Genomic DNA, 72,089 nt, shown 5'->3' with positions numbered 1-72,089 from the left:
GACGAGCAAACGCTTCTGCGACTAAGTCCTGCTTTTCTCATTCTGAGCATGCCCTGAGTAAGATCTCTCAGTGGAGATCAAGGGTCACATGGTAGGAAGGTCCTATAGCTGCTAGGACTAACTCCTGCTTTTCACACACTGAGCATGCCCAGGGTAAGATCTCTCAGTGGAGATCTAGGGTCACATGCTCAGGTATGGCAGTCTCTCATTGGTCCTTCTAGGAAGGTCTTTTACTTGCTGCAGCTATATAAGGCTCGCATGGCCGCACGGCCATGCGCTAGTATCAATGCATGACATGAGTTTTGCGCCAGTGTGGTCACGCTTGTGTGCATTCAGGGACTCGGCTGAAATAAGCCACTAGAATACCGGCACCTCCGGTGAGGAGATTGTGTGTTTGGTTACAGGGCCCCGGCTGAAATAAGCCACTAGAATACCGGCTCCTCCGGTGAGGAGATTGTATGTTTGCCTCCTGGACTGCGTGACCACAAGCTGCTATCTGCTCAGCAGTTACTGTGTATTCCTGTGGAGTTTAACAGGACACAGTCCTTTCCTTATAGCGACTCTGTGATGCAACAGAGTTCGCTTCTACCGCCATATTGTGCCGCTGTTTGCCAGCAGCAGGTTCTTTTCCTGCACGGTGGACCCCGGGCTGCGAACGCACCAAATAACATCTCTATATTTACTCGGTGCATTCCGCCAGCCCTAACAGTATACTAGCGCCAGGGTCTGGCTGGTAAATGGCGGACGATCAGCGTTTACAGCGGTACATCCAGCAGCTGGAGGGTAGGTTGACTGCTCTCGAGCGCACAACCTCAGCTGTGGATGTTACCGCAGTCGCTGTTCAGGCTGCAAGTGTAGCTGCAGCCAGTTTGTCCTCTGCCACCCCTGCTCTGACTTTATCCCGTCTCCCACTTCCAGACAAGTTTGCTGGTGACAGTAAGCTATGTCGGGGATTCGTGAGTCAGTGCTCCATACATCTTGAGCTTCTGGCTGCACGTTTTCCTACGGAACAGGCGAAAGTGGGATTTATTTTATCCCTTTTGTCGGGCAGGGCGTTGGAGTGGGCAACGCCGCTATGGGAGCGCAATGATCGTGTGGCGCAGAGTGCTCCTCTCTTCCTGGACGCTCTGAAACAGGTCTTTTTGGGACCTCGTGTCACCCACGATACCGCGCTCCAATTGTTGGCAACAACACAGGGTTCGTCCATGGTCAGCCAGTTCGCCGTGCAATTCCGGACTCTGGTCTCTGAGCTGGAATGGCCGGATAAAGTCCTTATTCCGGTGTTCTGGAGAGGACTGGCAGACCATGTGAAGGACGCCTTGGCCACCAGGGAGATTCCCGCCACACTGGAGGAGCTTATTTCTATATCTACCCGCATCGACCTCCGTTTTAACGAGCGTAGGTTGGAGCGGGCCCAGTGTAGGCAGAGGTTTCGGCTGGCTCCCACCTTCGCCAGACCTCTGGAATCTTCCGTTCAGGCGTCCGACTCCCATGAGGCCATGGAGGTTTCTCGAGCGGGACCTAAGTCTCGGACCGCTCGAGTACCCGTGGTTTGCAGAAATTGCCAACAAGAAGGACATTATGCCAATAAATGTCCACGGCGGTCGAGTAAACGATCGCATCTAGTAACCCTTGGAGGAGGTTCACTAGACACAGCGGCATTTTCCTCCAAGCTGTCCTTCAAAGGGACAATCATATTAGGCTCTTACTCTCTAACAGTCGAGATTTGTGTGGATTCTGGAGCTGAGGGGAATTTCATCTCCTCAGCTTTTGCTCTGTGCCATGCAATACCTCTGGTGATGCTCGCCAAACCGGTGACTGTTAGGGTAGTGAATGGGTCGACACTTCCATCTCAGATCACACACCAGACTGTCCCTTTCACGTTAGCTATGTCCCCATCCCACCAGGAGATAATTTCCCTTCTTGTCCTTCCCAAGGGAATGGATGAGATTCTGCTGGGAATACCCTGGCTCCGTTTCCACTCCCCACATATTGAGTGGTCCTCTGGGAGGATATTGGGTTGGAGTGAATCCTGTAAGGGCAGATGTGTGAAAGAGTGCGTTCAGGTTTCCACCACTGAGATACCCGCAAATCTCTCTTCTCTTCCCAAATACTATTGGTCCTATGCAGACGTCTTCTCCAAAAAGGCTGCGGAGACCCTTCCGCCTCACTGCCCCTATGACTGTCCTATAGATCTCTTGCCTGGAGCAGAACCTCCTCGGGGACGTGTCTATCCCCTCTCTCTTCCGGAAGCGGAGGCCATGTCCCAATACATCCAGGAGAATTTGGCAAGAGGGTTCATTAGGAAGTCAGTGTCACCTGCTGGGGCAGGGTTCTTCTTCGTGCAGAAGAAGAATGGGGAATTGCGCCCATGCATAGACTACAGGGGTCTTAACGCCATCACTGTTAAGAATAAGTATCCTTTGCCCTTGATATCTGAGTTATTCGATAGACTTCGGGGAGCAAGGGTATTTACTAAATTAGATCTAAAGGGGTGCTTACAACCTGATTCGCATCCGTGAGGGGGACGAATGGAAGACGGCCTTTAACACCAGGGATGGGCACTATGAATATCTGGTGATGCCCTTCGGGCTCTGTAATGCCCCAGCCGTTTTCCAAGACTTTGTGAACGATATCTTCCGGGATATGCTTTCCACCTCGGTCGTAGTCTATCTGGATGATATTCTCATCTACTCTCCAGATATTGACTCCCACCGGAGAGATGTTTGCAAAGTCTTCGACCTCCTACGGGCAAACTCCCTCTATGCCAAGTTGGAGAAGTGTATGTTTGAGCAGGAGTCTTTACCTTTCCTGGGCTACATCATCTCGGCCCAGGGATTGGCTATGGATCCTGCCAAACTACAGGCAGTGATGGACTGGCAGGAACCCCATTCTCTGAAAGCAGTGCAGCGCTTTATGGGGTTCATAAATTACTATCGTCAGTTCATCCCCCACTTCTCAACCCTGGTAGCTCCCTTGGTATCCCTCACCAAGAAGGGAGCGAATCCTAAATTGTGGTCCGAAGAGGTTTCCAAGGCCTTCACTTCTATTAAGTCCCACTTTGCTAGCGCTCCCATCTTACATCGTCCCAATGTGGATAAGCCATTCCTAATGGAGGTGGATGCCTCATCCGTTGGTGCAGGAGCAGTCCTCTATCAAAAGGATGCTCAAGGTCGGAAGCACCCATGCTTCTTCTTCTCAAAGACCTTCTCACCAGCGGAGAGAAATTACTCCATCGGGGATAGGGAGCTGCTGGCAATGAAGTTGGCCTTTTCGGAATGGAGACATCTCTTGGAGGGTGCTCAGTTCCCATTCCAAGTCTTCACGGACCACAAGAATTTGGTCTATTTACAGACAGCCCAGCGGCTGAATTCTCGTCAGGCCAGATGGTCCTTGTTTTTCTCCCGGTTCCACTTCACTCTACATTATCTCACCGGGGAGAAGAACATTCGTGCTGACGCTCTCTCTCGCTCCCTGGTGTCAACTGTGGAGGAGGAGGACGAGCCTCGGCTCATTGTCCCTTCAGAGAGTCTGAGAACCGTAGCTCCGGTTTTGCTTGAGTCTGTGCCTCCGGGCAAGATTTTTGTTCCCATCAATTTGCGTCCGGAGGTTCTCTTGTGGGCTCATTCGTCCAGAGTGGGTGGACACTTTGGGGCAAAGAGGACATCTGAGTTGTTGGCGAGAATGTATTGGTGGCCACATATGGTTCGTGACGTAGGAGACTACGTTCGGGCATGTGTCTCTTGTGCCAAAAATAAGTCTCTCCGTCAATGGCCAGCTGGGTTGTTATAACCTCTGCCGGTGGCAGACAGGCCCTGGGAGATGGTCGGGATGGACTTTGTGGTGGGTTTGCCCAAGTCACGTGGCTGTACTGTCATTTGGGTTATCACCGACCATTTTTCTAAAATGGTGCATTTGGTGCCGCTTCCTCGGCTACCTTCTGCACGGGCCTTGGCAGCATTGTTTGTTAAACACATCTTCCATCTTCACGGTATGCCAGACAAAATTGTCAGTGACCGGGGTCCCCAGTTTGCGTCTCAGTTCTGGAGAGAGCTTTGTCGCCTTCTCAGTATCGAGTTGAATCTCTCTTCGGCATATCATCCCGAGACGAATGGGTTGGTGGAGAGAGCCAACCAGACCTTGGTCACATAGCTGCGACATTTTGTCTCTGCTAAGCAAGATGACTTGGCATCTTTGCTACCGTGGGCGGAGTTTGCTCTTAACAATGCTGTAGCTGACTCCACTGGACAGACTCCATTCCTCCATAACTATGGTCAGCATCCGCGGGTACCTGTGCCCATGCCCGTGTCTTCCGCCGATTCCAGGGTGGCAGACTGGGCTGTGGAGGCATGGGACATTTGGGATCGCACTCAGGATGCCATTCGGGCTTCCAAGGAGAGAATGAGGTCCTCCGCCGATGTTCATCGGCGCCCCGCTCCGACCTTTGCTCCTGGCGACTTGGTGTGGCTCTCCGCCCGTAACATCAGGCTGCGAGTTGAGTCCACTAAGTTTGCTCCTCGCTACTTGGGTCCCTTCAAGGTTCTCGAACAGGTTAATCCTGTGGTCTACCGCCTGGCTCTTCCTCCACGCTTGGGTATCACCGACACCTTTCATGTGTCCCTCTTGAAACCCGTATACATGTCCCGGTTTTCCGAGTCATCTGCCGGGACATCGGGTTCGTCTACGGACGATTACGAGGTGAACGCTATTTTGGGGTGTAAGGTGGTACGCGGCAAAAAGTTCTATCTGGTGGATTGGAAGGGTTATGGTCCAGAGAACAGGTCATGGGAGCCTGCTGAAAACATTCGGGCCCCACAGCTCATTGCTGCCTTCGAGCGTAGCGAGGCCCAAGGAGGGGGGGGCCCTAGGAGGGGGGGTAATGTTAGGTCTCGAGTTCCCGCTTCTGCACAGAGGGAATCTCGAGCCGTCTCCGCTGCGGTCCCCCATTCCTATCCAGCCGCAGTGGAGCCTGCTCAGCAGGGACGTCGGTCCCAGCGTCTTGCTCAGTCTCACTCTGTTCAGAGAGTTACTGCTGCTTCTTCAGCTCCTGCCACTAAAGTCAGTGCTGGTCAGCAGCGAATGGACTTCTCTGGGACTAAGTCCTTGTCTGCGCACACTGAGCATGCCCAGGGCAAGATCTCCCGTTGGAGATCGAGGGTCATGTGCTCAGACTCTGCAGCGCATTCTATTGGTCCTCTTGGCAGGTCTTGGAAGGGCAAAGTTTCTGTGGCCACTTCCTGTCCTGCAACTATATAAACTGCGCATGACCGCACGGCCATGCGCTAGTGTACAATTTAATACGTGTGTTTGTTGTGAGTGCAAGTCGTTCATTAAATACCCCTACCCTATTGTATGACTGTTCGCGTATGGTGTATGGCTGCTATCTAGCGCCCGACTAATCACTCAACGTGTCACACACGTATCAGCGTCTATTGCTGTGACCGCCAGTGCGGTGCCACGCGCCAGTGTGCGCTTCCTGACCCACGTCTGGGTGCTTTGTGGTACCTGCCAGCACGGCACAGTTCGCACTTCGGTGCAATAATTATATATTTCCTTACACACCCAGTAGCGGTGTAGTGCCAGCAAGGGTCTAATCGGACTACAATCCCTGTTGGGGTTAAGTTCGCTGACCCCTTGATCGCGCTCTATGTGCGGTACCGCGGTCCTGTGACGCAACAGGATCGCTTTCTTCACGCTGGGTGTATACTTTTGGATACCGCCATATAGTCTGTCATTTCCTAGCAGCAGGTTTCACCTGCACGGTGGACCCCGGACTGCGAACGCATCTATATCATCTCTCTTGGTGCGTTCCGCCAGTCCTAACAACCGGCACCTCCGGTGAGGAGATTGTGTGTTTGGTTACAGGGCCCCGGCTGAAATAAGCCACTAGAATACCGGCTCCTCCGGTGAGGAGATTGTATGTTTGCCTCCTGGACTGCGTGACCACAAGCTGCTATCTGCTCAGCAGTTACTGTGTATTCCTGTGGAGTTTAACCGGACACAGTCCTTTCCTTATAGCGACTCTGTGATGCAACAGAGTTCGCTTCTACCGCCATATTGTGCCGCTGTTTGCCAGCAGCAGGTTCTTTTCCTGCACGGTGGACCCCGGGCTGCGAACGCACCAAATAACATCTCTATATTTACTCGGTGCATTCCGCCAGCCCTAACAGATAACATGCACAGAAGTTGACAAATATAGGTTTGAATGGCTACTAAAGGTAACATCCTCACCTGTGACCTGTTTGCTTGTAATCAGTGTGTGTGCATATAAGCTGAGTGAGTTTCTGGGATCCAGAAAGACTCTTGCATCTTCCATCCAGCCACTGACATTTCTGGATTGTGAGCCATGGGGAAAGCAAAAGAATTATTAACAAGTCTTCGGGAAAAGGTAGTTGAACTGTATAAAACAGGAAAGGGATACAAAAGATATCCAAGGAATTGATAATGCCAGTCAGCAGCATTTAAACTGTGATTAACAAATGGAAAATCAGGAGCTCTGTAAATACAAAACCATGGTCAGGTAGACAACAAAAATGTTGTCCACAACTGCCAGGAAAATTATTCAGGATGCACAGAAAAACCTACAATGAACATCAGCTGAAATACAGGACTTTCTGAAAACTAGATGTGTGGCTGTTTCAAGATGTACAATAATGAGGCACTTGAAAATGGGAAAAATGGTCTTCATGGTGGAGTCTCCAGAAGAAAGCCATTTCTGCCCAAATGCATCTTGCTTACAATACACAAAACAGCACAGAGACAAGCCTCAAAACTTCTGGAACAAGGTCATTTGGAGTGATGAGACCAAAACAACCATTTTGAGAGAGGTCAACAAGGCCTATGATGAAAGGAACACCATTCCTACAGTAAAGCACGGAGGTGGATCGCTGATGTTTTGGGGATGTGTGAGCTACAAAGGCACAGGAAGCTTGGTCAAGTTGAAGAAAAGATGTATTCCGCACATTATCAGCAAAATACTGGGGGCAAATTTGCACTCATCAGCTCGGAAGCTGTGCATGGGACGTACTAGGACATTGCAACATGACAATGATCCAAAACACAAGGCCAAGTCGACCTGTCATTGGCTACAGCAGAACAAAGTGATGGTTCTGGAGTGGCCACCTCAGTCTCCTTATTTCAATATCATTAAGCCACTCTGGGGAGATCTCAAGCGCGCAATTCATGCTAGACAGCCGACGATTTTACAGGAGCTGGAGGCTTTTTGCCAAGAAGAGTGGGCAGCTTTACCAACTGAGAAAATAAAGAACCTCATCCACAACTACCACAAAAGACTTCAAGCTGTCATTGATGTTAGAAGAGGCAATACACGGTATTAAGAAATGGGGTATGTGAACTTTTGATCAGGGTCAATTGGATGTTTTGGGTTGTCATTATGATTTAAAAAGAGAAAACATAGTAGTTTGACAATAAATGGCTTTACCCAACCACTAACCATGAGTGGAGAAAATGTTTTGGTGTTATCATTCATATTCTCTGAAAAAAGGCAAGAAAGCTGAAATTCTGCAGTGGTATGTAAAGTTTTGAGCACAACTGTAAAATCATCCTACAACTGCTACTTTAAGTTCCAAACACTACAGAAAAAAATAGTAAAATTCTGTTTTTAAAACTCATAGATAGATTTATAGAACATTCATACGCTACCATTTTAAGTTATATACACGGTCAAAATTGTTGGTACCCCTCATTTAATGACAAAAACCTACAATGGTGACAGAAATAACTTGAATCTGACAAAAGTAATAATGAACTACAAATCTATGAAAATGAACAAATGAAAGTCAGACATTGCTTTTCAACCATGCTTCCACAGAATAAAAAAATATAAAACTCATGAAATAGGCCTGAACAGAAATGATGGTACCCATAACTTAATATTTTGTTGTACAAACTTTTGAGGCAATCGCTGCAATTAAACAATTTCTGTAACTGTCAATGAGTCTTCTGCACGTCTCAACAGGTATTTTGGCCCACTCCTCAAGAGCAAACTGCTCCAGTTGTCTCATGTTTGATTGTTGCCTCTTCCAGACGGCATGTTTCAGCTCTTTCCAAAGATGCTCATTAGGATTTAGGTGAGGGCTCATAGAAGGCCACTTCAGAATAGTCCAATGTTTTCCTCTTAGCCCTTCTTGGGTGTTTTTAGCTGTGTGTTTTGGGTTATTATCCTGTTGCAAGACCCATGAACTGTGACTGAGACCAAGCTTTCTGACACTGGGCAGCACATTGCTCTCTAGAATCCCTTGATAGTCTTGAGATGTCATTGTACCCTGCACAGATTCTAGACACCCTGTGCCAGATGCAGCAAAGCAGCCCCAGAACATAACAGAGCCTCCTCCATGTTTCACAGTAGGGACAGTGTGCTTTTCTTGATATGCTTAATTTTTCCGTCTGTGAACATAGAGCTGAATTTGCCTTGACAAAAAGTTCCATTTTTGTCTCATCTGTCAATACGACATTCTCCCAGAAGCTTTGTGGCTTCTCAACATATAGTTTGGCAAATTCCATTCTGGCTTTTTATGATTTTTTTTTCAACAATTGTGTCCTCCTTGGACTTCTCCCATGAAGTCCACTTTGGCTCAGACAATGACGGATGGTGCAATCTGACACTGATGTTCTTTGAGCTTGAAGTTCACCTTTAATCTGTTCAGAATTTTTTCTTGGCTCTTTTGTTACCATTCGTATTATCTGTCTCTTTGATTTGTCACCATTTTTCCTCCTGTGGCCATGTCCTGGGAGGTTGGCTACAGGCTCATGGATCTTAAATTTCTGAATAATATGTGCAACTGTAGTCACAGGAACATCAAGCTGCTTGGAGATGGTCTTATAACTTTTACCTTTAACATGTTTGTCTATAATTTTATTTCTAATCTCATCAGACAACTCTTTTCTTCACTTCATCTGGTCCATGTTGAGTGTGATACACACCATGTCATCAAACAGCACAGTGAGTATCTGTAGCCCTATATAGAGGACCACTCGCTGATTCCAAGATTTTAGACACCTGTGATGCTAATTAGTGGACACACCTTGATTTAACATGTCCCTTTTGTCACATTATTTCAGGGGTACCATCATTTCTGTCCAGGCATATTTCAGGAGTTTAATTTTTTTTAATTTCTGTGGAAGCATGGTTGAAAAACAATGTCTGACTTTCATCTGTTAATTTTCATAGATTTTAAATGTATTATTACTTTTGCCACATTCAAGTTATTTCTGTGACCATTGTGGCTTTTTCTGTCATTAAACGAGGGGTACCAATAATTTTGACCACTTGTGTACTTCTCCCCAAAAGGGGTAATATTACACACCCTTTTTTACAGTAGAAGTCTGCCCCATATAGTAACATAGTAACATAGTAACATAGTAACATAGTAACATAGTTAGTAAGGCCGAAAAAAGACATTTGTCCATCCAGTTCAGCCTATATTCCATCATAATAAATACCCAGATCCACGTCCTTCTACAGAACCTAATAATTGTATGATACAATATTGTTCTGCTCCAGGAAGACATCCAGGCCTCTCTTGAACCCCTCGACTGAGTTCGCCATCACCACCTCCTCAGGCAAGCAATTCCAGATTCTCACTGCCCTAACAGTAAAGAATCCTCTTCTATGTTGGTGGAAAAACCTTCTCTCCTCCAGACGCAAAGAATGCCCCCTTGTGCCCGTCACCTTCCTTGGTATAAACAGATCCTCAGCGAGATATTTGTATTGTCCCCTTATATACTTATACATGGTTATTAGATCGCCCCTCAGTCGTCTTTTTTCTAGACTAAATAATCCTAATTTCGCTAATCTATCTGGGTATTGTAGTTCTCCCATCCCCTTTATTAATTTTGTTGCCCTCCTTTGTACTCTCTCTAGTTCCATTATATCCTTCCTGAGCACCGGTGCCCAAAACTGGACACAGTACTCCATGTGCGGTCTAACTAGGGATTTGTACAGAGGCAGTATAATGCTCTCATCATGTGTATCCAGACCTCTTTTAATGCACCCCATGATCCTGTTTGCCTTGGCAGCTGCTGCCTGGCACTGGCTGCTCCAGGTAAGTTTATCATTAACTAGGATCCCCAAGTCCTTCTCCCTGTCAGATTTACCCAGTGGTTTCCCGTTCAGTGTGTAATGGTGACATTGATTCCTTCTTCCCATGTGTATAACCTTACATTTATCATTGTTAAACCTCATCTGCCACCTTTCAGCCCAAGTTTCCAACTTATCCAGATCCATCTGTAGCAGAATACTATCTTCTCTTGTATTAACTGCTTTACATAGTTTTGTATCATCTGCAAATATCGATATTTTACTGTGTAAACCTTCTACCAGATCATTAATGAATATGTTGAAGAGAACAGGTCCCAATACTGACCCCTGCGGTACCCCACTGGTCACAGCGACCCAGTTAGAGACTATACCATTTATAACCACCCTCTGCTTTCTATCACTAAGCCAGTTACTAACCCATTTACACACATTTTCCCCCAGACCAAGCATTCTCATTTTGTGTACCAACCTCTTGTGCGGCACGGTATCAAACGCTTTGGAAAAATCGAGATATACCACGTCCAATGACTCACCGTGGTCCAGTCTATAGCTTACCTCTTCATAAAAACTGATTAGATTGGTTTGACAGGAGCGATTTCTCATAAACCCATGCTGATATGGAGTTAAACAGTTATTCTCATTGAGATAATCCAGAATAACATCCCTCAGAAACCCTTCAAATATTTTACCAACAATAGAGGTTAGACTTACTGGCCTATAATTTCCAGGTTCACTTTTAGAGCCCTTTTTGAATATTGGCACCACATTTGCTATGCACCAGTCCTGCGGAACAGACCCTGTCGCTATAGAGTCACTAAAAATAAGAAATAATGGTTTATCTATTACATTACTTAGTTCTCTTAGTACTCGTGGGTATATGCCATCCGGACCCGGAGATTTATCTATTTTAATCTTATTTAGCCGGTTTCGCACCTCTTCTTGGGTTAGATTGGTGACCCTTAATATAGGGTTTTCATTGTTTCTTGGGATTTCACCTAGCATTTCATTTTCCACCGTGAATACCGTGGAGAAGAAGGTGTTTAATATGTTAGCTTTTTCCTCGTCATCTACAACCATTCTTTCCTCACTATTTTTTAAGGGGCCTACATTTTCAGTTTTTATTCTTTTACTATTGATATAGTTGAAGAACAGTTTGGGATTAGTTTTACTCTCCTTAGCAATGTGCTTCTCTGTTTCCTTTTTGGCAGCTTTAATTAGTTTTTTAGATAAAGTATTTTTCTCCCTATAGTTTTTTAGAGCTTCAATGGTGCCATCCTGCTTTAGTAATGCGTTATACAGTGCGCTAGCTATACGCTCGATAATTATAATACAATGATGCTTATTTCCTCTATATCATAGAGCCCTGACCATAAGGACATGTATGATAATAGATTATAATCTGAAGTCTCACAGCCATTTAGTTCTTCCAAATAAATTCCTCTGCTGGCTCAGTAGGCTGATGCAGTTTCTTTGAACTGAGCACCACCAGTCACTATGCTCTAAAACCAATTTCACACCCATAATTTTTATTTAAAGGGGTTATCTGCTCAAAAGCCATAAGTCTTCAATCACTCTGTGTTACTGCTGACTTTTGAATCCACCCAGCGCATGCACAGTACGCTGCTTGGATTTGATGATTTCTGAGCCGGGACAGGAGGGTATGAATACTCCCGGCCAGTAGAAGTGGCCTATATGAAGCAAGGTGGCACCTTCTAGTCGGCCATGCCCACTGGACAACTGCATAACTAGATGGGGCGTGGCTTTGCTCAATACAAGTGCGTGGGTGGCATGTCTCTATGCCTATTTTTGTTTATGAGATTATAGAAATCGTCCAAAAAAGTATTAATTGGCAATGGCACTACAAAATGCCCGCTGTGATTAGACAGTGGGCATTAACAAAGAGAACCATAGAGTACAATAAAAAGATAAACTTTTATTACTATTCATTAAAATACTAGTACAGACAAAACTTAAACACAAAGATACCCAAGAGGATTTTAGGTCTCTTGATTCCTTTGGATATTGTTCAGACCTTGTATTTATACTGTTACCTATATTGACAGAATGCCGGTTTATGTATGAGAAAAGTTCCGCAATATATGCATATGCACAACAACTAAATGTGTGATTAACTCCTGCAAGTTGGTCTGTAATAAGGTCTGGATACCCCCTTGGGTATCTTTGTGTTTAAGTTTTGCCTGTACTGCCATTTTTGTTTATCTAAAACATCCTTTATCACACTTGGCTTCAAAATCCCTTCATTAACCCCTTCATGACATATGACTTATTTATATGTCATATGCTGTGTCTCTCCCCTTGATGCGGGCTCCAGCGCAGTGCCTGCACCTTTTCGGGCATATGACAGTTGATTTCATCAGCTGACATGTGCCTCTAATAGCCGCTGGTGGAAACACAATTTACCTGCGGCTGTTAACATGTTAAATGCCGTTGTCAATTTTTGCAAGCATTATTTAACATGATTGCGCCGGAAGTGCATCACTAGCTCCACCCATCAGTGCACCTGTCATATGATCACAGGGTGCCAATGCTTGGCATGCTAATCCAGTATCTGCAGGAGACCCTCATAGTTGTCATTATCAATCTGCTATGTGTAGCACAAGCAATCAGAAGATCGCAGCTTGCTTCAAGTCTCCTAAGGAGACTATTAAAGCAAGTAAAAAGTGAAAAAATAGTTTTAAAAAATATTTTTTAAAAACTAAAAACATAAAAGCTCAAATCACCTCTCTTTTGCCCAATTAAAAATAAAACAATTACAAAAAACATATCTGGTATTGCTTCATTTAGAAACGCCCGATCTATCAAGATGCAAAAATAATTAATCTGATCAGTAAGCATGGTAACATTTAAAAAGGTAAATTTCCATTTTTTTGGTTGCCTCAATATTGCAATAAAATGCAATAACATTAACCCTTCAGGAGTTTCACATGAATTTTTGGAATGTGGAATGAAAAAATAAATATTTACTTTTCTTTCACAAAATTTTTCCTTTAGACCTAATTTTTTTACTTTTGCAAGGGTAACAGGAAAAAATGGACCATATCTTTTGTTGTGCAAATTCTCCTGAACATACCCATACCCAATATGTGGGGGAAATCTACTGTTTGGGCACACGGCAGGACTCAGAAGGGAAGGAACACCTTTTGACTTTATGAATGTAAAATGTGTTTGAATAATTAGTGGTTGTCATGTCAGAGCCCCTGATGTGCCTAAACTGTGGAAACCCCACACAAGTGACACCATTTTGGAAACTAGACCCCTTATGGAACTTATCTAGATATGTATTGAGCACCTTGAACCCACAGGTGCTTCACAGGAGTTTATGGCGTAGAGCAATAGAAATAAGAAAAAAATCACATTTTTCCAAAATAAATATTTTTTAGCTCTATATTTTGCATTTTCATAAGGGTAACAGGAAAAATTGCTCTATACAATTTGTTGCGCCATTTCTCCTGAGTATGCTGATGCTCGATATGTGGGTTAAAAGTCACTGTTTGGACCCCTAGCAAGGCTTGGAAAGGAAGGAGCGCCATTTGACTTTTTGAATGCAAAATTTGATGGGGTAATTAGCGTACGCCATGTCCCGTTTAAAAAGCCCCTTATGTGCCTAAAAAGTGAAAATCTCCCACAAGTGACACCATTTTGGAAAATAGATGCCTTTGGGGCCTTATCTAGATGTGTATTGAGCACTTTCAACCCCCAGGTGCTTCACAGATGTTTATAACGTTAAGCCATGAAAATAAAAAAAATCACACTTTTCCTACAAAAATGTTTAGCTACAAATTTTGTATTTTCACAAGGGCAAAAGGAGAAAATGGACCCCAAAGTTTGTTGTGCAATTTCTCCTGAGTACACCGATACCCTATCTGTGGCCAAAATCACTTTTGAGGCACAGTGCAAAGGTCAGAAGGGATGTAGAGCCATATTACAGTGCAGATGTACCCCCCATAAGGGACCCCAGTTTGGAAATTATAACCCTTTGGGAATTTATCTACAGATGTAGTGATGATTTTGACTCCATGGGTTTTCCAGAAACAGGCAGCAGTAGATTTTGCAGAGTAAAAATTGCAAACTGCCATTGTAGTGACCAGCATGCTGAAATGACCAGTATGTTATGCCCTGCTCATGCTTCTGGAGACACGTACCTGTAAATTAGGTAGGGTCTCATCACTGCAGAAATGCCAAACATGTGAGCGATAAATGTTGTTTAGGCACACTGGAGCTCAGAAGGGATGGGGCATGTGGATTTGGGAGCCATTTTGCTTTTCTAGAGCCTTTGTGCTACCATTAACGTGGAAACCTCCTTTGTTTCAGTTAACAGATGACAGACCTGAGTAGGGACTTGCTTTTTTTTGTGGATTGAGTGGCAGCTTTTATTGGAAACATTTTGAATAGCATTTGGGATCACAGTTATCTGGTGGTCTATGCTGATCACTTACTTTGGGTTTTCCAACTAAATCTCTGAGTGACATGATTCAGATTAAACCACTGATGGATCCATTCACTACAGTGAGGCAGCAGAGTTACTTTGGACTCTGTCTAGCCTCTGTTCTGCAATTTCCTTCAATTCAAAAGTGCACAAAACTGTGGCCGATTGCACTTTTATGCTTTCCTAAAAAAAATGGACACTGCCGGATCACAGGACAGACAGCGTCCAAAGTGCCTCCATCTGCCTCATTATAAGGAATGTTCTGCCAGAGGTTCTGTCTGAATCACGTATTTTAGAGATTTACATGGAAACCCCCATGTAAGCGCTCAGCGCAGAGCGCAGGATAAACGTGCGCCAAGACTTTCTGCGATCTTTTGGAGGCAGAATGAAAAAATTATTATTATTTATTGTTATAGCGCCATTTATTCCGTGGCGCTTTGCATGTGAGGAGGGGTATACATAATAAAAACAAGTACAATAATCTTAAACAATACAAGTCATAACTGGTACAGGAGGAGAGAGGACCCTGCCCGCGAGGGCTCACAATCTACAAGGGATGGGTGAGAATACAGTAGGTGAGGATAGAGCTTGTCGATCAGTGGTTACTGCAGGTTGTAGGCTTGTCAGAAGTGGTGGGTCTTCAGGTTCTTTTTGAAGGTTTCGATGGTAGGCGAGAGTCTGATGTGTTGTGGTAGAGGGTTCCAGAGTAGGGGTGATACGCAAGAGAAATCTTGTATACGATTGTGGGAAGAGGAGATAAGAGGGGAGTAGAGAAGGAGATCTTGTGAGGATCGGAGGTTGCGTGTAGGTAAGTACCGGGAGATGAGGTCACAGATGTATGGAGGAGACAGGTTGTGGATGGCTTTGTACGTCATGGTTATGGTTTTATACTGTAGTCTCTGGGCGATGGGGAGCCAGTGAAGGGATTGACAGAGGGGGGAGGCCGGGGAATAGCGGGGGGACAGGTGGATTAGTCAGGCAGCAGAGTTTAGAATAGATTGGAGGGGTGCGAGAGTGTTAGAAGGGAGGCCACAGAGCAGGAGGTTGCAGTAGTCAAAACAAGAGATGATGAGGGCATGGACTAGGCTTTTTGCAGATTCTTGGTTGAGGAATGAACGGATTCGTGAAATATTTTTGAGTTTGAATCGTCAGGAAGTTGAAAGGGCTTGGATATGTGGTTTGAAGGAGAGATCAGCGTCAAGGATTACCCCGAGGCAGCGAGCTTGTGGGACTGGGGAGAGTGGGCAGCCATTTACTGTAATGGATAGGTTCGTTGGGGGGGTCGTGTGAGATGGGGGAAAGATGATGAATTCTGTGTTGTCCATGTTAAGTTTGAGAAATCTAGCGGAGAAGAAGGATGAAATAGTGGACAGACATTGAGGGATTCTGGTTAGTAGGGAGGTGAGATCTGGTCCAGAGATGTAGATCTGTGTGTCATCAGCAGGGGCGGATTATCAGAGGGTCAATATGGGCGGTAGCCCAGGGCCCAGTGGTCTGGGGGGGCCCTGGGCTACCGCACAGATTGACCCTCTGATGATCATCTGTGAATGCCGCTGCCGGCGGCCGCCGCCGCCGCCGGCATTTATGTGCCCCTGCCGTACCCGGTGGGCAGAGAGAGGGGGCCCGCATCGGGCCCCTTCTCATCTGCTCACAGGGCCCCTTCCGGCGCTGCGGCGGTTTCCTATTGATGTGCGGGCACGCGCCCGCACGTCAATAGTTAACAACAGCCGCCAGCCAATTGGAGGCTGGCGGCTGATGTCGGCCGCAGGCGCACACGTTGCCGGCGTCTGACGTCATTGTCAGCCGCCGGCGAGTGTGCTCTGTTGGAGGGAGCTCGTCGCTGGAGCGAGGACAGGTGAGGAGGAGACTTTGTTTTTTTGTTTTTTATAACGGTGGACACACTGAGGGCAATGCTGGAGGACACTGGGGCAGAATGCTGGAGGACACTGGGGCAGATGGCTGGAGGACACTGGGGCAATGCTGGAGGACACTGGGGCAGATTGCTGGAGGACACTGGGGCAATGCTGGAGGACACTGGGGCAGATGGCTGGAGGACACTGGGGCAATGCTGGAGGACACTGGGGCAATGCTGGAGGACACTGGGGCAGATGGCTGGAGGACACTGGGGCAATGCTGGAGGACACTGGGGCAATGCTGGAGGACACTGGGGCAGATTGCTGGAGGACACTGGGGCAGATTGCTGGAGGACACTGGGGCAGATTGCTGGAGGACATGGGCAATGCTGGAGGACACTGGGGCAGATTGCTGGAGGACACTGGGGCAATGCTGGAGGACACTGGGGCAATGCTGGAGGACACTGGGGCAGATTGCTGGAGGACACTGGGGCAGATTGCTGGAGCATACTGGGGCAGATTGCTGGAGGACACTGGGGCAATGCTGGAGGACACTGGGGCAATGCTGGAGGACACTGGGGCAGATTGCTGGAGGACACTGGGGCAGATTGCTGGAGGACACTGGGGCAGATTGCTGGAGGACACTGGGGCAATGCTGGAGGACACTGGGGCAATGCTGGAGGACACTGGGGCAGATTGCTGGAGGACACTGGGGCAATGCTGGAGACACTGGGGGAAATGCTGGACATATTGGGGGAAATGCTGGACATACTGGGGCAGATTGCTGGACACACTGGTGGTAATATTCTGGACACACTGTCTGGGGGCAATGCTGGACGCACTGGGGCAGATTGCTGGACACACTGTCTGGGGGCAATATGCTGGACACACTGGGGCAGATTGCTGGACACACTGGGGCAGATTTCTGGACACACTGTCTGGGGGCAATGCTGGACACACTGGGGGCAATATGCTGGAGACACTGGGGCAGATTGCTGGACACTGGGGCAATATGCTGGACATACTGGGGCAGATTGCTGGACACAACGGGGGCAGGACTGGAGGCATGGGCAGAATGTAGACACGGGGCATGATTGGAGTTATGGGGCAGAATTAAAGACATGGGGCAGGATTGGATCATGGGGCAGGATGGATACGATGGAGACATATGGGGCAGGATGTGGAGATCATATGGGGTAGAATGGATACTCATGAGGGCAGGATGCGAGAACATATGGCTGGAGCCAGGAATGAGACACACGGGGCCAGGATGTGGAATATTATTACCATAGGGGCTAATTAAGGGATATTATTACTGCAGTGATGTATTTATTTTATTTTTTGAGTATACTGTTTTAAATGGGGGTCGGTCCTGTTACTGTGCAGAGTGACACTATATCGCCTTTTTTTCTTTATGTGGTGTAATGTAGAAGTTGTGAAAAATTAAGTAATGTGTTCTGCAAGCGGAGCTCGAGATAACTGTGTTATTTCCTGCAGAAACGAGTCCTGGCTGGAAGAAATGATGGCGGTCTGTGCTGGATGAAAGATGAAGGACTTCACCTAGAGACGTCACTGGTGAGTCAGTGTTACCTATACACTGACACTATACACTGTATACTATATAGAGCTCCTGTGTATAATACCACCAGTGATCTCTGTATTACCTCTACACAGACACTGCATACAGATCTCCTGTGAATACTGGCACTTATGGTGATATTATTGTGTTGTTGTTTTTTACTGATCAGTATTGTAGTATTCAGTCACTATGTGGTGGTAATATGTGGTCTGGAAATGGTGTTGTGGTATTTGTCCCTTGTATGTGATATTTGGTCACCAAGTGGTGGTAATATGTGGTCTTGACATGGTGCGGTGGTATTTGTTCCTTGTATGTGATATTATTCGATCACTGTGGTTGTAATTTGTGGTCTGGTCATGGTGCGGTGGTATTTGTTCCTTGTATGTGATATTATTGGTCAAAATATACCTAAATTGTATTGCAGATTCTAACAAATATTTAATAGGTTACAGTAGAGTAGGGCCCGGCCATTTTTCTGGAATAATCTGGTTCGGGTATATCATGACCCCCGTCACATGACCCCCGTCACATGACCCCCGTCACATGACCCCCGTCACATGACCAGGGGGGGGGGCACAGTGTCTGAACAGCCCAGGGCCCTGGCTACCCTTAATCCACCCCTGGTCATCAGCATAGAGATGATACTGAAAGCCATGAGATTCTATGAGCTGTCCCAGGCCAAAGGTGTAAATGGAGAAGAGCAGGGGCCCAAGGACTGAGCCTTGTGGGACTCCGACAGTTAGGAGGTGAGGTGAGGAGGTGGTGTGTGAGTGGGAGATGCTGAATGTCCGGTCTGTTAGGTATGATTAGATCCAGGATAGGGCCAAGTCGGTTACGCCAAGGGATCACAGCATCTGAATTTATTTTTTTATTTTTGCGCCATTCCTCGTCCAGTATAAGTGATTAGGTGACTTTATTCTTCAGGTCGGTGCGTTTACAGCGATACCAGATTTATATCGGGTTTTTATGTTTGACTGCTGTCTCACACTTAAAGACGCTTTTTATTGCGAAAATTAGTTTTTGCATCACCATGTTTTGAGAGCTATAATTTTTTCATATTTTGTCCGACAGAGTCATGTGAAGGCTTGTTTTTTTTTGCGGAACAAGCTGATGTTTTTCTGGTACCATTTTCAGGCATGTCATATTTTTTGATCGCTTTCTATTCTGATTTTTGGGAGACAAAACAAAAACCAGCAACTCAGGAATTGCTTTTTTGTTTTTTTTTTTATACCGTTTCGCATGTGGTAAAATTGATAAGGTAATTTTATTCTTCGGGTCAGTATGATTACAGCGATACTTTATTTATATAATTTTTTTATGTTTTGGTGCTTATGTACAATAAAAATTATTTTATAGAAAAAATAATTATTTTTGCATCGCTTTGTTCTGAGAGATATTCCTTTTTTTCTGCTGATGGAGCTGTATTGTGGCTTGTTTTTTTGCGGGACAAAATGACATTTTCAGCTGTACCATTTTTATTTATATCCGTCTTTTTGGTCACATTTTAGCTTTAGTTCACATTTGCGTTGTGCGCCGCAGCGTCGTCGCCGCAACGCACAACGCAAACAAAAACGCAGCAAAACGCATGCACATGCGGCGCCAATATTAAAGATAGGGTCGACACGACGCATGCGTTTTTTAAAAGGTCGGCGCCGCCCGAAAAATGCAACATGTTGCGTTTGCCGCGCCCAGACAGGTGCGCCCCAACGCCGCATGCGGCGTAAAACGCAACAAAACGCAACACAACGCATGCACATGCGGCCCCATGCGGCGCCAATGTTAAAGATAGGGCCGCACGACGCATGCGTTTTGTTGCGGCGGCGACGCTGCGGCGCAAACCGCAAATGTGAACGTAGACTTATTGCACTTTATGTTCGGTGGTATGAAGATAAAGCATTGGTTTTTTGCCTTGTTTTTTTTTTTTTTTTTTATAGTGTTCACTGAAGGAGTTGACAAGTGGGAGAGTTTGATAGAGCAGGTCGTTACGGACATGGCGATGCCAAATATGTGTACTTTTCTTGTTTTTTTTTACTTACATAAATAAATGTATTTACTAGTAAAACATATTTTTTTTTTCTTTAATTGGGGATTTTTAAAAAAAATATATTTTTACACATTATAATATTTTTTTTAACTTTATTATATTGTCCCAGTATGGGACATTACTATATTACAGCAGATCAATGATCCAACACTTTGCACAGCAGTTGCTCGCAAGCCACTTTCCATCCAGGTCCCAGAAAGACCCAGCGGTCTTAGCATATTAGTGCCCGGGGTCTCCATGGAGACCATCAGAACAACACGATCGCATAGCGTTTTTCTGAGGGAAGTGCACAGGGAGCCCCTTCTCTACGCAATACTTCTTTATGCCGCTGTCACTACTGACAGCAGCATCAGTGGGGTTAAATGCCAGTGATCGGTGCTAGCATTGCTATGAGGTGTCAGCTGTCACAAACAGCTGACACCCGCATGCAATCACCACAGCGCTCAGCGAGAGGCTGTCAAAGCAGGGGATCTGCCATCAGAGGTACTGTTTTATCCAATGGTAGAAAGGGGTTAATCAAATGTCTATGTTACTCTTCTGGCTACATAGATAACATATAACATGAAAAAACATAAGCGGCTATTGTAAATTAAATATCTCTCTTTAATTATCCAGCATCATTTAATTACCAGGACACTTGTACAGTATAATATTATCCCATATATGCTGGTATAAACATATGGGAAATATTGTTGTAGCAAGGATTAAAGATGAGTAAACTTGTTCGGAAAATTAACATCAATCTCAAATTTGGAACAAATTTAGCACATTCGGATTTGTGTTTGGTTTCATGAGCATTTTTACTCAAAGTTGGCAAAATTCCATCACAGTTACGTAAATTATTGCTTTCCACTAATCCTTTTGTTATTACTTTGGCTAGGATAGTGGTGATGTATGATGAGCGAAGGAGAAGGGGGATGTGTTTGGAAAGATTCCAGAATCCAGAAGAGGAAAGCATCTGCATCGATGCCCAAAATTTTTCATGTTGGATCTGGGGTCGGATAAAGTAGGGTCCGAGCAAAGTCCAGTCCCTTGTCAAGAGACGTTAATCGTAAGGGGTGGAGGTGATCCTGATGAGACTCAGATACGCACGCAGACTGTACTGTTGTGTCAGATCAGGAAGAGGAGGAAAGAGAAGTGTGAGAGCAGAGATGATGATGATGAGGTTGTAGATGCCACTGGGTGTGAACCCAGAGGTATGCAGTTGAGTAGTTCATTGGTGGAGTTGGAGAACGATGAAGACAGGGCGGTTAATTTGCAGTTTCCTTCACACACAAAGTAATGCAACCATGACAAGCACTGCATCCCCAGCCTCAACTCTGTCTGTGGCCAGCACCAGTTGTGAGTGTGCAGTTTGCAGTGGCGGCAAAGGGTTGCCTAGCCTGGGCCTTTTTGAGACCACAAAAAATGACCAAACTCACGTTATCTGCGAAATTTGCAAAATCTCAATAGAGGGAATAATTGCAATAATTAGACTACTACATGCATGAACCAGCACATGCCTCAGTGTGGGAATCTCACTGTGCAAATATGCAGACTAGCAAGCCTCGCAACCACTGGCCATCTCATCAATTTCGTTTTATGCAAAATTTCACCATGTCAGAACATTGAGTGCAACATGCAAGTTCTGTGAGTCGTTTCACACATTTTTTAGACCAGCTCGTGCAACAGAAAAACAGAATGCAAGTCTGACACGTTGCGAACGACCAAAGAGCATGGTGCAGTAGTATCTGGAGCTCAATATCAGTTCCATTGGGGGTTTTGGACCCTTTTGCATTTTTGTATTAAAAATATGAAAGAGTGGCCTGAGCTTGCCTGTCACGCCTTGGATATTTTGTCACGCTCAACAGCCAGTGTTCTCTCAGAACGTGTCTTCAGCGCTGCTAGTGGTGTCCTGATGGATAAGCCCATCCATCTATCCACTGAAAGTCTAGACCATCAAACTTTCATCAAAATGAACACGTAATGGATCTTCAATGACTCTTCCCTCCCAGTTGCAAACTGTGCAGACTAGACGATGGTGTCATATTTAGTGTGCTGCATGAATTTTGTGTGCTGTTGTTACTGCTGCAGATGTTGCAGACAATTTTTTGAAATGCAGAGACTCCAAGTTGGGTCTCCATCTGGTGGGTTGACTGTGGTGGAAGGTGTATCAGAGGTCTATAATAATATTTCTACTCTGTAGAAATTGATGCCGTTTAGAGGTGCGTGACAATAATTTTTTGAAATTTGGTGATTCCAAGTTGGGTCTCCATCTGTTGAGTTTCCTGTGGTGGAAGGTGTGTCAGAGGCCTATTATAATATTTAAACTGAGATATATCACTGAGACTATCTATTTGTATATAGAATAGACTGAAACAGCTGAATAAATCATATCTGTAACACTACAACTGCTGCCTACGTTGTATCAGATACTTTGAGCCTGCTATATATATTTCATAGTATACACCGAGGATATACAGACATTTTGCAGTAAATATCACATAGAATACACTGAGTCTCTGCTGTATACATCATATAGAATACACTCTGCTGGGTGGAACACATGTAATACACTGATATATTATTGTATATATAACATAGGATACACCGACCCTCTGCTGTAAGCATCACATAGACCTCATCTAATTAACTCAACCACAGCCTAGAAATGGGAAAATAACAAGCTGCAGCAACCCGCCTGCCCCCCACAGGAACTGATGCAATTCAGGCTGATTGTGGCTGCAGAGCTACAATGGTACTAGCGGTACAGGAGAGCAGAGCGCATTAATTGCACCCACAAAAATCATCCTAATTCTGGCACTGGTTGGATTTTTTGTTCGTTTTCTCATTTTAATTCTCCTTTAAATATAAACAGTCCTCAGTGGTTGAGCCTGAGAACTGCACAACTTGCTGAACTTTTAAGTCTGTCTTTTTCTTGTACATTACTGTGTGAGAGATATTTTACTGTCCTGTGACCGGTTCAGGGACTGAAATGGCAATTTGTCAAACTGCATGTAAATTTGGATGGGTTCAGAAGACTCACAAGCATGACATATGCATTTTGTTCTGCAGTATGGATTGGTGTACTGCAAAAGCATATGTATGTGCATTTACCTTCACCCTGGCATCCAAAAATGCCTTCCATGCTGAAGAAAAGTGGACTTAAGGCACACTGTATAATGTCAGTTCTGTGCTATTTTACACTGAAAGAGGACTAACAAAGCAACAGTGAATAGGTAAATTACATTCCGATACAAACAGTGGGGCAAAAAAGTATTTAGTCAGTCAGCAATAGTGCAAGTTCCACCACTTAAAAAGATGAGAGGCGTCTGTAATTTACATCATAGGTAGACCTCAACTATGGGAGACAAACTGAGAAAAAAAAAATCCAGAAAATCACATTGTCTGTTTTTTAACAATTTATTTGCATATTATGGTGGAAAATAAGTATTTGGTCAGAAACAAACAATCAAGATTTCTGGCTCTCACAGACCTGTAACTTCTTCTTTAAGAGTCTCCTCTTTCCTCCACTCATTACCTGTAGTAATGGCACCTGTTTAAACTTGTTATCAGTATAAAAAGACACCTGTGCACACCCTCAAACAGTCTAACTCCAAACTTCACTATGGTGAAGACCAAAGAGCTGTCAAAGGACACCAGAAACAAAATTGTAGCCCTGCACCAGGCTGGGAAGACTGAATCTGCAATAGCCAACCAGCTTGGGGTGAAGAAATCAACAGCGGGAGCAATAATTAGAAAATGGAAGACATACAAGACCACTGATAATCTCCCTCGATCTGGGGCTCCACGCAAAACCCCACCCCGTGGGGTCAGAATGATCACAAGAACAGTGAGCAAAAATCCCAGAACCACGCGGGGGGACCTAGTGAATGAACTGCAGAGATCTGGGACCAATGTAACAAGGCCTACCATAAGTAACACACTACGCCACCATGGACTCAGATCCTGCAGTGCCAGACGTGTCCCACTGCTTAAGCCAGTACATGTCCGGGCCCATCTGAAGTTTGCTAGAGAGCATTTGGATGATCCAGAGGAGTTTTGGGAGAATGTCCTATGGTCTGATGAAACCAAACTGGAACTGTTTGGTAGAAACACAACTTGTCGTGTTTGGAGGAAAAAGAATACTGAGTTGCATCCATCAAACACCATACCTACTGTAAAGCATGGTGGTGGAAACATCATGCTTTGGGGCTGTTTCTCTGCAAAGGGGCCAGGACGACTGATCCGGGTACATGAAAGAATGAATGGGGCCATGTATCGTGAGATTTTGAGTGCAAACCTCCTTCCATCAGCAAGGGCATTGAAGATGAAACGTGGCTGGGTCTTTCAACATGACAATGATCCAAAGCACACCGCCAGGGAAACGAAGGAGTGGCTTCGTAAGAAGCATTTCAAGGTCCTGGAGAGGCCTAGCCAGTCTCCAGATCTCAACCCTATAGAAAACCTTTGGAGGGAGTTGAAAGTCCGTGTTGCCAAGCAAAAAGCCAAAAACATCACTGCTCTAGAGGAGATCTGCATGGAGGAATGGGCCAACATACCAACAACAGTGTGTGGCAACCTTGTGAAGACTTACAGAAAACGTTTGACCTCTGTCATTGCCAACAAAGGATATATTACAAAGTATTGAGATGAAATTTTGTTTCTGACCAAATACTTATTTTCCACCATAATATGCAAATAAGTTGTTAATAAACAGACAATGTGATTTTCTGGATTTTTTTTTCTCAGTTTGTCTCCCATAGTTGAGGTCTACCTATGATGTAAATTACAGACGCCTCTCATCTTTTTAAGTGGTGGAACTTGCACTATTGCTGACTGACTAAATACTTTTTTGCCCCACTGTATACCTTCAAGGTATGAACAGGAGTAGGATTCCCTAGGGAGTAGAACCTTTTTCATGGGAATAAGTTTGCTAATTAATCTAAAGGACCTTATTAGTCTGACATCCCAGATAAATAATGACGGACAGCACTCTGTTCATATCATTTCAATAGTCATGTACATTCTTCAAACATAATATAAGCTGTAATGTTAATTCAAATATCAAAACAAAATATTTTTTTGCTATCCCAAATGATCTTCAGCAAGTTCACAATATGGGTACTTTTTGCAACATTTATAAAACACATTAAATGTTATAAACTAATGAAAATATAAATGGTGCAAACCTGACACATGGTGCATTACTTGTACAGTTCTTGACATGTGTATATTGATTGCACAGAATACAAAGTTGATTTACTGTTGTTTTTTCAATGAGTGAAATGACTGCCTTCCTCCTGTGTTGAATTTTAGATTTGCATTCTAGCTTTATATTTCTCTCGAGTATGAAATAGACTATGCTTACAGTCCCTTAACCCCAAACCTTGTTAAGCACAGTTTGCATCCTGTGGGCCCAATGCTCTGATTGCCTTCCTAGGAGGAGGTTCATTGCTTTTTCCATCCGGTATTATTACAGAAGGTCTAATTATATCTATTACGCTGTTCAGTTCCCCAGTGGATTGATGACAAAATGGTGAAAATGGTAAAAACTATAGGGTCTATGAATTGAAGAATGAAGTGGTGGCCAAACTAGAGTAATTTGCAAGATTAAATCTAAGCCACCAAGTGTGTTACAGTAACAAGCTAAAATGAAGATGGTATCAATTTTGTGTCATTTTTCTGGCCACAGGGAGCAAAAGCTCTTCTGACAACCAGCAATGCAGTAAGCTAAAAACTTTTGTGTCATCAGGAGAGAATAACTTTTGAATCCTCGAAAAGTACAGTAAATCAGTGCAACATTTTCTATTTTTTTTTTTACAGTTTTATGGACAATTGTGAATATGTACATATGGTATGTAAATTGTTAATAATTAGTATGCTGCATAAAAACTTACAATAGATGTATATTTAAGCATATGTTTTTCCTCAAATTATAAAACCCTACTTTTTCTTTTGTTTTTAATATTTTTTTTATTTTTGAAGCTAATGCTCAACCTTTAGCCATGCCTGAATATAGTACAAAAAAAGGAGCAAAGAAAAAGAGACTCATTATTTTTAGATAGCTTCACTTATTCCACAGGGATTCTATAGATCCTTCTTAGCAGCAGCTCATTCCAGCAATGATTAAGTGGGAAATACACAGCATCTCAAAGGTCAAACCTATAATCAGCTGCCCTGAGGGCTAGACATAGAAAACTTCTTAATCCAAGTTGACTTTATTGGAAATCTATAACAAGTTGCAGAAGGCACAAGTTATTATCTTACACATATACTCAAGCAATTAAAGTTTTAGCAGCATCTTTTGATTGGGCTAACGCTCCAAAAAATGGTTAAAGTGGCTTTATAGCTGCTCTAAGGATTTGTAGCTTTATATCTCATTATTAGTTTCCCATTGCTGTACTTTATTAGGGTAAATTTGGGACTATTTGTAATAAAAAAAATCTCACAATTTACATAATAAAATAATAATATCCAATTCTGACATGTATTTACTTACTGTATGTTGTAATATTTTGTATTTATCTGCATTTGCTTTAAGTTGTCTCCTAACTGATCCCAGACAAAAATGATGTAAATACTAACAAACATCTTTATAAAAGTGTTGACTTCTGTAAAGTGTACGCATAATTTCTGTTATTGACAAATTGTAATTAACAGCCTTGTTTCCCCTGTCAATTTCAAGTGCTAAGCATGCAAGGCATATTGTTTTGGAGAGGATAAAATATTAACTTGGCTGCAAAAATGAAATCTCATAGGGACGCATACAGACTCTTCTGAGGTTTTTGAAAACCACTGTATCCTCAGCAAAATATATCACTTTCTGAGAAGGAAATAAAAGATTAGTTAATGCATGGCTCTGTAAATACATTTCTTTACAGTTGTGCTCAAAAGTTTACATACCCTGGCAGAATTTCTGCTTTCTTGGCCTTTTTTCAGTGAATTTGAATAACTCCAAAACTTTTTTTCCACTCATGGTTAGTGGTTGGGAATAGACATTTATTGTCAAACTACTGTGTTTTCTCTTTTTAAATCAAAAGGATAACCCAAAACATTCAAATGATCCTGATCAAAAGTTCACATACCCCATTTCTTAACACCGTGTATTGCCCCATATAACATCAATGACAGCTTGGAGTTTTTTGTGGTAGTTGTGGATGAGGTTCTTTATTTTCTCAGATGGTAAAGCTGCCCACTCTTCTTGGCAAAAAGCCTCCAATTCCTGTAAATTCTTGGGCTGTCTAGCGTGAACTGCATGCTCGAGATCTCCCCAGAATTGCTCAATGATATTGAGGTGAGAAGACTGAGGTGGCCACTCCAGAACCTTCACATTGTTCTGCTGTAGCTAATGGCAGGTCAACTTGACCCAGAGTTTTGGATTGTTGTCATGTTGGACCATCTAAGGACGTCCCATGCACAGCTTCGGGGCTGATGAGTGCAAATTTGCCTCCCGTATATGATAACTTGCTGCATTCATCTTTCCTTCAACTTTGACCAAGTTTCCTGTGCCTTTGTAGTTCACATGTCCCCAAAACATCAGTGATTCACCTCCGTGCTTTACAGTAGGAATGGTGTTCCTTTAGTCATAGGCCTTGTTGACCTCTCTCCAAATGTATTGTTTATGGTTGTGGCCAAAAAGTTCAATTTTGGTCTCATCACTCCAAATAACCTTGTTCCAGAAGTTTTGAGGCTTGTCTCTGTACTTTTTTACATACAGTATTGTAGGTGAGAAACTTTGTGGCATTTGCGCACTAATGGCTTTCTTCTGGTGACTCGACCAATGCAGCCTATTTTTCTTCAAGTACCTCCTTATTGTGCATCTTGAAACAGCCACACTGCTAGTTTTCAGAGAGCCAAAACATAATATGAAGCATATAATCACACAAAAAAAGTAAAAACAAAGATATATTTTATTCAGTACTTATAAAATATTTATCATAAATTACATGTATATAACAATCTGTTAGGGTTGGCGGAATGCACCGAATATATTTATTAAGTGGTATTGGTGCGTTCGCAACCCGGGATCCACCGTGCAGGAAAGAACCTGCTGCTAAATAAATGGCAGCACTATATGGCGGTATAAACCAGCTCTGTTAGCTTCACAGAGCAGCCGAGAAGGCAAAGCTCTGTGCCCTGTTAGACTTTCACAGAGGCACAGGCCAACTACGCAGATGTGAGCAGTGAGTGGCCATGCATGCACACAAAACTCCTCGCTGGAGGTGCCAGCATTCTAGAGGCTTATTTCAGCCGGGTCCCTGAACACACTTAAACACAATCTCCTCGCCGGAGGTGCCAGCATTCTAGGGGCTTATTTCAGCCGGGTCCCTGAACACATTCAAACGCATGACCACACTGGCGCAAAGCACAAAACATAAGAGGATACTAGGGCATGGCCGTGCGGCCATGCGAGCCTTAAATAGCTGCAGCACGTATAGGACCTTTCAAAGAAGGACCAATGGAATTGCTGCAGTACCTGAGCATGTGACCCTAGATCTCCACTGAGAGATCTTGCCCTGGGCATGCTCAGTGTGCAAAGCAGAACTTAGTCCTAGTACCTACAGGACCTTCCGTGAGAAGAACCAATGGAAGCCGCTGCAGTACCTGAGCATGTGACCCTGGATCTCCACTGAGTGATCTTGCCCTGGGCATGCTCAGTGTGCAAAGCAGAACTTAGTCCTAGTACCTACAGGACCTTCCGTGAGAAGGACCAATGGAAGTTGCTGCAGTATCTGAGCATGTGACCCTAGATCTCCACTGAGTAGCAGTAGTAATCCTTTGCACAGAATCAGTCTCAGTGAGACGCTGGGAGCAACGTCTCCGCTGAGCAGGCTCCACTGCGGCCGGTGCAGAATGGGAGACCGCAGCAGACACGGATCGAGATTCCCCCTGTGCAGTAGAGGAAACTCGACTCCTAACATTACCCCCCCTCCTAGGGCCCCCCCACCTTGAGCCTCGCTACGCTCAAAAGCAGCAATAAGCAGCAGAGCCCGAATGTGCTCCACAGGCTCCTTGGTTCTATCCTCTGGGCCGTGATCCTTCCAGCCCACCAGATAAAATTTCTTGCCACGTACCACCTTGCACCCCACGATAGCATTCACCTCAAACTCATCCGTGGATGAATGTTATGATCTGGTGGCCTAGGAGCAACATGAGACGTACTCTGGAGAAGGTGGTACCTGTACTGACCGCAGACCCTGAACTTAGCACCGCAACTAGAAGTAGCCGTGGGATGTACCTAACACTCCCTAGACACCTCGACACAGCCTAAGGACTAACTTCCCCTAAAGATAGTTTTCCCGCTTCTATCTTGCCTCAGAAAAAATCCCCAAAGGATAGACAGCCCCCCACAAATATTGACTGTGAGAGGAGAGGGAAATGACATACGCAGACTGAAATCAGGATTTAGCAAAGGAGGCCTTTCTAGCTAAAAAGAAAGAATAGGACAGAGTACTATGCGGTCAGTATTAAAACACTAGAAAATATCCACCACAGAAAATACAAATCTCCACATCTGACTAAAGACATGGAGGGTATATCTGCATCTCCAGAGATACAGCTTGGCTGCAAAAAATCCTTACACAGACAAAGCTGGACAAGACAAAACATGAAAATGCACTGAACTATAAGGCCCACAGCATGTGGACAGCAAAAATAAAGCCAGAACTTATCTTTGTAGAAAAGAACAGCAAAACAGGAGAGACCAGGAAGAGATGTGAATCCTCCAAAAACAATGGACAACTGGCACTGACTAGAGGATCAAGCAAGACTTAAATAGCCCAGTCCAAATTGCAATAAGTGGACACACCTGATAAATGCTGCGATCCAAAGACAGCAGCACTACCACTCATAACCACCGGAGGGAGCCCAAGAGCAGAATTCACAACAGATGAACCCGATGTCCCGGCAGATGACTCAGAAAACTGGGACAAATGAACGGGCTTTAAGAGGGAAACGTGCCAAGTATCGGTGATACCAAGGCGTGGAGGAATAGATAAACGGTAGACAACAGGGTTGACCTGTTCCTCAACCTTGAACGGGCCAATATAGCGATGAGCAAACTTAGTGGACTTAACTTGCAGCCTGATGTTACGGGCGGAGAGCCACACTAAGTCGCCAGGAGCAAAGATCGGAGCGGGGTGCCGGTGTGTATCAGCCGAAACCCTCATTCCCTCCTCGAAGGCCCGGATGGCATCCTGTGTGCCGTCCCAGATGTCACGTGCCTGTACCGCCCAGTCTGCCACCCTAGAATCGGTGGATGACCCGGGCATGGGCACAGGGACACACGGATGCTGGCCGTAATTAAGGAGAAAAGGAGTCTGACCAGTGGAATCGGCTACGGCGTTGTTCAAGGCAAATTCCGCCCAAGGTAGCAAAGATGCCCAGTCATCCTGCCTAGCAGAGACAAAATGTCGCCAATATGTCACCAGAGTCTGGTTGGTTCTCTCCACCAACCCATTCGTCTCGGGATGGTATGCAGAGGAGAGGTTGAACTCTATGCTGAGTAAACGGCAGAGCTCTCTCCAAAATCGAGACGCGAACTGGGGACCCCGATCCCTGAAATTTTATCAGGCATACCATGTAATCGAAAAATGTGCTTAATGAACAACGCCACCAAGGCCCGTGCAGAAGGTAACCGTGGAAGTGGTACCAAATGCACCATCTTAGAGAAATGGTTGGTGACAACCCAGATAATGGTGCAGCTACACGACTTGGGTAAGCCCGCCACGAAGTCCATCCCAACCATTTCCTAGGGCCTGTCTGCCACCGGTAGAGGTTAAAGCAACCCAGCAGGCCGTTGCCGAGGAGACCGTTTCTGGGCGCAGGAAACACACGCCTGAATATAGTCCCTGACATCTCGGGCCATATGCGGCCACCAGTACATTCTCGCCTAAAGATCAGATGTCCTTTTGGTCCCAAAATGCCCACCCACTCTGGAGGAGTGAGCCCAAGAGAGAACCTCCGGTCGCAAATTTGCTGGCACGAAAGTCTTGCCCGGGGCACAGACTCTAGCGAAACCGGAGCTACAGTTCTCAGGCTTTCAGAAGGGACATAAGCCGAGGCTCCTCCTCCTACTCAGATGACACTACGGAGCGGGAGAGAGCATCGGCACGAATGTTCTTCTCCCCGGAGGGAAAATGGAGAGTAAAATGAAACCGGGAGAAGAACAGGGACCATCTAGCCTGGCGAGAATTCAGCCGCTGGGCCATCTGTATATACACCAAGTTCTTGTGGTCAGTGAAGACTTGGAAGGGAAAGCAAGCTCCCTCCAAGAGGTGTCTCCACTCTGAAAAAGCCAACTTCATGGCTAGCAGCTCCCTGTCCCCGATGGAATAATTTCTTTCCGCTGGAGTGAAGGTCTTGGAGAAGAAGAAGCAAGGATGCTTCCGACCTTGAGCATCCTTTTGGAAAAGGACTGCTCCAGCACCAACAGATGAGGCATCCACCTCCAAGATAAATGGTTTATCTACATCGGGGCGATGTAGGATGGGAACGCTAGCGAAATGTGACTTAATCGAGAGAAAGGCCTTGGAGACCTCCTCTGACCACAACTTGGGATTTGCTCCCTTCTTGGTGAGGGCAACCAAGGGAGCTACCAAAGTTGAGAAGTGTGGAATGAATTGATGATAGTAGTTAATGAACCCCATAAAGCGCTGCACCACTTTAAGTGAATGAGGCTCCTGCCAGTCCATCACAGCCTGTAGCTTGGCAGGATCCATAGCCAAACCCTGGGCAGAGATAATATAACCAAGGAAAGGCAAGGACTCCTGCTCAAACATACACTTCTCCAACTTGGCGTAGATGGAGTTTGCCTGTAAGAGGTCGAAGACTTTGCGAACATCTCTCTGATGGGAGTCAATATCTGGAGAGTAGATGAGAATATCATCCAGATAGACTACGACCGAGGTGGTGAGCATATCCCGGAAAATGTCGTTCACAAAGTCTTGGAAAACGGCTGGGGCATTACAGAGCCCAAAGGGCATCACCAGATATTCATAGTGCCCATCCCTGGTTTTAAAACCATCTTCCATTCGTCCCCCTCACGGATGCGAATCAGGTTGTAAGCACCCCGCAGATCTAATTTTGTAAATACCCTTGCTCCCCGTAGCCTACCAAACAGCTCAGATATCAGGGGTAATGGGTACTTGTTCTTAACGGTGATGGCGTTAAGACCCCTGTAGTCTATGAATGGTCGTAAGTCTCCAGTCTTCTTCTGTACGAAGAAGAACCCAGCCCCTGCCGGTGACACTGACTTCCTAATGAATCCTCTTGCCAGATTCTCTTGGATGTACTGAGACATTGCCTCCGTCTCCGGGAGAGATAACGGATAGACTCGACCCCGGGGAGGCTCAGTACCAGGCAAGAGGTCTGTAGGACAGTCATAGGGGCGGTGAGGCGGAAGGGTCTCCGCAGCCCTTTTGGAGAAAACGTCTGCATAGGGCCAATAGTGCTTGGGGAGAGAGGAAAGATCTGCGGCTACCTGTGTAGTAGCAACCTGAGCGCACTCCCTCTGACATCTACCCTCGCAGGATTTATTCCATCCCAAAATTCTCCCTGATGATCACTCTATATGAGGAGAATGGTAGCGTAGCCATGGTATCCCCAACAGGACTTTGTCAACTCCCTCAGGAATGACTAATAAGGAGATAATCTCCTGATGTAATGGAGACACAGAAAGCATGATAGGAATGGTTTGGTGGGTAATCTGTGAGGGTAGTGTCGACCCATTTACCACTCGAACGGTTACTGGCTTGGTGAGCATCACCAAGGGTATTGCGTGACGCTGGGCGAAAGCGGAAGACATAAAGTTACCCTCTGCCCCAGAGTCCACGCACAGCTCTACCATAAGAGTGGATGGCAAAATAGAAAAAGTAGGCGCGCACTTACCCTGTTGCGGTGAATATCACTTTATTAGGACATATAAACAAACAGATAGCAGGGAGGGATAGAGTCAGCCACGGACAACGATCGTTTCGTGCTCTACGGCACTTCAACGGGTCGTTGAAGTGCCGTAGAGCACGAAACGATCGTTGTCCGTGGCTGACTCTATCCCTCCCTGCTATCCGTTTGTTTATATGTCCTAATAAAGTGATATTCACCGCAACAGGGTAAGTGTGCGCCTACTTTTTCTATTTTGCCATTGGATTCTGTATACATTTTTTCTGGCAGCAGCACCCCGTTGATTCAGGTGTAAAGGATTCATACAGCCAGTATCACTTTCTGTGGTGCTAGACCGATAATATAATACGGTCATTGAGTTTGACCTTTGAGCAGTGCGGATGTGAGTTTTCTCTACTATTGGACTTTGTATAAGAGTGGATGGGCCTATGGTAATTGTCCCTTTGAAGGACAACTTTGAGGCAAATGTCGCCGTGTCTAGTGTGCCTCCTCCAACTGCCACTAGATGCTGATGTTTCCCCGACCGCTGAGGAAACTTGGAGGCAAGATGTCCTGACTGCCGGAAAACATGACAGACCTTATGTGCACGAGCGGACTAAGACTTGGATCCCGCTCGTGTCACCTCTGTGGCCTCATGTGACTCGGACGCCTGGACTGGAGATTCCAAAGGTTTGGCGAAGGTGGGAGCCAGTCAAAACCTCTGCCTACACTGGGCTCGCTCCAACCTTCGCTTGTGAAAACGAAAGTCTATGCGAGTAGATACAGCTATGAGCTCCTCCAGTGTGGAGGGAATCTCCCTAGTAGCCAAAGCGTCCTTCACATGGTCAGCAAGCCCCCTCCAAAATATGGGAATGAGGGTTTTATCTGGCCATTCCAACTCAGACGCTAATGTCCGGAAGTGAACAGCCAAATGGCTGACCATGGTTGAACCCTGAGTCAAAGCCAGCAGTTGGAGAGCTGTATCATGGGTGACTTGAGGTCCTAAAAATACCTGTTTCAGAGTGTCCAGAAACCGAGGAACACTCCGCACCACATGATCATTGCGCTCCCACAGCGGCGTAGCCTACTCCAACGCTCTGTTCGACAAGAGAGAGATTATGAATCCCACCTTTGCCCGCTCAGTGGGGAAACGTGCAGCCAGGCGCTCGCGGTGTATACCACACTGGCTCATGAAACCCCTACAGGACTTACTGCGCCCTGAGTATCTCTCAGGCAAAAGAAGGTGAGATAGGAGGTGGCAGTGGGTAAAGCTGCTGCAGCCACGCTAACATCCACCGCCGAGGTTGCACGCTCAAGAGACGCCAACCGGCCCTCCAGCAGCTGGATGTAGCCCTGCAATCGCTGTTCATCCGCCATTACTTAGCCAGATCCTGGCGCTAGTATACTGTTAGGGTTGGCGGAACGCACCGAATATATTTATTAAGTGGGATTGGTGCGTTCGCAACCTGGGATCCACCGTGCAGGAAAGAACCTGCTGCTAAATAATTCGCGGCACTATATGGCGGTATAAACCAGCTCTGTTAGCTTCACAGAGCAGCCGAGAAGGCAAAGCTCTGTGCCCTGTTAGACTTTCACAGAGGCACAGGCCAACTACCCAGATGTGAGCAGTGAGTGGTCATGCATGCACACAAAACTCCTCGCTGGAGGTGCCAGCATTCTAGGGGCTTATTTCAGCCGGTTCCCTGAACACACTTAAACACAATCTCCTCGCTGGAGGTGCCAGCATTCTAGGGGCTTATTTCAGCCGGGTCCCTGAACACACTTAAACACAATCTCCTCGCCAGAGGTGCCAGCATTCTAGGGGCTTATTTGAGCCGGGTCCCTGAACACATTCCAACGCATGACCACACTGGCGCAAAGCACAAAACATAAGAGGATACTAGGGCATGGCCGTGTGGCCATGCGAGCCTTAAAGGGAACCTGTCACCCCGTTTTTTGAGATTGAGCTATAAATACTGTTAAATAGGGCCTGCGCTGTGTGTTCCTATAGTGTATGTAGTGTACCCCGATTCCCTATGTATGCTGAGAAATAACTTACCAAAGTCGCCGTTTTCGCCTGTCAATCAGGCTGGTCAGGTCGGGAGGGCGTGGTGACATCGGTGGTTCTTCCTCAGCTTTACGTTGGTGGCGTAGTGGCGTAGTGGTGAAGACACAGCACGCGATCTGCGCTGTAATCCCTTGCATCGGTGGGGGCGGCCATCTTCCTGGGGCCGCGCGTGCGCAGATCGAGTGCTCTGCTGCACGGGGCTTCAGGAAAATGGCCGCGGGATGCCGCGCGTGCGCATTAGAGATCGCGGCGGCCATTTTCCCAAAGCCGAGATGCAAACTCGGCTTTGGGAAAATGGCCGCCGCGATCTCTAATGCGCACGCGCGGCATCCCGCGGCCATTTTCCTGAAGCCCCGTGCAGCAGAGCACTCGATCTGCGCACGCGCGGCCCCAGGAAGATGGCCGCCCCCACCGACGAAAGGGATGACAGCGCAGATCGCGCGCTGTGTCTTCACCACTACACCACTACGCCACCAACGTAAAGCTGAGGAAGAACCAGCGATGTCACCACGCCCTCCCGACCTGACCAGCCTGATTGACAGGCGAAAACGGCGACTTTGGTAAGTTATTTCTCAGCATACATAGGGAATCGGGGTACACTACATACACTATAGGAACACACAGTGCAGGCCCTATTTAACAGTATTTATAGCTCAATCTCAAAAAACGGGGTGACAGGTTCCCTTTAAATAGCTGCAGCACGTATAGGACCTTTCAAAGAAGGACCAATGGAATTGCTGCAGTACTTGAGCATGTGACCCTAGATCTCCACTGAGAGATCTTGCCCTGGGCATGCTCAGTGTGCAAAGCAGAACTTAGTCCTAGTACCTACAGGACCTTCCGTGAGAAGGACCAATGGAAGCCGCTGCAGTACCTGAGCATGTGACCCTGGATCTCCACTGAGAGATCTTGCCCTGGGCATGCTCAGTGTGTGCAAAGTAGGTCTTAGTCCCAGAAAAGCCTGCTCGCCGCAGATCAGTGCAGGGTACAAAAGCAGAGCCAGGAGAGGCAGTAGTAACCCTTTGCACAGAATCAGTCTCAGTGAGACGCTGGGAGCAACGTCTTCGCTGAGCAGGCTCCACTGTGGCCGATGCAGAATGGGAGACCGCAGCAGACACAGATCGAGATTCCCCCTGTACAGCAGAGGAAACTCGACTCCTAACACAATCAAGATACTGTAAGGTTTTGAGATCCCGCCTCTGCACAGGGGGAATCTCGAACCTTTTCCGCTGCGGTCTCCCATTCTTCTCCAGTCACAGTGGAGTCTGCTCAGTGGAGACATCGGTCCCAGCGTCTAGCTCAGGCTTATACTGGACAACTGGTTACTGCTGCCTTTCCAGCTTCTGCCATTGAAACCAGTACTGGGCAGCGGTGAACAGACGGTTTTGGGACTAAGTCCTGCTCTTCCCTTTCTGAGCATGCCCAGGGCAAGATCTCTTGTTGGAGATCAAGGGTCACATGCTTAGATACTGCAGCAAATCCCATTGGTCTTTTAGGAAGGTCCTGAAGGTGTTCTTCTTCTGTGGCTGACTCCCATTGGTCCTTCTGGGAAGGTCCTGTTCTTGCTGCAGCTATAAAAGGTTTGCATGGCCGCACGGCCATTCGCTAGTGTACATTTGGAATCGTGTTGATGAGTGCAAGTCGTTCTTTAAAATCCCCTCCCTTGTGTATGACTGTTCGCAAAAGGTGGATGCCTGCTGTCTAGCGCCCGTCTAAGCTGTCAACATAAAGACACACGTTACAGCGTCTATTGCTGTAACCACCAGTGCGGCGCCATGTGCTTATAGAGCGCTATCCCAAGTCTGGGTGGTAAGTGGCGTCCGCCAAGGCGGCACAGCACGCACTCTTGTGCTTTAAGTTATATTTTCTGTTACTTTGACACCCCAGTTGCGGTGTCAAGCGCAAGTGGCCTGAACGTACTCTAATCCTGTGTCTTGGGATAGAGTCCTGAGACTCCTTGCTTGCGCTCTTGGGGCGGTAGTGTGGCCCTGTGACGCAACAGGGTTTGCTTCCTTCACACAGGGTGAAGTTAACCCATGTCTGTTTCCACATTGTACTGCCATATAGTCCGTCATTACTCAGCAGCAGGTTCCATCTCTGCACGGTGGACCCCAGGCTGTGAACGCACCTTATACCATCTCTCTTATTATTTGGTGTGTTCCGCTAGCCCTAACAGATGCAATTATTATTAACAGAGCAATTTGAATATACAGCAAGGCACAGGTGCACCCATATAAAATATGTAACACCGCAGGGAGATCATAGGTACAAAGATGGAAGGATTGGGGCCAATACAACCAGTCTGTCAAAAATAAAGTGCCAGTGCATAATAACCTCAATAGATGTAGTCCACTTTCTAATATTATAGTATAGAGAAGTCCTCATCTCTCAATTTTAAATTGATCAACATTGCATAGCAAGGGAGCCCCCTAATATCCACAAACCAGTGTTCCCATCACACAATCTCACCCATATCCTTCTCCATATGTGCACACACACACCCTGATGTGCGTTTCGCCCTCGGCTTCCTCAGGGGGCAGTATGATCTAAATATCCCCAGTATCCGGTTTTTATATCCCTCACGCACCATGTGCTGGCGCATGTACGTGACATACCAGGCGCCGCTACTTACATCACGTCTGGCGTCAACAAGACGGCGCGAGTCAGGGGAAATCCCCATTGACATCAATAGCCTGCGACCGCCACTGAGAGGCGCCGGATATGATGCCACGGTAATGCCTGAGTCCCTGACATGCGCGCTGGTGGCGCTAAATCTTATCACGGTCGCCATATTGGATCAGGGCAGCAATGCCCAAAATAGACCATAATACTCTAAAACAACACCCGCAAGACACCCAAACGTCCCTGCAGGTAAACTACATGATATGTATCTATAATATAACGCTGGGGGCGTCACTCTGTCCGAAGCCTTTATAGACTGCGCAAGCGCCGGCGCAGTCTGGGCCTCACAGAGTGACGCTCCCAGGAGATCGCGGTATGCGTAAACACTGAACACACACCGCGATCTCCACCGGAGAGTCAGGGACCGCCAGGAGGGTAAGTATATTCACATGACAAAACGGGCGCAGGATGGGAGCAGCACATGACAGAACGGGGGCGCAGGATGGCAGCAGCACATGACAGAACGGGCGCAGGATGGGAGCAGCACATGACAGAACGGGGGCGCAGGATGGGAGCAGCACATGACAGAACGGGGGCGCAGGATGGCAGCCGCACATGACAGGATGGGAGCAGCACATGACAGAACAGGGGCGCAGGATGGGAGCAGCACATGAAAGAACGGGGGCACAGGATGGGAGCAGCACATGACAGAACGGGAGCCCAGGATGGGAGCAGCACATGACAGGATGGGAGCAGCAAATGACAGAATGGAGGCGCAGGATGGGTGCAGAACATGTCAGAATGGAGGCGCAGGATGGGTGCAGCACATGTCACAATGGGGGCGCAGGATGGGAGCAGCACATAACAGAATGGGGGCGCAGGATGGGTGCAACACATGACAGAATGGGGGCGCAAGAAGGGTGCAGAACATGTCAGAATGGAGGCGCAGGATGGGTGCAGAACATGTCAGAATGGGGGCGCAGGATGGGAGCAGCACATGTCACAATGGGGGCGCAGGATGGAAGCAGATGACAGAATGGGGGTGCAGGATGGGTGCAACATATCACAGAATGGGGGCGCAAGATGGGTTCAACACATGGCAGGATGGGGGCGCAGGATGGGTGCAGCACATGACAGGATGGGGACGCAGGATGGGGCAGCACATGTCAGAATGGGGATGCAGGATGGGAGCAGCACATGTTAGAATGGGGGTGCAGGATGGGTGCAGCACATGTCAGGATGGGGACGCAGGATGGAGCAGCTCATGACAGGATGGGGACGCAGGATGGAGCAGCACATACCAGGATGGAGACCATATACCAATATAGATGCTAGCCACCCGGGCGTAGAACGGGTTCAATAGCTAGTATATATATATATATATATATATATATATATATATATATATACATACATATATATATATATATATATATATATATATATATATATATAGAAGCAGCATATATAAAGAAGAAGAATAAATATTCGATGTGATGTGACATATACTTACGTGTACATTACAATATTCTTTGTACTAATAGTGCATCATTAAAAATATACCAGAAATACAATATAATGGGAAGCACAATTATGTATCACAGAAATACAGTGCAATAATATTAATAATATATAATATGTGTAATGCTAAAGAAATACAATAAGCAATACATATATGAAATAGGAAAAAACGAAGAGTGAAGATTTTTTTTTTTTAAAGTACCGTAAGTCCTATTGCAGGGTAATGCCTAAAGCAGCGTATCATTCATTGTAGACCATGGGCCAGGTCATAGATGGTTGGACATAATTCCAGATTTATACACAGAGGGAAACATCAATAACAACATCTCCTTGAAAGTCATAACACTAAATAAAAAATAAAAAAATAGTTTTCAGAGAGTCAGGATTTCAGCTGATGTTATTTGAGGGTTTTTCTATGCATCCCGAAAAATTTTCCTGGCAGTTGTGGATGACATTTTTGTTGGTCTACCTGACCATGGCTTTATTTTAACAGAGCCCCTGATTTTCCATTTGTTAATCACAGTTTGAACCCTGCTGACTTACATTATCAATTTTCTTTGGATATCTTTTTGCATCCCTTTCCTGTTTTATACAGTTCAACTACCTTTCTCCATAGATCCATTGAAAATTCTTTTGCTATCCCCATGACTCACAATCCAGAAACATCAGTGGCTGGATGAAAGATGCAAGAGTCCATCTGGATCCCAGAAACTCACTCAACTTTTACGCACACACACTGATTATAAGCAAACAATAAATGGCTTCACCCAACCACTAACCATGAGTGGAGAAAAAGTTTTGGTGTTATCATTCACATTCTCTGAAAAAAGGCCAAGAAAGCCAAAATTTCGCTGGGGAAGAATGTACTGTATGTACAAGTGACTTCCCAATTATATTAGTGTGAGCTCAACGGTGAGTAAATTGCTCAGTTAGGCTGGTTTCACATTTGGGTATTTGTGCACTGTGTTTGATCCGCATAGATCCGCATGCGTCATGCTTACATATATTTAACTTGATGTATGCAAGAACATGTGTTTGCATGCGTTCTCATGCTTTTGCATACGCATGTGTCATTTCGCGGTGTAAGGCGGGGCACGGCGAATGCAACATGTTGCATTTTTGGAGGCGTGAAATATTGCACAATCGTCCGCATGCGGACGGTTGCAGATGATTGCGTAATAAAAAACGCATTACTGTCTATGGGAACAATTTGGTATGCAAGGACATGCGTACGCATGCGTTTGAAACGCAATGCATACTATGTTACCACCTGCAAAATCACTGATGTATAAAAGGGGGTGTGGAGACAGGTAGTCCATTACTCTCAAGACTCGGGACGGAAGCACAAGACTCTGGACAAGACTCTGGATGTAAGTATAGAAGCTTTGAAAATGTCTGTCTCTCTCACTGCTTTCTGTACTTCATACTAATTTTTTTTCTGTTCCTTTTAGACTGTTTGTCTACTGGTGCTGCCGTCTGTCCAGGTGCTGCTGTCTCTGGTGCTGGCATCTGTCCTGGTGCTGTCGTCCTGGTAAGGACAACACTGGCTATTTAAGTATACACTGTGTTCCAAATTATTATGAAGATGACATTTTTCTCGGATTTTCCTAAATGGTCGGTGCAAATGACAGTCAGTCTATTAAAAGTCATCACCCGTTAGATTATACATCAAATTTTAATGAAGAAACCTCCCAGTATAACAGTATAATCTCCAAAATGAATAGAAACGCAAAATGCACTGTTCCAAATTATTAGGCACAGTAGAATTTCTATACATTTGATATGTTTTAAAGAACTGAAAATGCTCATTTGTGGAATTTGCAGAATTAGGAGGTCACATACACTGAACAAAAAAGCTATTTAACTCCAAAACATCCTAACAGGCCAAGTTACATGTTAACATAGGACCCTTCGATGACATCGCGGTCACCTGACCGCGACGTCATCGAAGGTCCTTCACTTACTGCATTCTCAGGAACGGAGGCAGACGCTAGCAGCGCTGTGAGCCAGGGGCCGTCCGAGGGTGAGTATATCCATGTTTTTTATTTTTATTCTTTATTTTTTACATGAATATGGATCCCAGGGCCTGAAGGAGAGTCTCCTCACCTCCAGACCCTGGGAACCACATGCTATATAAGATGACTGGGCGTAAAAGATGACCCCTGTCTTATACGGCGGGCATATCCCAAATTCCATATTTTATATGGAAAAGTTGGGGGTCGTCTTATACGCCCAGTCGTCTTATACACCAGAAAATACGGTACTGATTTGCCAATTCCTAAACACTTTATGGATAACAAACATTCAGTAAACCAACTACGTTTTAGGGTGATTGACAGTGTCCCAACATTAAGAAGAGGAGGAGATACAGTAGGTTATTGTTACTTAGAAAAAAGGAGATGAGATGGATCTATACATTGGGGTCATTACAACCCAGGGGTCTAAATTTGGATTTTAACCTGCAGGTATGCATCACCAAATAACTCTATTCCCCTCTTGGATATAGCAGAGTCATTAGTGTTTTGCTTTTAATGCGTTTGACTTCTTACTAATTTTTTTTCATGTGTGTTTTACATGTTGCTTTGTTTCCCCTGATATAGGTAATTGATGTGACAGTCGGTGGAGATTCTTGGAAAATACCATTATTTTTTGGCCCTTCTGGAAATGAATAATACAGGGATATGGTATATATGCTGTTGATCAATTGTCTCCCGACTTCCCCGTTACATAAGTTTAATGTTTGTTTGGTGATTTTCTGTTTTCTATTCTTCAAATTATCTGTTTAGACTGAGCAATCTTTTATGATGGGCTGGTTCTGCTGATGTTTTTCTTTGTAGGTTACCTGGCAACCCGATATTTGACCGTATCGGAGTTTTTCTCCAATAGTGTCACCCTGGCAACCGGATGGGGCTGTGGTCTTGTGAGTCCGCTGTGAGAGGAGTCTCGCGCGTCATCGCTGTGCGTACCCTTGTTGCGATCATGTGATGTGGGTGGGTCTGTGGTGTGGCGCGCTTGCGCTCTCATTAGACGGTTCTCACAGGGCCTGCGACTCAGCAGTGTAACCGGTGAGGTGACGCGGGGTTATGATGTAGGTACTTTGGGCGCGCTCTAATATATGTGAAGATGGGATTGGTTGTCCCCATTTCTGGTGCCGATGCCTTGGACACACCAGATTGCTTTGGAAGACTACTATACGGGCTGATTTATTGGCTGAACATCACTATGGATACGATGATGCCGGACTTTGATTTGTTCAACAGAAGACAAACACATTACTAACTGTGTATTTTGCAATGGTTTCACAATTATCTATACTGTGGGTTATGTTTTATTGGTCACTATTGATTCTATGTCTATCAGATGTGTGTTATGTGTTGTATTTTTACAGTAATTAGCAGCTGGATGTGATTGGTGCCCTGCGTGGTATCCACACTATTTAAGCCGGCATTTTGTACCTTTGTATATGCTTGAAAAAGACCAGTTTCTGGTCGAAACGTTGCTGTTTCATGGCAAAATAAATTGTCTTTTTGATACTATTACACCTGGTTGGAGCGCTGTTCATCTACTTTTGGACTCCTTAGAAAATGTCTGTCTCTCTTAATTTCTTTTTCTGTTCCTTTAGACTGGTTGTTTCCTGGTGCTGGCTTTCTCTCCTGGTGCTGCTATCTGAACTGGTCCTGCTGGCTCTGGTGCTGGTGTCTGTCCTGGTGCTGCCATCCTGGTGAGGACAACACTGGCTATGCAATTATAGACCCTTTGAAAATGTCTGTCTCTCTTAATTTTTTTATGTTCCTTTATACTGGTTGTCTCCTGGTGCTGCCATCTCTCCTGTGCTGGCGTCTCTCCTGGTGCTGCTTGTTGTGAATTCCGCTCTTGGGCTCCTTCCGGTGGTTGTAAGTGGCACTTATGTGAGTTCTGCTCTTGGGCTCCCTCTTGTGGTTTCTAGTGGTATGGCTGCTCCTTGGAGTTAGCTGTCATCAGCTGCCTCCACTTATTGTCTCTTCTGCTCGGCTATTTAAGTCTGGCTCTTCCTTCAGCCAGTGCCACTTGTAAATGGTTTCTGTATGGATTCACATCTCTTTGGAGTTCCCTGTTATCCTGACCAGTTCAGCTAAGCTAAGTTTTTGCTTGCTCTTTTCTGTCCATAGATTGTGGACTTATCCATTCTGTGCTTTCTATGTTTGTCCAGCTTATCAGTGTGAATTAATTCTGTCTTGGTGGAAGCTCTGGGAGGCAGATTTGCCCTCCCCACCTTTAGTCAGGTGTGGAGATTTTTTGTAAACTCTGCGTGGATTTTTGTAGTGTTTTTTACTGACCGCACAGTATTCCATCCTGTCCTTTCTATTTAGCTACACTGGCCTCCTGTGCTCATCCTGGTTTCCTTCTGTGTATGTCTTTTCCCTCTCCACTCACAGTCATTATTTGTGGGGGGCTTATCTATCCTTTGGGGATTTTCTCTGAGGCAAGATAGCTTTCCTGCTTCTTTCTTTAGGGGTAGTTAGCTCTTAGGCTGTGATGAGATGTCTAGGGAGAGTTAGGAGCATTCCACGGCTACTTCTAGTGTGTCGTTGAGCTTAGGGACTGTGGTCAGTACAGTTACCACTTCCTTCAGAGCCCATTCCATGTTGCTCCTAGACCACCGTATCATAACAGTACAAGTGGCCAAAAATGAATTAAATGCATCTCAAAAGAAGGAAAAGAAAGTTCTGAACCATTTTTTTTTCTGTGCTTTGGTTTGTCTTTTTTTTTTCCTCTTGATATCTGGGTGGTTCAGGATATATGCTTTGGCATGGATGTTCAGGGTTTGTTTTCTCGTGTGGATCAACTTGCTGCAAGAGTACAGAGTATCCAGGACTATGTTGTCCAGACTCCGGCTTTAGAGCCCAGAATTCCTACTCCTGATTTGTTTTTTGGGGACAGATCCAAGTTTTTGAACTTTAAAAATAACTGCAAATTGTTTTTTGCTTTGAAACCCCGTTCTTCTGGTGATCCCATTCAGCAAGTAAAAATCATCATATCCTTGCTGCGTGGTGACCCTCAAGACTGGGCTTTTTCTCTTGAAACAGGGGATCCGGCATTATTGAATGTAGATGCATTTTTTCAAGCGCTCGGATTATTGTATGACGAACCTAATTCTGTGGATCATGCAGAAAAAACCCTGTTGGCCTTGTGTCAAGGTCAGGAAGCGGCAGAGTTATACTGCCAGAAATGTAGAAAATGGTCTGTGCTCACTAAATGGAATGAAGAGGCTCTGGCTGCTATTTTCAGAAAAGGTCTTTCTGAAACCCTTAAAGATGTTATGGTGGGCTTTCCTACGCCTGCCGGTTTGAGCGAATCTATGTCTCTAGCCATTCAGATTGATCGGCGTCTGCGCGAGCGCAAAGCTGTGCACCATATGGCAGTATCCTCTGAGCAAAGTCCTGAACCTATGCAATGTGAAAGGATTTTGACTAGAATAGAACGGCAGGAATTCAGACGTCAGAATAGGCTGTGTTTTTACTGTGGTGATTCGGCTCATGTTATCTCTGATTGCCCTAAGCGTACTAAGAGAGTCGCTAGGTCTGTTACCATTAGTACTATGCAGCCTAAATTTCTTTTATCTGTGACCCTGATTTGCTCATTGTCGTCCTTTACTGTCATGGCATTTGTGGATTCAGGCGCTGCCCTGAACTTAATGGACTTAGAATTCGCCAGGCGCTGTGGTTTTTCCTTGCAGCCTTTGCAGAGCCCTATTCCTTTGAGGGGCATTGATGCTACACCCTTGGCCAAGGATAAACCTCAGTACTGGACACAGATGACTATGTACATGGCTCCTGCACATCAGGAAGATTGCCGTTTTCTGGTGTTGCATAACCTGCATGATGTTGTTGTACTGGGATTTCCATGGTTACAGGAAGATAATCCGGTGCTGGATTGGAAAACTATGTCGGTGACTAGTTGGGGTTGTCGAGGAGTACATAGTGACGTTCCTTTGATGTCAATTTCCTCTTCCCCCTCTTCTGAGGTCCCTGAGTTTTTGTTGGATTTCCAGGATGTATTTGATGAGCCCAAGTCCAGTTCCCTTCCTCCACATAGGGACTGTGATTGTGCTATTAACTTGATTCCTGGTTGTAAGTTCCCTAAGGGCCGACTTTTCAATCTGTCTGTGCCAGAGCATGCCGCCATGCGGAGCTATGTTAAGGAATCTTTGGAGAAAGGGCATATTCGGCCGTCTTCGTCACCATTGGGAGCGGGTTTCTTTTTTGTTGCTAAGAAGGATGGCTCCTTGAGACCCTGTATTGATTATCGTCTTCTTAATAAGATCACGGTCAAATTCCAATACCCCTTGCCTTTGCTTACTGATTTGTTTGCTCAGATTAAGGGGGCTAGTTGGTTTACTAAGATTGACCTCCGAGGGGCATATAATCTTGTTCGTATTAAACAGGGTGACGAATGGAAAACTGCATTTAATACGCCCGAAGGCCATTTTGAATACCTTGTGATGCCATTTGGGCTCTCTAATGCTCCATCTGTGTTCCAGTCTTTCATGCATGATATTTTCCGCAATTATCTTGATAAATTCATGGTCGTATATTTGGATGATATTTTGATTTTTTCCGATGATTGGGAGTCTCATGTGAAGCAGGTCAGGATGGTGTTCCAGATCCTTCGTGATAATGCTTTATTTGTGAAGGGGTCTAAGTGTCTATTCGGAGTTTAGAAGGTCTCTTTTTTGGGTTTTATTTTTTCCCCCTCGTCTATAGAAATGGATCCTGTTAAGGTCCAAGCTATTCATGACTGGATCCAACCCACATCTGTGAAGGGTCTTCAAAAATTTTGGGGTTTTGCTAATTTCTTTCGCCGTTTCATTGCCAACTTTTCCAGTGTGGTTAAGCCCCTTAATGATTTGACGAAGAAAGGCGCTGATGTGACGAATTGGTCCTCTGAGGCTGTTGAGGCCTTTCAGGAGCTTAAACGTCGATTTACTTCTGCCCCTGTGTTGCGTCAACCGGATGTTTCTCTTCCTTTTCAGGTTGAGGTCGACGCTTCTGAGATTGAGGCAGGGGCCGTTTTGTCTCAGAGGGAGTCTGATGGTTCTTTGATGAAACCATGTGCTTTTTTTTCCAGAAAGTTTTCGCCTGCAGAACGCAATTATGATGTCGGCAATTGGGAGTTGTTGGCTATGAAGTGGGCATTTGAGGAGTGGCGACATTGGCTTGAGGGAGCTAAACACCGTGTTGTGGTCCTGACCGATCATAAGAATCTGATTTACCTCGAGTCGGCCAAGCAGCTGAATCCTAGACAGGCTCGATGGTCCCTGTTTTTCTCCCGTTTTGATTTTGTGGTCTCGTATCTTCCGGGATCTAAGAATGTTAAGGCTGATGCCCTCTCTAGGAGTATTTCGCCTGATTCTCCTGGAGTCCTTGAGCCGGTTGGCATTCTTAAGGAGGGGGTGATTCTTTCTGCTATCTCCCCTGATTTGCGGCGGGTGCTTCAGGAATTTCAAGCTGATAGGCCTGACCGCTGTCCAGTGGGGAAGCTGTTTGTTCCTGATAGATGGACAAGTAAGGTAATTTCTGAGGTTCATTGTTCAGTATTGGCTGGGCATCCTGGGATTTTTGGTACCAGAGATTTGGTTGCTAGGTCCTTTTGGTGGCCTTCCTTGTCGCGCGATGTGCGTGCTTTTGTGCAGTCCTGTGGGACTTGCACCCGGGCCAAGCCTTGCTGTTCCCGCGCTAGTGGGTTGCTTTTGCCTTTGCCGGTCCCTGAGAGGCCCTGGACGCATATTTCCATGGATTTTATTTCGGATCTTCCTGTTTCCCAGAAGATGTCTGTTATCTGGGTTGTTTGTGACCGTTTCTCTAAAATGGTCCATCTGGTACCTTTGCCTAAGTTGCCTTCCTCCTCAGATCTGGTTCCATTATTTTTTCAGCATGTGGTTCGTTTGCATGGCATTCTGCTCGGCTATTTAACCCCTTAGTGACAGAGCCAATTTGGTACTTAATGACCAGGCCAATTTTTGCAATTCTGACCACTGTCAATTTATGAGGTTATAACTCTGGAACGCTTCAACGGATCCCGCTGATTCTGAGAATGCTTTTTCGTGACATATTGTACTTCATGTTAGTGGTAACATTTCTTCGATATTACTTGCGATTATTTATGAAAAAAACGGAAATATGGCGAAAATTTTTAAAATTTTGCAATTTTCAAACTTTGTATTTTTATGCCCTTAAATCAGAGAGATATGTCACAAAAAATAGTTAATAAATAACATTTCCCACATGTCTACTTTACATCAGCACAATTTTGGAAACAACATTTTTTTTTGTTAGGGAGTTATAAGGGTTAAAAGTTGACCAGCAATTTCTCATTTTTACAACACCATTTTTTTTAGGGACCACATCACATTTGAAGTCATTTTGAGGGGTCTATATGATAGAAAATAATGAAGTGTGACACCATTCTAAAAACTACACCCCTCAAGGTTCTCAAAACCACATTCAAGAAGTTTATTAACCCTTTACGTGCTTCACAGAAACTGAAACAATGTGGAAGGAAAAAATGAACATTTAACTTTTTTTTGCAAACATCTTAATTCAGAACCATTTTTTTTAGTTTCACAAGTGTAAAAACAGAAATGTAACCATAAATTTTGTTATGAAATTTCTCCTGAATACGCCAATACCCCATATGTGGGGGTAAACCACTTTTTGGGCGCACCGCAGAACTTAGAAGTGAAGGAGCGCCGTTTGACTTTTTCAATGCAGAATTGGCTGGAATTGAGATCGGACGCCATGTCACGTTTAGAGAGCCCCTGATGTGCCTAAACAGTGGAAACCCCCCACAAGTGACACCATTTTGGAAACTAGACCCCTTAAGGAACTTATCTAGATGTGTGGTGAGCACTTTAAACCCCCAAGTGCTTCACAGAAGTTTATAACGTAGAGCCGTGAAAATAAAAAATCGCTTTTGTTTACACAAAAATGATATTTTCGCCCACAAATTCTTATTTTCACAAGGGTAACAGGAGAAATTAGACCACAAAAGTTGTTGTGCGATTTCGCCTGAATACGTCGATACCCCATATGTGAGGGTAAACCACTGTTTGGGCGCACCGCAGAGCTTGGAAGTGAAGGAGCGCCGTTTTACTTTTTCAATGTAGAATTGGCTGGAATTGAGATTGGACGCCATGTCATGATTGGAGAGCCCCTGATGTGCCTAAACAGTGGAAACCCCCCACAACTGACACCATTTTGGAAACTAGACCCCTTAAGGAACTTATCTAGATGTGTGGCGAGCACTTTGAACCCCCATGTGTTTCACAGAAGTTTATAACGTAGAGCCGTGAAAAAAATTTTTTATTTTTTCTACAAAAATGATATTTTTGCCCACAAATTTTTATTTTCACAAGGGGAACAGGAGAAATTAGACCACTAAAGTTGTTGTGCAATTTCTCCTGAGTACGTCGATACCCAATATGTGGGGGTAAACCACTGTTTGGGCGCACCGCAGAGCTTGGAAGAGAAAGAGTGCCGTTTTACTTTTTCAATGTAGAATTGGCTGGAATTGAGATCGGACGCCATGTCGCGTTTGGAGAGCCCCTAATGTGCCTAAACAGTAGAAATCCCCCACAAGTGACCCCATTTTGGAAACTAGACCCCCCCATGGAACTTATCTAGATGTGTGGTGAGAACCTTGAATGCCCAAGTGCTTCACAGAAGTTTATAATGCAGAGCCATGAAAATAAAAAATATTTTTTTTTCCACAAAAAAGATTTTTTAGCCCCCAAGTTTTTATTTTCACAAGGGTAACAAGAGAAATTGGACCCCAAAACTTGTTGTCCAATTTGTCCTGAGTATGCTGGTACCCCATATGTGGGGGTAAACCACTGTTTGGGCGCACGGCAGAGCTCGGAAGGAAGGAGCGCCGTTTTGGAATGCAGACTTTGATAGAATGGTCTGTGGGTATTATGTTGCGTTTGCAGAGCCCCTAATGTACCTAACCAGTAGAAACCCTCCACAAGTGACCCCATTTTGGAAACTAGACCCCCCAAGGAACTTATCTAGATGTGTGGTGAGAACTTTGAATGCCCAAGTGCTTCACAGAAGTTTAGAATGCAGAGTCGTGAAAATAAAAAATATTTTTTTTTCCACAAAAAAGATATTGTAGCCCCCAAGTTTTTATTTTCACAAGGGTAACAGGAGAAATTGGACTGTAATAGTTGTTGTCCAATTTATCCCGAGTACGCTGATGCGCCATATGTGGGGGTAAACCACTGTTTGGGCGCACGGCAGAGCTCGGAAGGGAAGGAGCGCCTTTTTGGAATGCAGACTTTGATAGAATGGTCTGTGGGCATTATGTTGCGATTGCAGAGCCCCTGATGTACCTAAACTGTAGTAACCCCCCACAAGTGACCCCATTTTGGAAACTAGACCCCCCCAAGGAACTTATCTAGATGTGTGGTGAGAACTTTGAATGCCCAAGTGCTTCACAGAAGTTTAGAATGCAGAGTCGTGAAAATAAAAAATATTTTTTTTCCACAAAAAAGATATTGTAGCCCCCAAGTTTTTATTTTCACAAGGGTAACAAGAGAAATTGGACCCCAGAAGTTGTTGTCCAATTTATCCCGAGTACGCTGATGCACCATATGTGGGGGTAACCCACTGTTTGGGCGCACGGCAGAGCTCAGAAGGGAGGGAGCACCATTTGACTTTTTGAGCGCAAAATTGGCTGTCGTGTTTGGAGACCCCCTGATGTACCTAAACATTGGAAACCCCCTAATTCTAGCTCCAACCCTAACCCCAACACACCCCTAACCCTAATCCCAACCTGATCCATAATCCTAATCACTAACCCTAACCATAATCACAACCCTTACCCCAAAACAACCCTAATGTCAACCCTAACCATAACCCTAATCAAAACCCTAAATCCAACACACCCCTAATCCTAATCTCAACCCTAACCTCAAACCTAACCCTAATCCCAATACACCCCTAATCACAACCCTAACCTTAACCCTAATCCCAAACCTAACCCTAATCCCAAGCGTAACCCTAATGCCAACCCTAACCCTAATGCCAACCCTAATCCAAACCCTAACCCTAATCCCAGCTCTAACCCTAACTTTAGCCCCAACCCTAGCCCTAACTTTAGCCCCAACCCTAACCCTAGCCCTAAGGCTACTTTCACACTTGAGTCGTTTGGCATTCGTCGCAATCCGTCGTTTTGGACAAGAAACAGATTCTGTAAATGTGCCCGCAGGATGCGTTTTTTGCCCATAGACTTGTATTGCCGACGGATCGTGACGGATGGCCACACGTCGCGTCCGTCGTGCACTGGATCAGTTGTGTTTTGGCGGACCGTCGGCACAAAAAAACGTTCAATGAAACGTTTTTTTGTACGTTGCATCCTCCATTTCTGACCGAGCATGCGTGGCCGTAACTCCGCCCCCTCCTCCCCAGGACATAGATTGGGCAGCGGATGCGTTGAAAAACTACAGCTGCTGCCCACGTTGTGCACAATTTTCACAACGTGCGTCGGTATGTCGGGCCAGCGCATTGCGACGGCCCCATACCGACGTAAGTGTGAAAGAGGCCTAACCCTAAATTTAGCCCCAACCCTAAGGCTAGGGTCACATTGCGTTAGTGCAATCCGTTTAGCGCTAGCGCTAGCGGATTGCGCTAATGCAATGTTTTCTATGGGGCTGCGGTCGGGGTCGCGGTAACGTCCCCGCTCTCGCAGATCCCCGATCTGCGAGAGCGGGGAACGGACTGCGGGCGCGCCTTGGACGCTGCAAGCAGCGTTCGCGGTGCGCCAGGAATCACCGGCGCGTCGCTAGCGCGTGCCGAACATGGCACGCGCTAGTGAAGCGCGTTCCCATTAGCGTGAATGGGCGCGTTAACGGCCGCATTGCACGGCGTTAATTTCGCCGTGCAACGCTGTCCGTTTAACGCGGTCCCATAACGCAATGGGAACCCAGCCTAACCCTAAATTTAGCCCCAACCCTAACCCTAAATTTAGCCCCAACCCTAGCCCTAGCCCTAACCCTAACCCTAGCCCGAACCCTAGCCCTAACCCTAACCCTAGCCCTAACCCTACCCCTAACCCTAACCCTTCCCCTAACCCTAGCCCTACGCCTAACCCTACCCCTAACCCTACCCCTACCCCTAACCCTACCCCTAACCCTACCCCTAACCCTAACCCTACCCCTAACCCTACCCCTAACCCTACCCCTACCCCTACCCCTAACCCTAACCCTACCCCTAACCCTACCCCTAACCCTAGCCCTAACCCTACCCCTAACCCTACCCCTAACCCTAATTTTAGCCCCAACTGCTCTTCTCCTGCCGGCCGGCAGATGGAGACAGATGGCGGGTGCACTGCGCATGCGCCCGCCATTTTCTTCTGCCGGCGGCCAGGAGGAGCAGCAAGAGGATCCAGGGACACAGGTGAGTATGGCAGGGTCCCCGAATCCCCCTATTTCTCTGTCCTCTGATGTGCAATCACATCAGAGGACAGAGAATTACACCTTTTTTTTTTTGCGATCGCCGTTAAACAGTTAATTACCGGCGATCGCAAAACAGGGGTCGGTAAAACCGACCCCGATCATGCTCTTTGGGGTCTCGGCTACCCCCGGCAGCCGAGACCCCAAAGATTCTCGCGGGGCCGGCCGGCGGGCACACTGCGCATGCGCCCGCCATTTTGGAGATGGCGGCGCCCACCGGGAGACACGAGCATCGGGGGAGATAGGTGAGTATTGGGGGGCTACCTGGGACCCCTTTTCTCTGTCCTCCGATGTGCGATCACATCGGAGGACAGAGAAATTAAAAAGAGATTGTGTTTGCTTGTTTTTTTGCGATCGCCGGTAAACGGTTAATTACCGGCGATCACAAATGCGGGGTGGGTTAAAAACCCCCCGAATCATGTTCTCTGGGGTCTCGGCTACCCCCGGCAGCCGAGACCCCAGAGAAAATCCAACTCTGGGGGGCGCTATTCACTTTTTCCACAGCGCCGTTAATTAACGGCGCTGTGGTTTAAGTACCCTTAGCGGCCGCCGTTAAAAGGCGTATCGGCGGTCGCTAAGGGGTTAAGTCTGGCTCTTCCTTCAGCCAGTGCCACTTGTAAATGGTTTTTTGTGTATTTTTTAACCCTTTACTACTATTGGATTAATAATGAATAGGTGTCATAATTGACGCCTCTCCATTATTAATTTGGCTTAATGTCACCTTACAATAGCAAGGTGGCATTAACCCTTCATTACCCCATATCCCACCGCTACACGGGAATGGGAAGAGAGTGGCCAAGTGCCAGAATAGGCGCATCTTCCAGATGTGCCTTTTCTGGGGTGGCTGGGGGCAGATGTTTTTAGCCAGGGGGGGGGGGGCAATAACCGTGGACCCTCTCCAGGCTATTAATATCTGCCCTCAGTCACTGGTTTTACTACTCTGGCGGAGAAAATTGCGCGGGAGCCCACGCCAATTTTTTCTGCCATTTAACCCTTTCATTTAATAGCTAGAACGGCCAAATTTTGCATATACACACTACTAACATTAGTAGTGTGGAATATGCAAAAAAAAGGTGATATGAGATGGTTTACTGTATGTAAACCATGTCACATATCATGTCGGGATTAGGAAGGAGATAGCAAAAGCCGGCAATTGAATTACCGGCTTTAAAGCTATCTCGCGCTGTATGAAATATTAATATATATACATATATGTGTCTCACTGACATATATATATATATATATATACCTATTCTATGTGTACACATTTATTCTACCTATTCTAATGTAAGCTGTCAGTGTGATTTTACTGTACACCGCACTGAATTGCCGGCTTTTCTCTCTAACACCGCTGTGTATTTCTCGCAAGTCATACTGCTGGTCCGTGTGTAATCCGTATTTTTCTGGCTTCCATAGACTTTCATTGGCATTTTTTTTGCGCAATACGGTAACAAACGCAGCATGCTGCGATTTTCTACGGCCATAGAAAGCCATATAAGACTGATCAGTAAAATACGGCAGATAGGAGCAGGGGCATAGAGAATAATTGTGCCATTTGTTTTGCGAGTTTTACGGACGTATTTTCTGCGCTCTTACGTCCGTAAAACTCGCAAGTGTGACGGCGGCCTTAGTGTCCTGTTTTAAAAGAAAGTTTGGGCTACATTGTGTTTGGCTCTTAACAAGTTTAAATTTTGTTTTATTTTTTTTTTTTCAGTAGTGTTTCACTTGATTGCTGCCTTATCTTTAACTATGTCCTCAAGTGAAGATCTGACTGCTTCTCAGGGTGGACATGACACTGATTATGTAATCACATCTGCTATACTGATTGGTATGTATTGACTGGCAATACTATACCTGTATCAAATCATGTAATTTCTTTATAGGTACCTTCCACTGATGAAGAGCAGGAGCAGTCGAGTGGAAATGATTCTTCCCAGGGTCGTCAGGTTCATGTGTCTCAGGTGGAAAGACATGGTGTAAGTATTCTTTTCATCAGAGTTGTAATAGATTTTTTTTTTCATTTGTACTTAAAATTATTTTGTTTTATTGGATCTATAGGTTCCACAATGGGAAGAAACCAAACAGGACATTGAAAATGAGCAACTAATTCACCTTGTGCAAGAACAAGTACAGTCAGCACTCCAACATTGTTGTGATTCGACGACTCTGGGAAGAAGTGGCCAGATTGCTGCTGCATGAATGGAACCATGCCACTCCACATGCCAGAAATGATTCTGTTAAGTATTGCAATGTGATGTGATGCGCCAGTGAAACTGCAAATATAGGTGCATTGTTTTACAATTAATTTTTTCCTTTTTAAGAGTGCATTGGAGCTCGATGAAGGATCGCTTCAACAAGGACAGGAGACAGGAGAGCCAGGTTAAAAGCGGTGCTGCTCAAAGGATGCTAAGAAAATACAAATACCACCGAAGCCTTGCTTTTCTGAGGCCTGTGCTTGCTATGCGAACGTGAGTATCTTTTGTGTTGTCTTACTATTATTTAACCTTTTCTTTTGTTTTTTACTAATATTTTTATTTTTACCACAGGACCTGCTGCAGCACCACACAACCTGGATTGTCCTCTGTTGGAGCGAACCCTCATCGACCAGCCAACAAACAGGCACAATCCCAATCATCCACCAGCGATGTAGTAATCTGTCAGGACTCACAGGCTGAGGAACATGCAGCCACTGGTGCATCATGTTTTCCCCTCTCCCAGCCCTCTCCCGCTGCTTTTGTTGGGTCTTCTTGTCAGCAGCAGAGGACCTGGGAGAGGTCACTCATGACTGAATTTATGCACTTAAGCTCGGTCTTCCAGGATGGGATTAAGGTGCTTGGTGATAGACTGAAGAGTGGGTTCACCCATGTGAACACACTTCTACAGGATGTAGACAAACGTCTTGAACGTCTGGAAGCCAACTTTGAGAGGCAGGCACAACTTTTGTTTTTCTTTAATAGAGCAGGAAGTGTCGGAAAAGTGTACACCTAAATTCCAGATCATTGTCATGCAGGTCTGCCAGATTGCTTACAGCCATGCATTGCAGCAGTCCCAAAGCTACAATCCATAGGTCGGAGGATGTTACCAGCAGCCAAACATCTACTTTCAAACTCCCACAGCACCAAACTATCCACCACCAGCGCCTCCAATTCACAGATCCACCACGCTGCTGACTTCATCATCCCTGCAGCCAGCAGCTGCCCAGTCCAGCATCCACCACGCTCCCAATTTCAGCACCCCTGCAGCCAGCAGCATTTACCATTATTTTTCCAAGTTCAGCACCCCTGCAGCCAGCAGCAGCCAGCAGCATCCACCACTACTTTCCCAAGTTCAGCACCCCTGCAGCATGCAGCATCCACCATGCTGCCCAGTCCTGCAACGTGCCAGAAGACTGCTAAAGAGACCACCACTCCCACTCGGCCAAGAAAGCAAATGTCCAAAACTAAAAACATTCCCACCAGGTTGAAAACCTGGAGGCAAGAAACCCTGCCAGAATTGGACCCGCCACCTCCACCCTCACCTACCAATGGGTCACTGCCTTCCCTTGTTTCTGTCCCTTTCAGTTTGTCTATCCATTCCCATGATTCCACTGCGTTGTAACATAGTAACATAGTAACATAGTTAGTAAGGCCGAAAAAAGACATTTGTCCATCCAGTTCAGCCTATATTCCATCATAATAAATCCCCAGATCTACGTCCTTCTACAGAACCTAATTGTATGATACAATATTGTTCTGCTCCAGGAAGACATCCAGGCCTCTCTTGAACCCCTCGACTGAGTTCGCCATCACCACCTCCTCAGGCAAGCAATTCCAGATTCTCACTGCCCTAACAGTAAAGAATCCTCTTCTATGTTGGTGGAAAAACCTTCTCTCCTCCAGACGCAAAGAATGCCCCCTTGTGCCCGTCACCTTCCTTGGTATAAACAGATCCTCAGCGAGATATTTGTATTGTCCCCTTATATACTTATACATGGTAATTAGATCGCCCCTCAGTCGTCTTTTTTTCTAGACTAAATAATCCTAATTTCGCTAATCTATCTGGGTATTGTAGTTCTCCCATCCCCTTTATTAATTTTGTTGCCCTCCTTTGTACTCTCTCTAGTTCCATTATATCCTTCCTGAGCACCGGTGCCCAAAACTGGACACAGTACTCCATGTGCGGTCTAACTAGGGATTTGTACAGAGGCAGTATAATGCTCTCATCATGTGTATCCAGACCTCTTTTAATGCACCCCATGATCCTGTTTGCCTTGGCAGCTGCTGCCTGGCACTGGCTGCTCCAGGTAAGTTTATCATTAACTAGGATCCCCAAGTCCTTCTCCCTGTCAGATTTACCCAGTGGTTTCCCATTCAGTGTGTAATGGTGACATTGATTCCTTCTTCCCATGTGTATAACCTTACATTTATCATTGTTAAACCTCATCTGCCACCTTTCAGCCCAAGTTTCCAACTTATCCAGATCCATCTGTAGCAGAATACTATCTTCTCTTGTATTAACTGCTTTACATAGTTTTGTATCATCTGCAAATATCGATATTTTACTGTGTAAACCTTCTACCAGATCATTAATGAATATGTTGAAGAGAACAGGTCCCAATACTGACCCCTGCGGTACCCCACTGGTCACAGCGACCCAGTTAGAGACTATACCATTTATAACCACCCTCTGCTTTCTATCACTAAGCCAGTTACTAACCCATTTACACACAATTTCCCCCAGACCAAGCATTCTCATTTTGTGTACCAACCTCTTGTGCGGCACGGTATCAAACGCTTTGGAAAAATCGAGATATACCACGTCCAATGACTCACCGTGGTCCAGCCTATAGCTTACCTCTTCATAAAAACTGATTAGATTGGTTTGACAGGAGCGATTTCTCATAAACCCATGCTGATATGGAGTTAAACAATTATTCTCATTGAGATAATCCAGAATAACATCCCTCAGAAACCCTTCAAATATTTTACCAACAATAGAGGTTAGACTTACTGGCCTATAATTTCCAGGTTCACTTTTAGAGCCCTTTTTGAATATTGGCACCACATTTGCTATGCGCCAATCCTGCGGAACAGACCCTGTCGCTATAGAGTCCCTAAAAATAAGAAATAATGGTTTATCTATTACATTACTTAGTTCTCTTAGTACTCGTGGGTGTATGCCATCCGGACCCGGAGATTTATCTATTTTAATCTTATTTAGCCGGTTTCGCACCTCTTCTTGGGTTAGATTGGTGACCCTTAATATAGGGTTTTCATTGTTTCTTGGGATTTCACCTAGCATTTCATTTTCCACCGTGAATACCGTGGAGAAGAAGGTGTTTAATATGTTAGCTTTTTCCTCGTCATCTACAACCATTCTTTCCTCACTATTTTTTAAGGGGCCTACATTTTCAGTTTTTATTCTTTTACTATTGATATAGTTGAAGAACAGTTTGGGATTAGTTTTACTCTCCTTAGCGATGTGCTTCTCTGTTTCCTTTTTGGCAGCTTTAATTAGTTTTTTAGATAAAGTATTTTTCTCCCTATAGTTTTTTAGAGCTTCAATGGTGCCATCCTGCTTTAGTAGTGCAAATGCTTTCTTTTTACTGTTAATTGCCTGTCTTACTTCTTTGTTTACCCACATTGGGTTTTTCCTATTTCTAGTCCTTTTATTCCCACAAGGTATAAACCGCTTACACTGCCTATTTAGGATGTTCTTAAACATTTCCCATTTATTATCTGTATTCTTATTTCTGAGGATATTGTCCCAGTCTACCAGATTAAGGGCATCTCTAAGCTGGTCAAACTTTGCCTTCCTAAAGTTCAGTGTTTTTGTGACTCCCTGACAAGTCCCCCTAGTGAAAGACAGGTGAAACTGCACAATATTGTGGTCGCTATTTCCTAGATGCCCGACCACCTGCAGATTTGTTATTCTGTCAGGTCTATTAGATAGTATTAGGTCTAAAAGTGCTGCTCCTCTGGTTGGATTCTGCACCAATTGTGAAAGATAATTTTTCTTGGTTATTAGCAGAAACCTGTTGCCTTTATGGGTTTCACAGGTTTCTGTTTCCCAGTTAATATCCGGGTAGTTAAAGTCCCCCATAACCAGGACCTCATTATGGGTTGCAGCTTCATCTATCTGCTTTAGAAGTAGACTTTCCATGGTTTCTGTTATATTTGGGGGTTTGTAACAGACCCCAATGAGAATTTTGTTACCATCTTTCCCTCCATGAATTTCGACCCATATGGACTCGACATCCTCATTTCCTTCGCTAATATCCTCCTTAAACCCCTCCTCCTCTCCGATTTTTACGATCCTTTCTAAACAGACTGTAACCCTGTAAGTTAACTGCCCAGTCATAGCTTTCATCTAACCATGTCTCGGTTATTCCCACTATGTCAAAGTTACCTGTAGATATTTCTGCTTCTAGTTCTTCCATCTTGTTTGTCAGGCTTCTGGCGTTTGCGAGCATGCAGTTTAGAGGATTTTGTTTTGTTCCAATCTCCTCGCTGTGGATTGTTTTAGAAATGTTCTTACCTCCCTTCTGAGTATGTTTTCCTGGATCTTCTTTGTTCAAGTCTAATGTTTTTCTTCCCGTCCCCTCTTCTAGTTTAATGCCCTCCTGATGAGTGTAGCGAGTCTTCTGGCGAATGTGTGTTTCCCAGGTTTGTTGAGGTGTAGTCCGTCTCTTTGTGTAGTCCGTTGTCTATTCCCAATGTGTCCAGTCCCATCCATGAACCAATCCTTCAATGTGTTGCTCCTTCCCCTGTAACCCACTTCCTCATCAACTACTACCCAATCCTCACAGCTCCACACCCCCAAGGACCACCACATCTCACTCTCAGATAGACCCTGATCCTAAACCCAGAGGGTGATCTTGGTAATCATGCAATGTAACAGGTTCCTCAGGTGGTAAGTGGGGTTGCTCTTTTGCTATTATGTAATTGTGCATAACTGCACATGCTTTCACAACCTCATCAAATGTCTCAATTTTTAGATTTATGGCTGTCCCCAAAATTCGCCATTTAGATACCAGAAAGCTAAAGGCACACTTCACAGTTCTTCTTGCCCTTGTCAGTTGGTAATTGAAAATCTGTTTGGTGTGATTCAAGTCCCTAATTGAGTAAGGTTTTAGGAGGTTGGCACACATTTCAAATTCCTCATCCCCAACCACAGCAAATGGCATTGGCAGGCCTTCAGTGTTGGGAAAAGGTTGTGACTGTGGAAAATTGAAATTATTATGATACAAATGTTGGCCCATGTCAGAGTTTGTGAAAGTCTGAGAGTCATTTCCTCATCCAAATGAGCCAACATAAAAGGCAATAAATCGACATTCAGCATCTGCAATCGCCATGAGAACAATAGAAAAGTATTTTTTTGTAATTAAAATACTCAGTTCCACTTCCAGCAGGTTTCATAATCCGAATGTGTTTGCCATCCACAGCCTCCACACAGTTAGGAAAATTACAAATGTCCTTGAATTTTTCGAATTGAGAGTCCTCAGTGGTTGATACCTTTTAATGGCTAACTGAAAAGATGGTAACAAATTGCAAGCTTTCGAGACTACACAGGTCTCTTCATCAGGCAAAGACTAAAACAAATTCTGAAGAATCACATATTTATGCACAACATAGTATAGGAGAAAAAAAAAAAAGAGGGGAAAAAAAAAACCATGGATAAGCCAGGTGACATGAAGCAGAATTACCATGGGTGATAAACAGTTACGTCCATAAATATTGGGCCAATTCTTAGATAAGGATTGTTTTATTGTCCTGTGATTAGGGTCTCTGTTGTAATGACTCTTCATGGTCTGAGGGGCAAGTTCCTTAGTTGATGTAAAAAGACATAAATCCATGTGACACATTCATTCCTGCATTAAGAGTGTCAAAGGTCGTCATCAGTTTATATTCCCAGACTCTCCTGTCTTTCTGCGATTTGAAGTTTCCTTTCAATACAAGTAATTTCATGTCCATAATGTTATGATTTGGGAGACAGAAATGTATTGCCACCGGTAGAATGGATCTACCGGTGGCAGTAGTAGTCCTATCATCCGGCTAATGTGTTGAATGAAAAAAAAAACACATAAATACTCCATACATACTCCATACATACTCCATACAGTACATACATATAGACATACAGTAAATTAAATATAAAGTTCATACTCACCATTACTTGTCACTTTGTTCCCCGAAGCCAGTGTTAACCTGCAAAAAAGATTAAAATAACAAACAACCAATATACTATCTGTCCGCAGAAATCCACGAGTGTCCCACGATGATCTCCTGTGGAGAACAGCAGCAACAGCTGTTGCGACCGCTCTCCGGGGGCTCCAGAAACACAACGACGGGAGGAAGGTATCCTTCCGCACTGTGTTCCTCCGCCGCTGTAAAAAAAAAGTCCCTAGTCTCACTTATGGCATTGCTGGGTGAGAAATTTTCATAAAGTGACACTTTGAACTTTAGTAACCTCAGTGTAGCCTGCTATGAATATCAGCCCGCAGCTGTCTGCGTAGCCTTTACTGGCTATTAAAATAGGGGGACCCCCCAAAAATGATGTGGGGTTCCCCTATATTTTATAGCCAGAAAGGCTATGCAGACAGCTGCAGGCTGATATTCATAGCCTAGAGAGGGACCATGGATATTGCCCCCCCCCCCCGGCTACAAATACCAGTCCGCAGCCACCCCAGAAATGGCGCATCTGTGAGATGCGCCAATTCCGGCACTTAGCCCTCTCTTCCCACTCCCTTGTAGCGGTGGGATATGGGGTAATAAGGGGTTAATGTCACCTTGCTATTGTAAAGTGACATTAAGCCGGGTTAATAATGGAGAGGCGTCAATAAGACACCTATCCATTATTAATCCAATAGTAAGAAAGGGTTAATATAACACGCACACATTAGGAAATAAATATTTTAATATTCTTCATTTAACCATACTTACCATACTTCAGCGCCTGCAAAAAACGTAAAATAATAAACCGTGTACTACCTGTCCGCCGTAGTCCAATTAATTACGAGGGTCCCACGACGATCTCCCCTATAGAACAGTGACATCTGGTGATGTCACTGATCTATAGGACCCTCAGTGACACACTGACAGGAGAAAATGGCTCCTGCAGTGCATCACTGAAGTTACTAAAGTTCAAAGTGTCACTTTATGGCAATTGCTGCGTGGGAAAATTTCTCACCCAGCAATGCCATAAGTGAGACTAAGGACTTTTTACTTTTTACAGCAGCGGAGGAATACAGTGCGGAAGGATACCTTCCTCCCATCATTGTGTTTCTGGAGCCCCTGGAGAGCGGTCACAACAGCTGTTGCTGCTGTTCTCCACGGGAGATCGTCGTGAGACACTCATGGATTTCTGCGGACAGGGAGTATATTGGTTGTTTGTTATTTTAATCTTTTTTACAGGTTGACACTGACTTTGGGGAACAAAGTGACAAGTAATGGTGAGTATGAACTCTATGTTTAATGTACTGTATGTCTATATATATGTATGTACTGTATGGAGTATGTATGGAATATGTATGGAGTATGTATGGAATATGTATGGATTATGTATGTGTTTTTTTTTTCATTCAACACATTAGCTGGATGATGGGACTACTACTGTCCCATCATTGGCAAATGTGTCAATCACTGTCAGTGTAGCAGGCATCGTCCGATGGGACTTGTAGTCTCTGCAAGCCGCACAGAGACCCGGCATGCCGCACAGAGACCCCGCACGCCGCACAGAGACCCGGCACACTGCACAGAGACACGGCACACCACATACAGCCCCGGCAGGCCCGCATACAGCCCCAGCAGCCCGCATACAGCCCCGGCAGGCCCGCATACAGCCCCGGCAGCCTGCATACAGCCCCGGCAGGCCCGCATACAGCCCCGGCAGGCCCGCATACAGCCCCAGCAGGCACGTACAGATCCCCGGCAGGCCCGCACAGACCCTACCCGCACACAAAGACACGCACAGTGTCCACCCACGCAATGCCCACACTCTTCCCCCCCTCCGGAACAGGATGTAGAAGGACAGAAAGGGCTTATTTACATTCCGATATTTGTGTCCCATTGACTTGCATTGGTATCGGGTATCGGTATCGGCGATATCCGATATTTTTTGGATATCGGCCGATCCAGTCCGATACCGATACTTCTGGATATCGGAAGGTATCGCTCAACACTAGTTAGGAAGTTATACGGGTTAAAATTTGGCTAGCAATTTTTCATTTTTCTAGTAAAATTTACAAAACCATTTTTTTACGGACCACATCACATTTGAAGTCACTTTGAGGGCTCTATATGATAGAAGATACCCAAAAGTGACATCATTGTAAAAACTGCACCAATCAAGGTGCTTAAAACCACATTAAATAAGTTTATTAACCTTTTAGGTGCTTCACAATGATTTTTTTGGAAAAAAATAACATTTAACTTTTTTTCACAAAAAAATTGACTTCACATTCAATTTTTTTTTGACAAGGGTGGCAGGAAAAAATGGACCCCAAAATTTGTTGTGCAATTTCTCCTGAGCATGCTTATGCCGCATATTATGAAGAAAACCACTGCTTGGTGCATAGCAGAGCTCGGAAGGGAAGGAGCTTCATTTGACTTTTTGAATGCAAAATTTGCCGGAACAATTGGCAGATGCTATGTCACGTCTGGAGAGCCCCTGATGTGCCAAAACAGTCAAAATCCCCCACAAGTGACACCATTTTGAAAACTAGACCCCTTAGGGAACTGATCTAGATGTGTGATGAGCACATTGAACCCTCAGGTGCTTCAGAGAAGTTTATAATGTTGAGTCGTAAAAATAAAAAAGATAAAACAATTTCCCCACAAATGTTTTCGCCAATGGCAAAGTTGGTTCCAAAGTTTATTGGTCCATATGAGGTCCTAGAGGTAGTCAATCCTGTGGCATTTTAATTAAAGCTTCCTCCATCCCTTCTCATCCCTAAGGTATTCCGTAAGTCTCTATTAAAGGAGTATGTCCCTTCTGCAATGTCTCCCTCATCCCCCCGCCTCTGCTTTCAGTAGACGGTGGCCTTGAGTATGAGGTACAGAGGGTTGTGGATTCTCGGAAGGTCCGTATTTCCCTTCAGTACCTCATCCACTGGAGGGGATATGGACAACAGGAGAGATCCTGGGTCCCTCCTCGAGATGTGAAGGACGATTGGTTAGTCAGGGCCTTCCCTCTAGCCTAAGGTCCAGTGGCCCCCTACAAGAAAAGATGCTGTCATATTTTTGCCCTCATTGTGTCTCAAGTACATTCACTGACAGCTCCGCTGTCCAATCTGGTATAGGGTGTGCTGAAGCTTTTGGTTTCGTTGAGAGCTTGGCCATCCAATCTGATACAGGGAAGTGCTGAGCTGTCTAATAGGGGTCGAGTTCCTGCCTCTGCACAGGGGGAATCTCGGGCCATCTCCGCTGCGGTCTCCCATTCTTCTCCTGCCGCAGTGGAGCTTGCTCAGCGGAGACGTCGATCCCAGCGTCTCGCTCAGTCTGACTCTGTGCTTAGAGTTACTGCTGCGTTTCCTGCTTCTCCCATTGAAGTCAGTGCTGGGCAGCGGCGAGCGGACGCTTCTGGGGCTAAGTCCTGCTTTTCACATTCTGAGCATGCCCAGAGTAAGATCTCTCAGTGGAGATCGAGGGTCACATGATCAGATACTGCAGCTAAGGTCCTTGTAGCTGCTAGGACTAAATCCTGCTTTGCACTCTGAGCATGCCCAGGGCGAGATCTCTCAGTGGAGATCAAGGGTCACATGCTCAGGTGCTGCAGCACTCCATTGGTCCTTCTTTGGAAGGTCCTAAACATGCTGCAGCTATTTAAGCCTCGCATGGCCGCACGGCCATGCGCTAGTATTGTCTTTTGTAAATGTGTGTGTGTTGTGAGTGAAAGCCGTTCTTTAAAATCCCCTCTCTATTGTATGACTGCTCGCGGAAGGTGGGTGATTGCTACCTAGCGCCCGACTTAGCCATCAGCATGGTACACACATTACAGCGTCTTATTGCTGTGACCGCCAGTGCGGCACCGTGCGCTTTCTCTGCGCTTTCCTAACCCAAGCCTGGGTGGATAGTGGCGTCCGCCAGTGCGGCACCGCACGCACTCTCGTGCCTCTAAAATATATTCTCTTGGTGTGGTACCGCGGCCCTGTGACTCAATAGGGTTCGCTTCCTTCACACTGGGTGAAGTTAACCCAAGTGTGTATTCATATTGTACCGCCATCTCGTCCGTCTCTACTAGCAGCAGGGTTTTCACCTGCACGGTGGACCTCGGACGGCGAACGCACCTAATACCATTACACCTTATACTTGGTGCGTTCCGCCAGTCCTAACTTAATACTAGCGCCAAGGTCTGGCTAGTAATGACGGACGATCAGCGTTCACAGTGGTACATCCAGCAGCTGGAGGGAAGGTTGGCGGCTCTTGAGCGTTCAACCTCAGCTGTGGATGTTACTGCTGTCGCTGTTCAGGCTGCAAGTGTGACTGCAGCTACCTTGTCCACTGCCGCCCCTGTACCGACGCTATCTCGCCTCCCGCTACCAGAGAAATTTTCTGGTGACAGTAAGTCCTGTAGGGGTTTCGTGAGTCAGTGCTCAATACATCTCGAGCTTCTGGCCTCTCGTTTCCCTACAGAGCGGGCTAAGGTGGGCTTTATCGTATCTTTATTGTCGGACAGGGCGTTGCAGTGGGCTACGCCGCTGTGGGAGCGTGGCAATCATGTGGTGCAGAGTGCTCCGTTATTCCTCAGCACTAGGGTTGAGCGACCTTCACTTTTATAGGATCGGGTCGGGTTTCACGAAACCCGACTTTTGGAAAAGTCGGGTCGAGTGAAATCGGCCGATCCTATAAAAAAGTCGGGGTCGGGGTCGGCCGAAACTCGAAACCCAATGCAGTGCATTGGGTTTCCATGGTTCCCAGGGTCTGAAGGAGCGGAAACTCTCCTTCAGGCCCTGGGATCCATATTTAAGTGTAAAATATAGAATTAAAATAAAAAATATCCTTATACTTACCCTCTGACGCGCCCTGGTACTAACCGGGAACCTTCCTTCCTTAGAATCAGCCTTCCAGGACCTTCGGTGACGTCGCGGGTGACGTCGCGGCTTGTGATTGGCCGCGTGGCCGCCCATGTGACCGCTCGCGCGGCCAATCACAAGCCGCGACGTCACCCGCGACGTCACCGAAGGTCCTAATAGGAATATACTCACCCTCGGAAGCGCCCTGCTTCCTTCCGACAGCCTTCCTTCCTAAGAATCAGCCCTTCCAGGACCTTCGGTGACGTCGCGGGTGACGTCGCGGCTTGTGATTGGCCGCGCGAGCGGTCACATGGGCGGCCGCGCGGCCAATCACAAGCCGCGACGTCACCGCGACGTCACGGCAAGGTCCTAGAAGCGCGGATTCGAAGGAGGAAGGCTGCCGGTTAGTACCAGGGCGCGTCAGAGGGTAAGTATTGCAATATTTTTTATTTTAATTCTATATTTTACACTTTAATCTGAATTCCGATACCAATTCCCGATATCTTAAACATATCGGGAATCGGGATCGGAATTCCGATTCCAGATTCAAAAGATCACCGACTTCATGGCCGACCCCCCACTGGGGTCGGGTCGGGTTTCATGAAACCCGACCTTGCCAAAAGTCGGCGACTTTTGAACAATTTCGACCCGTTTCGCTCAACCCTACTCAGCACTCTGAAACAGGTCTTTTTAGGACCTCGTGTCACCCATGATATGGCGCTAGAACTGTTGGCATTGACTCAGGGCTCGTCCTTGGTCAGTCATTTTGCCGTCCACTTCCGCATCCTAGCATCTGAGCTGGAGTGGTCGGATAAGGCCCTTATTCCTATATTTTGGAGGGGGCTGGCTGACCATGTTAAGGACGCCCTGGCCACTATGGAGATTCCCGCCACACTGGAAGAGTTAATAACAGTGTCTACTCGTATTGACCTCCGTTTTCACGAGCGGAGGTTAGAGCGAGCCCAGTGTAGGCAGAGGTTTCGGCTGGCTCCCACCTTCGCCAAACCTTTAGAGTCTCCAGTCCAGGCTCCTGAGTCCCATGAGCCTATGGTAGTGTCACGAGCGGGATCTAAGTCCCGGACCGCTCGTGCACTCCAGGTTTGTCATGTTTGCCAACAGTCAGGACTTGGGTTGAGCGAAACGGGTCGAAATTGTTCAAAAGTCGCCGACTTTTGGCAAGGTCGGGTTTCATGAAACCCGACCCGACCCCAGTGGGGGGTCGGCCATGAAGTCGGTGATCTTTTGAATCTGGAATCGGAATTCCGATCCCGATTCCCGATATGTTTAAGATATCGGGAATTGGTATCGGAATTCAGATTAAAGTGTAAAATATAGAATTAAAATAAAAAATATTGCAATACTTACCCTCTGACGCGCCCTGGTACTAACCGGCAGCCTTCCTCCTTCGAATCCGCGCTTCTAGGACCTTGCCGTGACGTCGCGGTGACGTCGCGGCTTGTGATTGGCCGCGCGGCCGCCCATGTGACCGCTCGCGCGGCCAATCACAAGCCGCGACGTCACCCGCGACGTCACCGAAGGTCCTGGAAGGGCTGATTCTTAGGAAGGAAGGCTGTCGGAAGGAAGCAGGGCGCTTCCGAGGGTGAGTATATACCTAATAGGAATATACTCACCCTCGGAAGCGCCCTGCTTCCTTCCGACAGCCTTCCTTCCTAAGAATCAGCCCTTCCAGGACCTTCGGTGACGTCGCGGGTGACGTCGCGGCTTGTGATTGGCCGCGCGAGCGGACACATGGGCGGCCGCGCGGCCAATCACAAGCCGCGACGTCACCCGCGACGTCACCGAAGATCCTGGAAGGCTGATTCTAAGGAAGGAAGGTTCCCGGTTAGTACCAGGGCGCGTCAGAGGGTAAGTATAAGGATATTTTTTATTTTAATTCTATATTTTACACTTAAATATGGATCCCAGGGCCTGAAGGAGAGTTTCCGCTCTTTCAGACCCTGGGAACCATGGAAACCCAATGCACTGCATTGGGTTTCGAGTTTCGGCCGACCCCGACCCCGACTTTTTTATAGGATCGGCCGATTTCACTCGACCCGACTTTTCCAAAAGTCGGGTTTCGTGAAACCCGATCCTATAAAAGTGAAGGTCGCTCAACCCTAGTCAGGACATCTTGCCACCAGATGTCTCCAGCGGTCGAGGAAACATCAGCGTCTAGTGGTAGTAGGTGGAGGTGCACTAGACACGGCGACGTTTGCCTCCAAATTGTCCTTTAAGGGGACTATAACATTAGGCTCATCCTCCCACTCGGTAGAGCTCTGCGTGGATTCTGGGGCGGAGGGAAAATTTTATGTCTTCTGCCTTCGCCCAACGTCACGCAATACCCCTGGTTATGCTACCTCAACCAGTAACGGTACGAGTGGTGAATGGGTCGACACTGCCCGCACAGATAACACATCAGACCATCCCTTTTACTCTGTCCATGTCACCATCCCATCAGGAGATTATATCTCTGCTCATCATTCCTGAGGGGATTGATGAGGTCCTGTTGGGGATACCTTGGTTATGGTACCACTCTCCTCACATCGAGTGGTCCTCAGGCAGAATTCTGGGATGGGGTGTATCATGTGGGGGTAGGTGTCACCGAGAGTGCGTTCAGGTTGCTACTACGGAGGTATCCGCAGATCTATCCTCTCTCCCCAAGCAATATTGGTCGTATGCAGACGTGTTCTCCAAAAAGGCGGCGGAGACCCTTCCGCCCCATCGCCCCTATGACTGTCCGATTGATCTCTTGCCTGGGGCTGAGCCTCCCCGGGGTCGAGTCTATCCTTTATCTCTCCCGGAGACGGAGGCAATGTCTCAGTACATTCAAGAGAATCTGGCAAGAGGGTTCATCAGGAAGTCAGTGTCACCTGCTGGGGCAGGGTTCTTTTTCGTGCAGAAGAAGAATGGGGAACTACATCCATGCATAGACTACAGGGGTCTTAACGCTATCACCGTTAAGAACAAGTATCCTTTGCCCTTGATATCTGAACTTTTCGATAGGCTTCGGGGAGCAAGGGTGTTTACCAAACTAGATCTGCGGGGTGCTTACAACCTGATTCGCATCCGTGAGGGGGACGAATGGAAAACGGCGTTTAACACCAGAGATGGGCCCTATGAGTATTTGGTGATGCCCTTCGGGCTCTGTAATGCCCCAGCCATTTTCCAAGACTTTGTCAACGACATCTTCCGGGATATGCTTTCCACCTCGGTTGTAGTCTATCTGGATGATATTCTCATCTTTTCTCCAGATATTGACTCCCACCGGAGAGATGTTGGCAGAGTCTTCGACCTCCTACGGGCAAACTCTCTTTATGCTAAGTTGGAGAAGTGTATGTTTGAGCAGGAGTCTTTACCATTCCTGGGCTATATCATCTCCGCCCAGGGATTGGCTATGGATCCTGCCAAACTACAGGCTGTGATGGACTGGCAAGAGCCCCATTCTTTTAAGGCGGTGCAGCGCTTTATGGGGCTCATTAATTATTACCGCCAGTTCATTCCCCACTTCTCAACTTTGGTAGCTCCCTTGGTAGCCCTCACCAAGAAGGGAGCAAATCCCAAAGTGTGGTCTGAAGAGGTCTCCAGGGCCTTTTCTTCTACTAAGTCTCATTTTGCTAGCGCTCCCATCCTACATCGTCCTGATGTCGATAAGCCGTTTATAATGGAGGTGGATGCCTCTTCTGTTGGTGCTGGAGCAGTCCTCTTCCAAAAGGATGCTCAAGGTCGGAAGCATCCGTGCTTCTTCTTCTCCAAGACCTTCACACCAGCGGAGAGGAATTATTCCATCGGGGACAGGGAGTTGCTAGCGATGAAATTGGCTTTCTCAGAGTGGAGACATCTCTTGGAGGGGGCTCGTTTTCCCTTTCAAGTTTTCACAGACCACAAAAATTTGCTATATTTGCAAACAGCCCAGCGGCTAAATTCTCGCCAGGCCAGATGGTCCTTATTCTTCTCCCGATTCCACTTCATCCTCCATTATCTCGCTGGGGAGAAGAACATTCGAGCTGATGCCCTTTCTCACTCTGTTGTGTCATCTGAGGAGGAGGAAGGAGAGCCTCGGCTTATTGTTCCCTCTGAGAGCTTGAGAACCGTGACTCCGGTGTCGCTTGAGTCTGTGCCTCCGGGCAAGACTTTTGTGCCCATAAATTTGCGAACGGAGGTTCTCTCTTGGGCTCATTCCTCCAGGGTGGGTGGACACTTTGGGACAAAAAGGACATCTGAGCTGCTGGCGAGGACGTACTGGTGGCCGCATATGCTCCAAGATGTCAGAGATTACGTTCTGGCGTGTGTCTCATGCGCAAAAAATAAGTCTCCTCGACAACGGCCGTCTGGGTTACTCTATCCCTTGCCGGTGGCAGACAGTCCCTGGGAGATGGTCGGGATGGACTTTGCAGTGGGTTTGCCCAAGTCTCGCGGCTGTACCGTCATTTGGGTTATTACCGATCATTTCTCGAAAATGGTGCATTTTGTTCCGCTCCCACGGTTACCTTCTGCACGGGCCTTGGCAGCGTTGTTCATAAGACACATCTTCCGCCTACACGGCATGCCAGACGAAATTGTCAGTGACCGGGGTCCCCAGTTTGCGTCTCGGTTCTGGACAGAGCTTTGTCGTCTTCTCAGCATTGAGTTGAATCTCTCTTCCGCATATCATCCCGAGATGAATGGGTTGGTAGAGAGGGCCAATCAGACTCTGGTCACATATCTACGACATTTTGTTTCTGCCAGGCAGGATGACTGGGCATCTTTATTACCATGGGCAGAGTTCGCCCTTAATAACGCTGTAGCCGACTCCACTGGTCAGACTCCTTTCCTCCTTAATTACGGCCAGCATCCGCGGGTTCCTGTGCCTATGCCCGTGTCCTCTGCTGACTCCAGGGTGGCAGACTGGGCAGTGGAGGCACGGGACATTTGGGACCGCACTCAGGATGCCATTCGGGCCTCAAAGGAGAGAATGAGGTCCTCCACCGATGCACATCGGCGCCCTGCCCCGACCTTTGCTCCTGGCCATTTAGTGTGGCTCTCCGCCCGTAACATCAGGCTGCATGTAGAGTCCACTAAGTTTGCACCTCGCTACTTGGGTCCCTTCAAGGTCCTCGAACAGGTTAATCCTGTGGTCTACCGTCTGGCCCTTCCTCCACGCCTTGGTATCACCGACACCTTTCATGTGTCCCTCCTTAAGCCCGTATACATGTCCCGGTTTTCTGAGTCATCTGCCGGGACATCGGGTTCGTCTACGGATGATTACGAGGTGAACGCTATTTTGGGGTACAAGGTGGTACGTGGTAAAAAATTCTATTTGGTGGATTGGAAGGGTTATGGCCCTGAGGACAGGTCCTGGGAGCCTGCTGAGCACATTCGGGCTCCGTAGCTCATTGCTGCCTTCGAACGTAGCGAGGCCCAATGAGGGGGGGGCCCTAGGAGGGGGGGGTAATGTTAGGGGTCGAGTTCCTGCCTCTGCACAGGGGGAATCTCGGGCCATCTCCGCTGCGGTCTCCCATTCTTCTCCTGCCGCAGTGGAGCTTGCTCAGCGGAAACGTCGATCCCAGCGTCTCGCTCAGTCTGACTCTGTGCTTAGAGTTACTGCTGCGTTTCCTGCTTCTCCCATTGAAGTCAGTGCTGGGCAGCGGCGAGCGGACGCTTCTGGGGCTAAGTCCTGCTTTTCACATTCTGAGCATGCCCAGAGTAAGATCTCTCAGTGGAGATCGAGGGTCACATGATCAGATACTGCAGCTAAGGTCCTTGTAGCTGCTAGGACTAAATCCTGCTTTGCACTCTGAGCATGCCCAGGGCGAGATCTCTCAGTGGAGATCCAGGGTCACATGCTCAGGTGCTGCAGCACTCCATTAGTCCTTCTTTGTAAGGTCCTAAACATGCTGCAACTATTTAAGCCTCGCATGGCCGCACGGCCATGCGCTATTATTGTCTTTTGTAAATGTGTGTGTGTTGTGAGTGAAAGTCGTTCTTTAAAATCCCCTCCCTATTGTATGACTGCTCGCGGAAGGTGGGTGATTGCTACCTAGCGCCCGACTTAGCCATCAGCACGGTACACACATTACAGTGTCTTATTGCTGTGACCGCCAGTGCGGCACCGTGCGCTTTCTCTGTGCTTTCCTAACCCAAGCCTGGGTGGATAGTGGCGTCCGCCAGTGCGGCACCGCACGCACTCTCGTGCCTCTAAAATATATTCTCTTGGTGCGGTACCGCGGCCCTGTGACTCAACAGGGTTCGCTTCCTTCACACTGGGTGAAGTTAACCCAAGTGTGTAATCATATTGTACCACCATCTCGTCCGTCTCTACTAGCAGCAGGGTTTTCACCTGCACGGTGGACCTCGGACGGCGAACGCACCTAATACCATTACACCTTATACTTGGTGCGTTCCGCCAGTCCTAACACTGTCAATGTGTTGATTGACAGCTCAACTATTCAATCTGAGACTGTGAAGCATCGGCTGTCTCCATATGTTCATTATTCCAGTTAATTTCCATGCTTCTTAACTGAGCTCTGTCTTCCAGAACTCTGCCAGACGTACATTCAGCCTGTAAGGTTTGTACTCCTGTGCCTTGAGTTCTGTATGCTTGATCTGCTGTCTGACCTTGGACTTCATTCTGACCAGCTGCCTGTTTAACCCCTTCAGCTCTGATCCATTATCCTCCTGGTACTCTGACCACGGAACATTACCTGACTACGCTTTTGTCATTTCCATCTGTTTATGACGTACTCTCCTGGCTTCTGACCTTGAACTCCTTGACCACTCTGAGTCATGGCTTGGCCGTGAAAAGTGACTAGCATCACTCAATCATAGCGATACTGTTGTTTTTAAACCAGGTATTGGTACTTTTGGCAGTGTAGACAGGTGCAAAGTTCTGCTGCAGAAGGAAATTTCCATCTCCAAAAAGCTTGTCGGCAGAGGGAAGCATGAAAAACTCTAAAATTTTCAGGTAGACGGCTGCGCTGACTTTGGTCTTGATAAAACACATGGACCTACACCAGCAGATGACATGGCTCCCCAAACCATCACTGATTGTGGGAACTTTACACTAGACCTCAAGCACCTTGGATTGTGTGCCTCTCCACTCTTCCTTCAGACTCTGAGACCTTGATTTCCAAATGAAATGCAAAATTTACTTTCATCTGAAAACAACACCTTGGACCACTGAGCAACAATCCAGTTCTTTTTCTTCTTAGCCCAGGTAAGATGCTTGTGGCATTGTCTATTGGTCATGAGTGGCTTGACACAAGAAATGCAACACTTGTAGGTCATGTCCAGAATATGTGTGTGGTGGCTCTTGAAGCAATGACTCCAGCAGCAGTCCATTCCTTGTGACTCTCTCCCAAATTTTTGAATGGCCTTTTCTTAACAATCCTTTCAAGGCTACGGTTAACCTGGTTGCTTGTGCATCTTTTTCTACTGCACTTTTTCCTTCCACTCAAAATTCCATTAATATGCTTGGATACAGCCCTCTGAAGAGCCAGCTTCTTTAGTAATGACCTTTTGTGACTTACCCTCCTTGTAGAGTGTGTCAATGACTGCCTTCTGGACATATGTCAAGT

Source organism: Ranitomeya imitator, chromosome 1, assembly GCF_032444005.1.
Source record: "Ranitomeya imitator isolate aRanImi1 chromosome 1, aRanImi1.pri, whole genome shotgun sequence".
In the NCBI taxonomy this organism is placed as follows: Eukaryota; Metazoa; Chordata; class Amphibia; order Anura; family Dendrobatidae; genus Ranitomeya; species Ranitomeya imitator.
Note: the sequence above shows the minus strand (reverse complement) of the source record.